The sequence below is a fragment of the Hesperophylax consimilis genome, chromosome 12, assembly GCF_061612785.1.
Source record: "Hesperophylax consimilis isolate HC1 chromosome 12, BYU_Hcon_1.0, whole genome shotgun sequence".
NCBI lineage: Eukaryota > Metazoa > Arthropoda > Insecta > Trichoptera > Limnephilidae > Hesperophylax > Hesperophylax consimilis.
The window spans coordinates 12,425,195-12,497,283 of NC_142847.1; the positions used below are offsets into that span (position 1 = coordinate 12,425,195).

Below are 72,089 nucleotides of genomic sequence, written 5' to 3' on the forward strand. Positions count from 1 at the left end.
ATGAGCTTTTTTTCAAATTTTTCATGTTTGAAATCAAAATATTGCACTTTGAAAGTATATTTCAAATACAAAAATCTAAAAGATAATTAATTCTATCTAGTTTCTAAATTGGTATTTTTACGACATCTTAAAAATACAGAAAAAATGAATATTTAAAATACCTCGAAAAAATTCTATGAGATTTTATTATTATTATTTCAAGTTTATTCAGCAGATAAACAGCCCCATTTGACTGGATAAGCAATATCTTATTTACCTTTCCATGAACTATTTTACTTTTCAATTAGTAAGGTTTTGACATACATGGTGGTTTTCCAATTGAATTAAATTTTACTACGTTTTTTTGTAAAACCGTTAGAATATGACATGGGTACCTGCCTACTATAATATAAAAGCACACTGAATTTCACACGATGCACTTTTATGTATATTTTTTTTCATGAAATAAATGGCGCTTTCAAACGTTTCCTTAATTGTTTTATATAATGGCATCTTCATCTATTTTAGGCATTTAATCCTTTTTCGAATTCATTTATTAATAAATCTCATGGAAATAAGAAATACAAAAATTCACAGAAAAAAAGGCCGCAACTTAGAATTAAGCCAAGATCCTCAGATAGCGGTGATAGCACGTTTTGGACGTTGACTAAAGAAGAAACACAGCATAAAACCCCAAAAGTAAATCACTATAATACTTTTGGCTGTAAAAATTTCAAATAATGAGCCATAATTTTTCTGAAAAATATTTGGAAGTGCTCACCATTTTCCAAAGATTATGGACTTCATCTACACAACAGCTATTGCACTCTTAGGAAAATCTTCTGCAAAAACTGTAAACCACGTTGGAGCATATACTCAGATAATGAAGGTGGCCAACATCTACAAAGATTTTAAACCATGATGGACCATATACTCAGATAATAAAGGTGGCCAACATCTGCAAAGATTGTAGAACCATCTTGGACCATATGCTCAGATAATACAGGTGGCCAACATCTGCAAAGATTGTAAAACCATCTTGGACCATACACTCAGATAATAAAGGTGGCCAACATCTGCAAAGATTGTAGAACCATCTTGGACCATACACTCAGATAATAAAGGTGGCCAACATCTGCAAAGATTGTAGAACCATCTTCGACCATATGCTCAGATAATACAGGTGGCCAACATCTGCAAAGATTTTAAAACCATCTTGGACCATACACTCAGATAATAAAGGTGGCCAACATCTGCAAAGATTGTAAAAATTATAACCGAAAATGGTTTCGCAAGTAGGAGATTTTGAACTTTGAAGCAGTTTTCATAGGCTTTATACATTATTTTATTCTGAGCTTATAAAAAGACTTATCTAAAAAATACTCGATTTTTTTAAAGGCCAAGATGTATTTTACTTGCAGTATTTAATTAAAGCATCTGAAACATTTCTAGACGACCAAATTTTCAAACCAAAAACACATGATTTTGCATTACTACGTAGTGCATCGCCTTAAGAGGAATATTTAATTTTTTGGCAGTGTACCAAAATCTGTCTAAGACGGTGCTTCAGACCGTGTCACGTGTTATTTTAAAAGTGTTCGTCTAGTTAATTTGAATAAATTATAAATATTTATAACCATTTATGGGAACATTGACATTTTATATTCTATGGTATGGCATCCTCGTGTATTGACTATTCACTCCAACCGTCTGCTTAGTATTGCCATCGGTTGAAGATAATGACAACTGGTTTTCTTTACTGTTCTTGAATTTCCCATAATTAAGTTTAATGCCGGAGCCCAGACTGTGCTGTCATAATTACATAATTAGGTGAGTCGCGTAATATGACAGAACGTTGTGTATGATATTTCAAAATGGTGAGAATAAGATTGATTCTGATCCATCCCGTTTCAGGTGGATGATCCCATCACTATTATTTACACCATTATTTTGTTCATATTATTTTATATAATAATGTGACTCTTTGATAGAGCAGTAAATTTAGACTCTTTTAGAATTTTTCATTCCTATTATCACAGAATATCAATAAACATCAAGAACATTAATAAACATATTGTTGTATAAAGAAATTGTAACAAGGTTTGTGGATTCTTCTACTTACTTTATGTCGATGGTTTCGGTGTGTGGCACCTCCAGTATTTACGTAATAACCAAAGTGCACTGGTTAGATTGCCAACCCTGGAATTTTTTGGGACATATCAGGTGCCTCATTTGCGATCCGAACGCAGGGATCACAAAACCCGAGGAATGCCTGAGGACTGCAAATCGAAGCAGGATTCATTCCAGGGGGGGTGAACTCCGATCGAAATTTGGAACTATGAATATTGTGACGTCATATTGTAGGCTTACTATATCCACCAATGAAAATTTCTATGGAATAAACTGGAGACCGTACTGAATTGTGATTATATCTTGCAAGGTAGAATTCCATTGTTCTACCTTATTAAGTGTAATATCCTTGTAAAATGTATTTTATGTATCTGTACTTCCCGTAATGAGTTTTATCTCAACTCATTGGGAATAATGTGTTACTTACCATGTTTTTTGTAATACATTATAAATAAATAAATAAATAAAATAAAATAAAAAAATAATGATTTAACAATATTTTAGGCTAATAAGTAGGCTCCAAATAAAAATTGTACTGTCTTTATATTGGTATAACTATTTTTAAATAGAAGACCAAATTGTTTCATACAAAAAACCCGAAGGCATCGATTTTGTGAGTGGTTTATTTATGAACAGCCTAGAGCGGTGGGCATCCTTTTGACTGGTGATTTAATCATCATTAAATTAATAAAAAAAACTGGAGTCTTCATCCTTAGACGATGAGTAGTCGAAAACCATCTCCCGATCTTGAATTATCGAAGGCTTTTGTCTTGGGGACAAGATTGACAAGGTGATTCTAGAACTGACAAGAAGATTATTTGTTTCATTTCAAGCTGAGATGAGTTGCTGCCACGAGTTGTCTTCAACCTCAATGCAATCGGTATCACACTATTCCATATTTAGGCAAGCCCCGTATTGCCAGAAACGATTGATTTATACAGCTTGATACAATTGATTTATTTACGATGCAGTTGTAATTGAATATAATCGTCTTATAAACTCTTTGTTTCCGTTATACAAAAACCCCATCCTTTACAGAGCATTAATTTGTATTTTACAAACCAATTTTATTAATTATTACCACCTAATCCCACGGTAACGATTTTTATTTGGTCATATTAATGAAATTTATAGAACCTTTTTGAGAAAACCGCAGAATGGCAACATTAGTTTCAAATGATTTTTATATGACTAGACGTAGATATCGCTTCATACTGCCACACTGACAAGCGTATAAATCCACAAATATGTAAGTGCACCAATTTGAACACTGATATTCCCTTTTTATACTGAATACTAATGATTGAATGAATGAACGAACGAACGAACGGACGGACGGACGGACGGACGGACGACGGACGGATGAACGAACGAATGAACGAATGAATGGATTAATTAATTAATTAATTAAATGGAATCTTGGAAGTGGAAACTAACCCACTTACCGACATCCGATCGAGCTGAAACTCGATAGATAGACTCGTTGTTCTTTTCTTTACCCAATATAATATATTGTTATGCCACTACTCCCCAACTCAAACACGAGAAACGTTTTTCTCTATTGAATTGGGTAGTTACGTTAAAAAAAAAAACATTTTTATTGTAATTAGTTTTTTTAGTATAACATAATTAATCACAAAAAAAATGACAATGCATTCTACAATATTGGTAGCAATCACGCATATAAATGCGGACGTAGACGCATTTCTCTGTTATTTGATGATATTACAGCGGTTAATATACGAAGTAAATATCGGTAATATCCAATAAGGATTTGATTTAGGTGTTGGGGTGTTAAAACCAAAATGTATTATGAAAAAAAAATACCGTTTGATTTTTGTTTTGACTCACGAGGATGACGATTAATGATAAGGCGTTGTTAACCCGTTCAAATTCATTTTCTTTAGAGGTCAGTAATTACTGATTTTACAATCTTCTTGGAAACTAAAAATATACCTGGTTGATTATAATCGTGTTTAAATTCCTTTTCCTTAGAGGTCAGTAAATATGAAAAAAATCTCCCAACGAAACTAAACGAAAGTAAGGGTTCAACGACACCAGGTGAAAAATATGATACCATCATCTAAGATATCGAACTGTAAAAAAACAGCAATTTGTGAGGAAACATGTTTTTTATTATCGAACAGGATTCTAAAAAATCCATATCGACGAATTTCTATAGCTGAGTAATGGGAGGTTAATTTTTTATATCATTTCAAAGTTTATCTTTACAAATAAATTATTGTTAATATTATGTAAATCTCTTTGAGATGACGAAAGTCTAAAAAAAAACTTAAAATGTAAGAAATTAAATCTCGTTAAGCACTTTTTGAAGAGTTCATTGACATTTGCAATATTATTTTTTTAAATTTAAATAAATTAGTTAGTACGAATTAAATAACGAATAATTATATTTTTTTCTTATTATTAAAGTGAACAATGTCAAAGTTACAATAATTTGTATTCAAGTCACTGCTTAAATATTTCATCATCATTACTTCATTAGGAAGATAAAATTTTAGCTTATTATTTTAAAATTCAAGCGTCAAAAATTAACACTAAGATAAAAGGAATTTTAATTTGCTAGGAAATTGACAAGTCACGCTCGAACTTAATTAATTTAGTGTTTTATGGCGAAATATTTGTACAATAATTCAAGGTGATTATTTGGGAAATTTCTTGAAACGATTGACATATTTTAATAATAAAATGACGGCATCAAATGATTGGTCACGAACACGCTGTTTGGCAAATATTGGAAATAGGGATTTACCATCTTCGACCGATAAATTCCGGATTTTTTAATATTTTTTGTACATCCACTCCATATTGGAGGTTGGCTTAGAATGGGGAGTTACTTCATCTGAAAAATGTAAGCTATTGCTGGACATAATATTCAGTCAAGCCATTTGAAAATTGTTTGAAAATATTGGTTCAGAAGGACATTTTGAAAATGGTTTTGAAGGCCGAAACAGCTATCATGTATTTAATTAAGACATTTACAAAGTATTAGATCACCATACACTAAGCGGCTGCCTATCTCATGGAGAAAAATGGCTCATAGTTATTTGTGTTTTATTTTATTTTTTTAGAAGGAAGACAAACATTTCCGGGTTACGAATAACCTGACAATGTTTGAAAATCTCCTACTACCACCACAGTAAGCGATAAATGTTGCCTGTGTTGTGATGGAGGACTTAGCCTCTCGAGGAATAAACATACTACGCCTGGGTGGGACCCAAACGCGATGTCAACTCAGCCACCGACCGGACCGGACAGCTACCGTGTGAACTGTAAACATATGGATTAAATATATGAACAAGTTGAAAATTGTAGAAATTATAATAGAAAAATCGAAAAGCAGCTAAAATACTTTTTAATTGATTTTTTTTTTATTACTACATAATAACGATAACAAAATAAATTAAACCAGTTAAAACTCTCAGATTTTTATTAATTAACTACATTTCTTTTTACCGACTTGGGAGGTGGGTTTGGGTACCGCCGCTCCGGGAACCATTTATTGTATAACCAACACCCCTGCCAGAGGTCACCCAAAGTGGTTAGATACGTTTGGTGATTTAGCAGGGGTGCCCGGGTTCATCGGGTGAGGTGTATTATGTCAGATCGGCAGAGGCTGGTTTGGGGCGACCCTTTGACCTCTAAAACTTGCATCTCGACCCGTTGCCTTGCGTCGCAGCGGGAGGGATATATCCATACTTCCATCACTCCTGGACCCACTGATCACTAGATTCCTGCGCCCCCTCCGTACATTTTCGTTCTCAGAACTTCGTCTCCTTTATTTCTTTAAAAAGACCCACAAACAGTATCCCCAAAAATGCGGGGTTAATGTTAAAAAAATACGTTTTTAATAAATTATTATTATTAATTAAAATTTAATCGATGCCATACGTATCAAATCGATGGCCTAGCGCAAAACAAATTACCTATTTTGTAAGGAATTTTTCATGATTACTTACTTTGTAAATATTTATTTATTTATTTATTTCACATATACGGCACAACATGTGCCATTCACATACTAATTTACAGAGAATAGTACAGCAACATAAGGAATGCAACAATATAAATGTAAGTATAGTGGTATAATCAGTAAATAGCAAGTACCTAAGTTTAAAAGTATGAAAAAAAGAGATATAAATATAATATAAGTAGCAATCTGTAGTATAGTAATAAGCCAAAGTAATAAATTATATGTAATAATGTACAAAAAAATAGTATAGGGAAGGATGAAGTGCTTATAAAATGTCTAAAAGGCATTAAGAGTTTGTAAAAAATAAAATAAAAGATATTAGAAAGGTATATACTATTAGAAAATGAAAGGAATAAAATATATAATATTATAACATGAAAAGGAAACATAAGTAATAAATTACGTAAATCTACCTGGAGAATCGCGTGTATAATAATGTGCGACACTGCTTGACAGTCCGATAAAGTTTTACATAGTACCTATGAAGACTATGATATATAATGCACTGATATCAGCTTCTACGTATCAAAATTTACATGAGTTATTTCATCTATAATGGGTAGAAAGCGGATGATCATATTCATTTTGTTCCTTAACATCTCATAATTAACCTGAGGTATTCTTATAAATTAATTTTTCATACTGCCATTAATACATGTGCGCGCTAGGCCATCGAAATTATATCGTGCATTTTATTCTTACAAATAACTTAATATCTTCTCTTCCAACGTGGGGCCTCCAGGGAACCAAAAGAGGAGTGGAGAGAAAGGCTGAGGCCACCTCCATGATTCTTTCCTTTTGGGGACTTCAGGGAACCAAGGGGGAGTGGAAAGAAGAGTTGAGGCCACAAAAGTGGACTCACCGCTCTGGGAAAACCCTTACCGCTACAGAATTCGCGAAAAAAACAGGGAGCTTCATAGGACCGGGAAACAAATTTAAAGGAATGAAGTAAAATTGAAGAGAGCAGAATGGGCCCATGGCCTGATTGCTCGCGGAAACAATACGTGCACAGTTTTCGTTTTAATAAAATAAATACTAATGCCTTGTCTTAAAGGTTTCAACAAACAAAATGTTTGTTGAAACCTGAAACAAATTCAAGTGACAACTAAAATTGCGATAAACTTTCTTCATGGTGCATTCATTTTCTGTTTTCGACCTTATCTGGCGTTTACTGCACCATCTTCTCTTGTCTAGCACTTTAATTACATGCTCTATATATTTTTATATCATTCTGTCATCCGTCTGGTTCCCAGAGCGTGTATGCGACATGGTACTGGTGCTACCATAATACATTCCAAAACTCAATTACTAACTAACCATGAATTCACCGCAGGAAAAGGCAGAGGAGAAGGATCCCATCTCAAACTCTAGTGTTAAACCAGCTCTTGACACGAACCAACTTATCTTTTTTGGTTCACTTGATCGTGTCTATGTCCCTCGTGATACCCGACTTCGAGGTATGGAGGGTGTGTCAGCATGTAACAGAAAGACTATCCCCTACTCCTGAGCATATTGGAGTAAAAAAGGAGACAGAATAACATCCTAAATTTTTTACTCCGAATACGTCGAAGGAATCGCCGTTTAGTCTTTCAGACACATATTGATAGACATTGTTTGGTCTTCTGACACACCTTTATAGTTACATAAATGATTTGTAACAAGGTATGTGGTTTCGGTGTGAAGTACTTCCAGTATTTACTTATTAACCACTGTACATTTACCCTTGAATTTTTTGATACGCTTCGGTTGCCGCACCTGCGCTCGGAAGACAAAACTGAGTAGATTAAAATCAAGGCACTCTCATTCCTTCGCATTCCTTGTTCAACAGCCCATTCCTTGTTCAAGCAATCGGCATTCCTTTTGGCTGGTGACTGATGAGTCTGGGTCACATATCTCGTCGTTATTTGAAAACTAGAGTCTTCGTCCTGGGAGATTGGAAATCGGAAGACATTTTCTCATCCTGCATCCGTAATTGCATTTCACATGAAAAGAGCTGATGATAAGGCTGCCCGCTTTATCGAAGAAGGAATATTTTTCGAAAATTCTAGTTTCTGGCCGAATCCTGCATGTCACGAAATTCGATGTATCACACCATAATCATAACATAATCAAGCCCATTTTGCCAGGCATATTAACTTAGGATGCAATTGTTATTTAATATGTTTAAAATTAATATGAATTTTCATATTTTCTGTTATTAAAAACCCATCCGTTTCAGAGCAGTAGTTTAGTATTTTACAAATCAATTTATTTAATACGTTGCCATCTAATCCCGCTGTAACATACTTTCCCATTTAACAAGACAACAACTTGGTTGTGAATCTGGAGGATATGTGCTGTCCAGAATAAAGTACGAGAATTCAAAACTGGTACAAGCGAACAAAACAAAACTGTACAAACAAAAACTGTACAAACAAAACTGGTACGAAGTTATGAAGGTCGTTGAAAGAGGTGCGAAGAAGATATTTGACGCGGAAACCCATGGAAGAGGTATTTAGAAAGACACGGTAAAGAAGCAACAAACGTGTGCCTGAATAAATGAGTGTTGTGTTCCATCCGTTCTTAGAGATTATACATTAATTTTCTTCTAAAACATGACTACTTTGGACAAACATGGGCAACCTTTCCTAGGTCTGGGGCCAAATTATCATTCTATCTCCGAGTCAAGGGCCAGACCAAATATTTAACATTATAAAAAAAAATTTAATAAAATATTTCGCTACTTCTTAAATATGTTTTTTATTAATTTATATAATGAACGACATAATATTAATATTATATACTGATTACAAAATTTTGTGTGAACATTGGCCTTGTGCTTGAATCACGAGACTATCAATATTGGCGTTGGTATTGCTTAAGGATAATCGCATAGAATTTTCAAGATTTTCGTGTACTATCCACGTTCGAATTTTTGATTTAGTGTGTTTCATCCTTGAAAAAACTATTCAGCCGTACACGAGCTTCGCTGAACCATTGGGAGGGAAATCGTGTGCCGACAGTCGCTCGTAACCTACTGCAATGCAAGTGCAGTGTAATCTCCATTTTTTTAAATATTTCCCTGGAACTATTAACTTCTCTTAACAACATATTTTGTTAGAAAAATGTATTATAAATATTACTGCCAACACACTTTTTGTTGTTTCATATAATTATTATTACTAAAAAAATCACAAAGTTTCATAAATTTTTCCCAAATTCTGGTCGGAACCTTTGGTTTCATAAAGGTGTACATTTTGATTATTCTGTGGTTAACTTTTATATTTTTATGTAAAGCTTGATATTTTTTTCTTACTATCGCTGTTTAGTTCATACTTCTAACTATGACGGTGACGGGGACACAACAATTTCTATGACACCATACGAGCTGTTCCGCAAAACGTACGAATTGATTCTACAGATAATAGCTGTTGGTTCAAAAAACCAAACAAATTAGCCATACGAGTGAATATTTAAGTTCTATGAAAGTTATATTAAAGTTCTGTTGCTATCAAAGTACTGTGAAGCAACCGACCCATGATAAAATAATAACATATCTTGAATAGCACTTTCACAGAACTTTAATTTTATCTCTTAAATTTGATGAATAGATAATTCAAATTCTGTGAAATAACCGGTCCTTAGTAATTTTTTAGCCCAGACCAGTGAAAAAACCGTTGACAATGAATATAATTTTCTGTTAAAAATATTACACTGTATGTAGGTACTTTAACGCTTGTCTAAATATTCTTCAAATAAACAGCTCCAACTTTAAAAATGACCGTACTTAAATTCAAAGGAAATCCGAGTTCTACAGTTCCTCAAACCGGAGTTACAGACAGATACACATCCGAAATCAATATTTCGATGATGATAATTTAATGAGGTTTAAGTTCTTTCACAAACACTAATAAAAAAATGGTTATTATTATTATTTTTTGAACCCGAACCCCGAATTGAATCCGTACCTTCTGATGTCCGGTCAGCAATAATTAGTAGTTATGATATTTCGTCGACTAATTATTGCTTATAAATATTTGTTATCCTTTATGCTAAGCATAAAACCTTCTCATAATTCAGTAAAAAATAATTAAATTTGACAAGTCAAAATATTTCACCAAGAAATGTGGATATAATATGTCTCGACGCCATCTAGTGGGAAATTTAGCACTAACAAAGCCTTTCCTACAAAAATAAAGTTGGTTGTTTACAGGTGAAAAAATTAAATAAGCAGTAATTGTTGATTGAGGTACTAGTACATATTGAATTATTTGGCGGTTTGGAAATAAGCCGAAATAGCTCAGTGGTTCAGATCACCTGACCGGACATCAGAAGGTACGGGTTCAATTCCCGTTTGCGGCATTTATTTTTACTCGGGAGATATTTTCAATTTGTATTGATATTTCGGGCGACTAAAAAAATGGCGACTGTATACATTTTATCGTAATTAGCATTTTGGTCATTCTTGAAGGTTGAAATCCATATAAATAAACACGTCATTTACATAAACGTGAAATAATAATAATACTGTTTTGTCTGATGTATACAAAAAAATCTGAGATTGAAAAGTGTCAACTTTAAATGACATTCAAAAATGTAAATAAGTTAGTATGTATCAACTAAGTGATTAGAAATTCTGTTGTTTAAGTGCGTGTGCCATTTGTTTTCTAGTGGCTTGGCATATTTCAGCATATCGCTCGCCACACATTCCCATTGTGTCGCCTACCTTATTGTCTGCTACTGGTGGTTTTAGTAGACCGTGTAGTTGATTATATATTTTTAGCGACGCGTTTTAATGCGTTGAATCCAAATGTAGTCGAGTGATTGATTACGTTAAGTGTATTTTGTTGATGTAGTCGTGTTTTATATTTATGTTTAATCAATTATTTTATTTATTATTAATTCGGTTTTCTATAATTTAACTCAAAAACAAAGCTCTTAGAGTAAGGTGTAGATGGTAAGTAAAGAGAAAAAAAAAACATATATGTAGTTTTGATTAGATGTTTTAAAAATTTTCACAAAAATGTTGTCGTTTCTGTGCATATCAGGGCGGTTGGTTCTTGTAAGCATGAGTTTGTCTATATGATCATGAGCTTATCTATACGAGCATGAGTTTGTCTATACGAACATGAGCTTGTCTATACGAGCATGAACTTGTCAATATGAGCAAGAGCTTGTGTATATGAACGTCAGTTTGTCACATGAGCGAAAAACTATTTGAATGAAAACTGTAAATTTATAGAAATTCTTATTCCAGAATAAAACAATTTGGGAGGCGGGTATGGGTACCGCCGCCCCGGGAACCATTCATTAAATAACCAACACCTCTGCCATAGGTCACCCTAAGATGTTCTCTACTTTTGGTGACTTAGCAGGGGTGCCCAGGTTTAATATAATTGTAAATCGTCATACGATGGTGACACTGGCGCATCTGTCTATGAATTGACATTACTGACTGTCGGAATCACATTCTGAGAGTGCTCGCAAATATCGCAAACTCACCACAGATGGCGGATTTCGTCTATACCGTATCGATATAGGGTTTTATCCATCTACCGTGCTAGAAACCACGGTAAAAAATTCCTATAACCATTTAAAATGTGCCATTTTCGATTTGCCACCAAAATGACACGTTCATTTTTATTCGTGAGTGTGGCGGTGTTGACGTCACGCCTGGCAACGTCGGTGACAACCGTCTTACCAGCCAGTGGCGTTTTCTACGGCATAATGACGTAGTAGCAAGTTGGAACCGTTTCGGAATGTGCGGTTTTAAAATCAATAATTATCAATGAAAATATAAAATTTTCAGTAAAACCAAGGGAATAAGAAAAATAAACTTTAAATTTTATACACATTTTTTAATGTACCTATTCATAGTTTTTGAAAAAAATCCATTAGATTGAAAACGTGCCATTAATTGACAAAGCATAGAGAAGTCATATTTTAACTCGAGTGTTTTTGATTCTCGTCTGTCTGTAAATTTTGTGTATGTGTACCGTGTCCGGTCAATCCGGTCAAGATTGTAACGGTATTGGATACTACCTTTTAACTCCGCTATAGTTCGCATGAGCGTTACGAGCTGTCAAATCGGAATAATCAACATTAGGCGAGATCATTTCACAGACCCACTAGTATTTAACAAATGAATGGGTTATAAAAGCCTACCGAAACGGTGTTATGATACTACCGTGTATTTTATCGTCTGGCAAATAAAATTTTTGCTACCTTTATAAAGGAACCCAAGCGTCTTGCACTCACATCAGACTTGAGGATTTCCGCTGTAATAAGTTTATCTAGGATGTATTAAACACTGAAGCATTTCTCTCAGACTATTTAGAAACTTAGTACACAGGGTTGGATGTTTTTATATCACTTGCCAAATTATTTTATATGATGTTCAATAATAAGTCGTGAGTTTAAGTACCTATTTAGAAAAGATAGAATATTTTTGAGAGACAATATTACCTCCTGCATGTTCTTCTAGAGATGTCTTTGTTGGGCATAGTGTTGGATGCCAATTCAATTTTTACCATTTCGAATATTATTATTGGTACTATGATATCCCCAATATTGGTATGTTGTGAGGCTGAAGGGAATAGAAAACCGAACTGAAACTTCGGTCGATCGTTACCAGACCATGTAATATTTTAACCATTCAAGTTTTAAAATATGTTTTTCTACAAATCCCAACGAAACCGTGAAATTTCAGAATAAATACCTTTTTAGAAACAAGATAAAATTATCTTTGACATGTTTGTATTTTGAAATAAATATTGATATTTCTTAAAAATAAAATTTTAATATCAAACATTTCGTCTATTAAGGTCCATTTTGAAAGAGTTCGATAGTTAAAAAAGACATTTCTTTTGTGCAGTGAATTAGTTAGAAAATTGTCACTCAACTTGTTAATACGTTTATACAATTATATTTTGATTTTAATGTTAAAATCCTGCCAATTTGTGATCTTACACTTTGACGTTTTTTGGATTTGGATTTGTACAAATATTTGAGACAAACTGCGATTTTTCTTTTAAACGACGAAAAAATCATATTTCTACGCATTATTCTACTCTAAGCAGAATTCTTGCCTGAACAGACTATGCAATAATTACAATAGCGTATTATCCAAGGTTGATATTTTCAGTTGCGAACTTACCAAATACAAGAGGTCCATAAAAGAATATTTCTCTTATGGTTTGTGAATAATGTTTATGTCTCTATTGTTTATATCTCTATTATGATTTGATTTATACCTACAACCTCTCTCCATGGCTATAAATGTATTGTTTTGTAAATTTTTCGTTTTATATATCTTTTGTTTTGTAAAAATTTTTAAATTCATATTCCTTTCTCGCAAATTTCTGTCAAATGTCCCAGTTAAAGTCACAAGGAGGAAATCCATAATTGGTTTTATTTTACTTTATAATACTTATGTACAAACTGATTAAATGTAAACTGTCGATTTCCCGAAAATGAATAAATAAATTATGGAATTTTTATATAGTATATGGACGTCCCGGTAAGATCTGTCTTTTGGAGCATTTAATAGAATTAGTTTGTTGCTAGTGATGCTTGAAGAGTAAAAAGTAATTTAAAAAACTAAGAATTTTTCCTTCCATCCAGCACTGAAAGACTAATTAAGGAATTCACAGATAACAGTAGGTACCACAATCTCTAGAGCTTGTCTGAAAAGCGTGTGAAAGTCAGCCGATATGCATCGTTCGTTACTAAAGTTAATGCATACGGCTGCACTTGTTGAGATTTACGTTCTACGTACAGTTTACGGTTTACGCAGTTCCACTTAAATATTTTTAGAACAACTGTACCGAGTGCGTGCATTGTTAAAGTGATTTCCATACGACTTGAGTACTGTTATAAATTGGGTTCAGCTTAAACCGCCGTTCTGAGATGTTTGTAAACTGTGCGGTGGAAAGGGAACTAATTTGCTAGCGTTTACTGGTGCTTTTTGTTAACGAAATTAAAAATATGAGAGAAATTTACTGAAAATTATTATTTTTTATTTTACAAAAATTGATCGCACGTTTCGGAGTGGTAGATAGTACTCTCAAAACCACCATGGTATATGACGCATAATAAATAGGTCCCAATCCCAAATAGTTTAGTCCTGGTAAGACAATAGATCCTAGGTTCAATTCCTAGTTGTGACTGTTATCTTCTTATTTTTCTGTATCTTGTTTTGTTTCATTTTCTTTTATTAGTATTATCTTTTTCATCAATCACTTAATTGTTTTTTTCTTAAAACTATACTTTTTATAAAAATTTAGATCAATCGGAGGTTGACTACATTCTGAAAAAAAGTGTGCTACCTCAACATTGTTCCGCGTCTGAAACTATAAGCAAATCTAAATAAATTACAGAAAACGCTTTCGTGTTCTCAAACCACAATAAAAACCTTTAAATTTCACTTTTTACTATTGAAAGACATTCTGTCTTCTTATTTGTAGATTTTTATTTTATTTACTGATGGTCAAAAACGTGTTTTATACAACTTCGTTTCTTTTTCCCATTGTGCCCTGAGCGTAAAATATCATCACAAAATGAAAAACTTTATTTGGGTACAACGAATGATTTTTTTGGACAGATCATACACTGTACTGTCAATGGTCGATCAATATATCGCAGCTAACAATGGTCATGTATTGTAGAAAGTTGTACTGTTTTTTTCCACAGAGGTGGTTGTTAGCGAAGTCAATTACCTATATACCGGCGATGCGGGGTCGAAAACCAACGGTCCTTATTGTAAAATATTGATTCTTAATAGTTTTCCAGTATGTTTTGCTTTACTAATCCAAAGGTATTTTTAACCCAGTATTTTTTACGAAACATATTTTGTAAAAAGTTTTTTTTTAATTCTACCAAAACCGCAGTTGCGTGCAGTCCATGAGGCCGATAAGCTGTGCCTACGTTACGAAAAAAGATGGTCAAAATTAATTAATGCCACAATCGTTATAAAGTATTTCTATTTTTAATTTGCTACCTGCCTTAGTACATCCACAATAGAAATACTATCTTCCTCAGGATAATATTTTCAACTTATCAGATAGAGTACATCGATCAATTGACTAAAAATAATACCTACATTAGCCTATAGGCCATCGTTTTGTGAGATGTATCTCACAATTATCAGGACATCAAAATATTCCAGTTTATGCAATTATTACAATCCAAAACACTAAAGCTTACCATTGGTCACAGAGCAATGTACGCCAATGCCAAAACGCGTAAATGTATACAGCTCATTTCTGGAATATTTTCGTTGACGCGACTGTTTTTAATTTGCAATGTTATTTTCATCATGACCTTTTAAATATCATTTACACAGTAAAAAATAAAAAAATTCATAATTTGGTTCAGACGACATTTTCGTGAAAAGAATGTCGATGGGAATTCGTGTATCCCTCATTCTCCTCTTTATGATGTAATCATGAGTCGATTTCTGTAATGTCCTTGATTATCAGTGTATGAACTCACCCATAGATGGCATTAGATTAGTATATTAGGTTACCCAGATGACATTAGCTGTCTAGTCTTGTAGAGACCGAGTGTATTATGACTAATTCGGGGTCCAGATTATTCCAAGAGACTGCTTATTAAAATATCACATTATTAGTCCAACTGTTTCGTTGAAATCGGATTATTATATTAAGTTATTATAAGAATTTGTGATACTTTTTACACTGGGGAAGGTGTCTACCTATTATAATTTTTCAAAATTTGGACATTTGATGAAGAACAATTACATTTGGCACGCTATATTTTGAGGATCAGCTTATAATACAACGAAAAACTTGGTTTGGTGTCCAGGTTTCCATAACACAAAAAATAGAATACAGTTCAGTGAAACATATAACATTAATAAAATATTCACTCTCCCGTCAATGGTTGCGCACCACTGGGCACATTTTTTAAGTGTATCAACGTGACAGCTGCCTAAATTGGACCATTCATTGGAATGGTCGTAAAATGGGATTGTTTGACCAACAACCAAACCGTATTGGCGAAAACCTCAGTATTATACTACTTGAATCACAATAGACATCCTGAATACCACCACCAGAGGAATTTACCAATAATAATGAAATCGGAGAAAGTATTTTTTGTTTACTGTTAGAATATTTTCAGTATCACCCTGGAATGTAACAACAGGATGGTCAAAGTTCGATGATACATTTTTCAATTGTTTTAGATGCAGTATTGTTGATTAACACTTTAGATGTGTACATAAACTCGTATACATATACAAGTTGGCCGGGGGAAAAGTGCATAAACTTCGGGAGGTGATTCTACACGATGGTAGAAGAAAAAAAGAAATTTAACTTTTTTAAATCCTGTTGTTTTTTCGCCATGCAAACAATTCAGTTTTTGAACGAAAACTGTGCTAAAACATTAAAAATTTGAACAAAGTTGTTTTTTTTTTATTCGTACTTATACGTAGAATCACTTCGCGAAGTTTGTGCACTTTACTCCCGGATAACCTGTATAATTTCGAATGACCTTGTTTCTTTATGGGAACAAATTTATAAAATTTATAAAGTGAAGAGTCATCACCGCATTTTATTTTTTAATGCTATAATATCTTCATCTACTGTCTTTTCGACCATTAAAATAAATTTTGTGGTTAAAAACGGTTTTTTTAAATCATTTAATCTAATTACAAAAAGCCGCAATATTACTTACATATGTGTAGCTTTTACGAATATGTAATAAAATTGTATCAATTTATGAAAAAAATACATTAACACTATTTCCACTTTATGGGTCATTCCGAATACACTGAACAATGATATTAGACGATTGAATTATCGTAGAACAGGCCAGTTTGCGGTCTGTCGTGACTCATAAACCTTAAACCAAAGTCATTAGGGAGAATAATGGCTGAAAACTGGATTATAACTAGGTTTAGAGCTAAAATACTGTATGCTGATTCACTTTCTAAGATATTTTCCAATGGTAATGTAGGAACTACTAACTGTTCACAAATGATCATATTATTATTGTGCACGCTTCAATACTCGAATCATCTTCTGGGTTATTGTTTCGTGAGTTTGGCGTTATTCTAAAATGGATGATAAATGCAAACTGAAACTTTAATTATTTTTTTCCATTCCATATTTGGAATAAGTCAAGTTGGTTAGATACCATGCCCTAGATGCCTATAATTTGTAAAGTCAAGTTTGGTAGACACCCTTCCCTAGATGCCTATATTTGTAAATTCTAGCTTTGTTGGCACCCTTCCTTAGATGCCTATAATTTGTAAAGTCAAGTTTGGTAGACACCCTGCACTAGATGCCTATAATTTGATGCCCACTTTGTGAAATTGTTGATAACCTTTGATTACTGTACTTTACTATTTTTTTATTGCCACATTTTTGTAATTAATATATCTCCTTAGTTGTTTCAAATTTTGTCATATGAGAAAAAATACTCTATCTTACATAGATTTAACGAGATTTTACGAAATATATCGAGATCGCGAGTTCAAACCCCGGCGTGTGCAAGTAAAGTCTATTTGATTAATATGCGTTATTTCGCAATTAAAAATAATATTTTATGTTTGCGGCATGTTCGAGAGTGGAAAATACTGTCAGTATCGACCTGGTGTAAGACCACCAGAATTGAGACGTTGCTTAAAATGTCTTCGGCCGAGTTTGGTGACCAAATCTGAATAGCCAGGACTTCTCGACCTTCCTCTTCCCCATCTTAATCCCCCCTTCCCCTACCTTCAGCATCACAACACACCCCAAATTGGCATGTTATGGTATTACTGACTCCAGACGGTATTTTTTTTATTTTATTATTTTTTTTTTAATATTTTATTTTATTTAGGAAACAAACAGTCTTTTATATATTTAGCATAAATAGCAATTATTAACAATATTAGATCAATAATTTTCCTTTAATTCTAGTCGTTGATTCAATATTTGCACCTATACAATATATTTATAAATGATAAAGAAATATAAAGAATAAACATTATATGGAATTACAAAATGTTATAAAAACAATTAAAGACAGTTAGTAGTAATACAGTTTTCGTATGCTTATAATAAAAACAATAAAATAAACAAAGATGATAGGATAATTTCACAAAATAAAAAATTAAGTTTCAGTTTAGTAAGTGGCATTATATATGTTTTCAAGTTACACTTGAAAATGTCTACGGTATGCGCAATTGGAACTCTTGTGCAGTTTCAAATAAAAAAATTATTCGTGGTATGTAAACTCATTATCTATTTATAATTATCGCGGGCTGGTTTGAATTTTTGAGAAAAAGTGTCATTTTTTTTTTCTTATTGATCCTACAAATCCCACAAATTTTTAAAAAGGGCTGTGAAGTATCTGGCTATTCGTATTTCATCACTAAATAACGCTATCGTTTCAATTGGATATTGTAAAAAGGCACCTGTCAATGGATCCCTTTTGGATTTAAAGTAAATGTTGTTAAATTACACCGAGGAAGCTTTTATAAAAAGCTTGTTTAAATCAATTCGCATTCAAAATTACTTGTATTTTCGACCCAAATTATACATGGTAAATATTTTCAAAGCTCTACTGAGGCTAGGTACATTTATATCATTACCTTCGCATTATGTATTCATTTTGATTAGTGCCAGTACACGAAAGCCCCGGAGCCCTTATCTTTCCCTTATACTTCCCCCAGATTGCATGCAGTTCTTTTCAGGCAAACATTAAAATCGGTTTTAATTTTCTCGGTATGACAGACCACAGGATCTGTCTTCAGTTCTATGGGGGAGTTTTCAATTTTTTCCTCTGTGACGAATTGATAATGTTGTAATGAATAATAGTACCAAATTATCAGTCACTGCATCATCTATTCTTGTTTGCAGAAATGTAAGTGATTTGATTGCATTCCACACAAGGCTATAGATGTGTAGATTATATAACTGTGAAGAGTTAGTGGAATATACAGGGTGACCAGGGGTTAAGTACGCTAACTTCAGGAGGTGATTCTATGTGATGATAGAAGTAAGAAAGATAAACAACCTTTTTCGAAGTTCCAACTTTTTTTAAACAAGTGAATGCGAAAGTGAATAGAAGAGTCGGTAACATCTGAGAAATAAATGGCATTATCTTGTGAATCAAACGCTCATTCGACTTAAGTTGGTACAAAGGAAGAATTGTGTAAAGTAAATGATTCAGAATGTTTAGCGATCCTAAACATATTCTCATAATGTAATTAATGCTTAGATGAGATTCAGTTCTCCGAAAGTAAATATAATATTTTTATAAATTAAAGCTCACCTTTGAGTGTAATGTTTTCTTTGTTGCTAAATTTGAATGGATCTGGATTGCAGGCTTTTGTTTTGAAATCTAAAAGTCCGTCTATAGGCAGAGACTTGCCTACGCAAAAAGTTATGCGAGATTTTGGACAAAAATGTGGTGTACTATGCAGCGTCCATGCGAAATTCGATTCTTAGCCAACGATGGATACATGGAACAAATGATTATACTACAAAGTGAACAAATTTAAATAAAAATTACGAAAATATGTGATTAATGTATATTAAAACATATTTTAAAAATATATATGTATAAGGATTGTATCAGGATATAGGATACCATGTATCTATTTAAAATCCAAAAAATATATTAAATTTCGAATAAAGAAAGGAGTTAGTGAAGTCATTCCACAGCGGAGGTTTTGGTAACTAGAATGAGTCATGAAAATCGTTATATATATACGTATATATATAAAATTTAACCATCTGCAAATATATTGCCACGCGTTTTGTGGGTCTCTAAGCTATGTATACACTGAAACTTGCTAAAGGAAGAAACAATGATAGTTCAATAAAACACCAAGGAGTAATAGCAATTATACAGGATGTTAATGATGTATTTGACTTACTTTAACCAATGATTCCTTGGATTGAAAATTAATACAATTGATATTGTAAGTGAAATTTGGGTCTCAGGTGACTTTGTTTATGATCAAATATTTTTATTTTCCATATGTTATTACTGATCACTCTGTCGAGTGGCTTATCAACCCCTTAACCCGACTCTATCTCTCCAAAACCAATTGATTTTTTAAAAATGTTTTTAGCTGAATAAAAAAACATAAAAAATTTGATGCATTTTTTAATCCGAATAATGTCACATGAGTCAATGGTTAAAATAAGTCAAATACGTCCCTTGACACCCTGTTTTCTATAAACTTCAATCGATTTTAGAATCTCTACAATGGATTTTCGGATCTTACACAAGGTTAAAAGTTACAATAATACTCAATAACTATAATAATTTTACACAAACATAACTCGTCCTTTTTAGCTTTGTAACCATTATTGCACAGGTTTCGAACAAGCCAGAAGCTGGGAATCAGGCAGTAATATCATGTATTCAAGCCAATGCGTACAAGATTACGAGGCAGTTGATTAGTGGTTGATATTTTGATGAAGGCTGCCAACAGACCTATTAATAAACACTTTGATTGATCAATAACAGAGTTTGAACTCATTATATTGTATTTACTGCGTTTTAGCAAAAAATAGATCTTGCCAGTATCGTAAAATGATAATTATTGTTAATCGATTGTTTGGTGCTGTTATACAGAGAAAACTATCTGATATAAAATATTGCTAAATTATTAAGAACCTATTAAAATTATTTGTAATCCGGTTAAAAATAGATTGCAGGCATTTGACGAATGAATTGACAGGTTTACTAAAATAAACTTTCGTATTCGCGCCGTCGTAACACGTGTTCATAAAAATTCTAATACTTTAGAATTTCGTCATTGTATATTATCAGAACAAAGCAGCTGCATTAACACACGTGTTCCGATATTTTATGAATGTACTAAAAGTTCAAATATGATTTAAGATTTTCACGGCCAAAAGTATTTTTGTTATTTGTTTTTGGGGTATTATGCCGTGTTGCGCTAACTCCTTCTTTAGCCAACGTTTCGGACAGCATTGCAGTGTCCATCATCAGGGCAGATGTGTTATTTGAGGTTGTGTTAAAATGTGAGCTTATGTATGAGGTTGTGATACCGTGTTGCCAGCTCCAACCCTCTGAGCTAACATTAACGTATCATTTTATTTTTTTTATTTTTTATTTAAAGTGGTTTTCTTCGTTTAGCTCTGGTGTATCCGTCAATTACCGGATACCAAGAACTATTAAGCTTAGCTCCATCGTCTCTATTAATGTTTACGGGATTTTTATGAATTTCAATGGCCTCCGTAATCAGCCGTGCTCTATAAGTTTTCGGTCTCCCCAGGATTTCAGGAACAAATCCAAAGTAATGCCCGGTGTCAATCAAATGCTCGGCAATTGCCGATTTGTCAGGGTGGCCGAGTTTACAAGCTCTGTAGTGTTCTGAAATCCTTTTGGAGATAGTCCGCTCTGTCTGGCCTACATAGACCTTGTCACATCCGGAACAGCTGAGTTTATACACTCCATCTGTTTCCAGAGGAAACTTAGTCTTTGCAGACCTCAGTAAGTCCTGTATCTTTGTTGTTGTTCCGAAGACAGTCTTGATATTTTCCTTTCTCAATAGCCTGGCAATTTTGTCTGTCACATTGTGCACATAAGGCAGAAAGGCACAGCCTTTCGACTCTTGTTCAATTCTGTCTTCGTTTGGTGCAGATTTGGCTCTTATGATTTGCCTTGTCTGACTTGCTGGGTAGCCGTTACGCTTCAGTGCATCGGTGAGCTTCGTAAGTTCCGCTCCGATTTTATGTTCTTCACATATTCTGGTCGCTCGGGCCACCAATGTATGGATAAGTCCTCTCTTCTGCGCTGGGTGGTGGTGCGAATCAGCGTGTAAGTACCGATTCGTATGGGTTGGTTTCCTATATACAGTATGCCCTAGGCTACCATCGTGTTTCCGCATCACCTCCACATCTAAAAAGGGCAGGATTTTATCTTCGTTTTCCAGTTCCATTGTGAATTTAATTTTGCTGTGGAGAGAATTAAGATGATCCAGGAATTCGTTTAGTTTCTCCGTTCCATGAGGCCAAATGGCGAAGACATCGTCGACGTAGCGCCACCATACTTTAGGGACAGCCGAAGCTGTGTCGAGTGCCACTTCTTCAAACTTCTCCATAAAAAAGTTGGCTAGTACTGGCGATAACGGACTGCCCATCGCAACTCCCTCCAATTGCTCAAATAGTTCACCCTGAAACGCAAAGTAACCCGTTTTGAGGCAGTGTTCAAAAAGTTTGCAAATGTCTTCCTCATATATCTCCCTTAGCATTGTCATGGAGTCTTCTAGAGGCACATTTGTGAAAAGTGACACGACGTCAAAGCTGACCAGAATATCTCCTTCCTCAGTCTTAACTTTCTTGAGCTTACTAATCAGATCTGTTGAATCCTTAATCCACGATTCGGTTTTTCCAGTTTGCATCTGCAGTAATCTCGAGAGGTATTGGGAAAGTTTGTATGTAGGGGCACCAATAGCACTAACAATCGGTCTCATTGGGATTTCCTTTTTATGTATTTTTGGGAGACCGTACAGGGCAGGAGTTCTAGAGGCTTTTACAAAAAGCTTAGACCAATCCTCTTTCCTAATGCTAGAAGCTTTCACTAGTTCCCTCGTCTTTATGTCAATCTTGTTGGTGGGGTTATTTTTAATCTTCTTATAGGTGCCTGAATCGCACAAGAGGTCTTCCATCTTCTTTGTGTAGTCTGCCGTATTAATCACGACAGTGGCATTTCTTTTATCGGCTGGCAGAACCAAGATTTCATCATTGGCGCGTAATTCTTTTAGGGCCGCAAACTCTCCTTTCGTGATATTGGGGCGGGGTATTTCAGCCCTTTTCAAAATATGGCAAGTCTCTTGCCGGATGTCCTCTGCTTGCACCTCTGACATTTTGTGTACTTTCATCATTGTATGTAGTGCAGTCTCTACACCACATACGATGGATTCCACAGGTATCTTTTTAGAGGCCACTGCAAAATTCATCCCCTTTGCCAGTACAGAAGTTGCGTCTGGGCTCAACGCAAGGGTCGAAATGTTGATGACAACTTTATTTTGATCGAGTTGTTTTCGATCACCTTTTTTGTCTCGGTTGAGTCTTTCAAACTTTTGTTTCTGTCTCGCATCTGTTGACTGTTTAGATCTTACTGCGTGTTGGTAAGTCATGTTGTCAACTTTTCTCCAGTCTTCTTCGGTAAGGGTTGCACTTAAGTGCAGATGTAGAGCGAAAAGGTCCCGAGATACTCCATCCAGCTCGCCTCGCACATTGTGGATCCTCTCCCTTAATAGTGCAGCCTCCGCTCTTTGGAATACTCTATCTGCTTTCCGGGATGTGATGTGTCTTTGGCTAAAGAAGGAGTTAGCGCAACACGGCATAATACCCCAAAAACAAATAACAAAAAAAGTACTAAAAGTTAATTAGGAAACGGCCTGCAATCCCGTTTTAACTCATGACAGGCCAAGATGCCAAACAAAACGTCTTTAACCAAGTGGGTCTTCCGACGACCCCATGCATTTTTATGTCTTATAGGCTTTTAAACAATAAACATCTCAATTATTCAGTCAATTATGGTATTTTATGTATTTGCGCAAAAATGTGTAAAATACTAAAATGATAAATCATGTATTCAAGCTAATATAAGGATAGTTTTATTGGGTAATACCTACTTCCCCACTTGATTGCGGCAAATTAGCTACTGCTTAAAACTGCCTGATTCACCAAGAAAATTGGAGTGGGTGTCACGATCCTACCTATCTTACGCATCAGGTATCTATCTATACAATGAGAAAAATAAGTGTTTCTGAGTTATTAAAATCCTGCGGAAAATCTTTGCGGATTTTAATAACTCAGAAATACTTATTTTTCTCATTGTATAGATAGATACCTGATGCGTAAGATAGGTGGGATCGTGACACCCACTCCAATTTTCTTGGTGAATCAGGCAGTTTTAAGCAGTAGCTAATTTGCCGCCGTTACAAGACTGTACATACTTTCAGTATTGTAGACGTGAAAGATCATCATTCCCGATCGAAACGTTGCTTGAAATGGCTTTAACCATATTTGAATAGCCAGGTATTCCTTAACCTTCATATTACTAATATCCTTACTTCTCCAACTCACACTAGCCCACAACTTACAAAGGAGTCTACGAAGGAGTCTATAAGGATATCACTGCCTCGGGATATTTGGACAACTAGATAAAAAGTTTTTTTTAAATTTTATACGATGTTTTAGAATTATATATTTACGTTTTAAAATTTAATGTTTATTCTATTTGTATGTAAATCAGCACTTAATTCGATTATGAAATTCTTTTTTTTTAAACAGGTAGATATAATTTTCGATTTGTGAGTTAAACTTTGTTAATAATTTGAATCTGGAATCAAATCTATTTCAGTTTGTATACTTGTTTCATAGTTGCAAAAAGTTATTTCTATGTTTTATCTCTAAATAGTATAAAACAAAATCACTATCCGCGTCTGTCTGTTTGTACGCTTAGTTCTTCTAAACTATGTAACGGAGTGTGATAGGATTCACTGTCATTTAGAGAATTTCTTCCGGAAGGCTTATATGTATATATATATATAATACATGGATATTATATTTATACTAGCAGTTAAAAACCCGCTCCGCGGGTTTTTGCTGCTAGGCCCTGCGGGCGGCACTTTGTTGGGCTTCGCCCAGTTTATGTGATACTAACAGTTACATTTAATAGGTAGATATTAGATCATTGGGTAGATATATAATAAAAAGATATTCTGCACCACTAAACACCCCTCACCCCAACATAAATCTCGTCACCACCACCACCGAAATGATTTAATTTTTAAATCGAAATTAAATTGCAAAATATTTATATGTAATTCGAAAATAAAAAAATTTCAACATATTACAATATTACATATAACTTTGGTAAAATAATATACTCTTACCAAAAGACTGTCAAAGTAATTACATTTTTTTTAAATATATTAAGAATTATTTTAAGTCCTAAAAATCTACATATTTGGGTGAAATAATATTACGCTCTTACCTAACGATTGTCAAAGTAAATACACCAAAACTCTCTTAATTCGCGAAAACCTTACAGGTGGGATAAATTGAGTCATTTTCATTTCAAGGGACACAAAAAACAAAACTTTTTAAGCAAGTACAATTTATTATACTTTTATTTTTTACAATCTACAACATAATATTATACACTTTCATTAGGAAAAAATCTCTTTATAAACAATATTATCCGTATACCAATCAGTCAGAATTTGTATAAATAACGATGACTGCGCTCAAACTGTCCATAAGAAAATACTGGTTCAGGAAGTAACAGTCCACCCCGTTCAAAAGTTTTTCCTTAAGATTTATTTAATTTAATTTGACTGGAAACTGTTTTCTGCACATATTGAATTATATTTTAACATCCGGAAAAGTGTTTTAAATTCTAGGAATGAAATGTACTGTACCTTTTCTGTTCCCTGTAATGATTTTGGCTTGAATTAAGTTACAGCTGAAATTTTTATAGCACCGCTTTTGTGAGATATCACCTCAGGGGCGCTTTCCGTTGAAGTACATCCTCATTGATTGCATAAACATGACTATTTTTAGGGCACAATATGGTACGTTGACTCAACCCTAAGGCATCAGCAGTTGTATGTGTCTCACCGTATATATAGTGAATCTTGACAAATATTTACATTGGGAATAAGCACAGATGACTCTAATGTTCCTTCTACAAAAGGAAGTTTGCCATCTTCCAAGTCCAAAAGCCATTTAGAAAATATATTTTCACTTTCTAAAGCTCTGATATTTGTTTTTAATTGAAAAGTTTTGAAATGGTACCAAAGTGTGCTGCTTTTATGCAAGCGGCAATTAATTGTCCTCGTGAAGCACGTCGACACACTGGAAGGATCTGACGAAAGTCTCCGCCCAAAACAATAACTTTGTTACCAAAGACAGAATCACTTCCCATGATATCACGTATAGTACGCTCAATTACTTCTAAAGCTACACCTGCCATCGGTGCTTCATCCCATATTATAATATCTGCTTCCGTTATAATTTTCCGATTCTTTGATGTGACCTTACATGTTGTATTGTCCTGTAAATTGAGGGGTAAATTAAAAGCAGTATGACACGTTACCCCACCTGGAAGCAAGAGTGCTGCAATGCCTGTCCAAGCGACTGATAAAACTCTTTTACCTTTTCGTCTTAGAGTGTGAATTAAAGTTTAGTAAAGGTATGTTTTCCCTGTTTCGCCTGGGCCATCAATGAAGAAAAATTTATTGTCATCATTTTCATGTGAAAAAAACTTATTCAAAATAGAATTATATGCTTGAAGTTGTACGTCATTGAGTTTGGCAGCCATCAATTCACCTAAAGTGTTTTCAGAAATTACATTAAAATCAGATACTTGTCCAAAACTGCAACTTTCATCAGGTTCAGGTAAGCCCTGCATTCTGCAAGATGAATTCTCCTTCATGAGAATATCCTGTATGTTTAAAAGACAAAGATTAATAGCTGTTTCTTCAGCAACACCATGATGAAAAAAATCTTCAGCCGAAGATCGAAGGGATACATTGTATTAAAATTAAAACAAATAGATGTCTAAGAATTTTAGGCGTCAAATACAATGAAGCCTCCGTCATACTGCGACCATTCTCGTATGTCATCAATGAGCTTCAGTTCACGCGCCGCATCATGAAAAGTAGCTACATAGTAAATTGCCATCAACAGTTCGCAAAGATTCAAAGGATGTAGCTCCAGCCACCTTTATAAGAATCAGCCGTAAATGATACAGTTCTATATTTCGAGGAGAAATTGAAGGTATTCATCCAATGATTTTGCCGCCTCCCCGCTGTCGCCTCGTCCACTTTTTACCAGCTGTACAGACATAGTTATTTGGTACATCTTGATAGAGAATAGAGCGTCCCTCAATATCTTGAAGATTCAATTGGAACCACGCTGTTAAAGAGGTGTTCCTTGTAGATGCTTCCCTGAGAGCCTGTTCCTCCCGCCCAGAGGGGAGGGAGGAACAGGTTTATTTTGTAGAGACAAAATAAACAGATTGGATGTCGGGTAAATGTAAAGCCAGAAGTAAAATTGAGTGAGATTGATCATGTATAGATAAATAAATACTATCCAAAGAGGAACAAATTTTAACATTTAATATGAGCATCATATTTTTTGCTAAGAAATGCATTATATGGAACAACAAATCGATTGTCGATACGTATATCCCGAATAACGTGATTTTCAGAAAAATTATCACGTCTCCTGTAATCTGGGTAGCCTGCGGAATTATTATCAGTAGCGTCTTTAAATGATTTGGGGAATTTTTTAGAGCACTTACCGTCTACCATGCAGACTGACCTTGGATTAAGTACGCCACATGGTCCATGAATGTTATTTTTTTAAATAATACGGTACAAAGCCGAATTCTTCGGATGGGGTAGTTTTGCAGATACGGCATTATCAATATCAGAAGCTGTATACAACTTATCTTCGCTGCAAAGTGTAAACACACCATGTAGATGAGGTAGTCCTCTTTTTTGCTGTTCAATTGTATACACCCAACAAATTACCTTTCCAAAAACATGTTTCTCAGTCATATCATGAATAAATTCCTTGACTTTTAGATGGAAAACCTTGGCTACTATATCAGGCCTGTCCGCGGCCGATTGATAATGTTCCAATTCGGTTGGTATTTCTGGCCATTTGGGATTGCATGTAAAAGTTATGACGACGACAGGACGACCAAATTTACGTACCATAGCCATTGAAACATGATAAAGTTTATTCATATAGCGTGGTCCACCAGTAAATGAAGATGGAAGAATGACTGTATTACCTGCACATACTCCTCTATCAGTGGCTAAATTTCTTACATGGTTTTGCAAACCTTGATAGCATTCCACTCTGAGGTGTCGTTAGTTTTTTCTAATGTAATCTAGGCGACCAGATTCATAAATAATGATAATAGATAAATAATGTAAGCATGAATTAAATATTGTTGAAAAAGTTTACCCGCATAATGGATTGGATTAAATATGTTTCTTCGCACTGCTAATTTACTTGCATAAAACTACATAGCAGTTACAGTATGACATTGAGCAGTACAGAAATCAGCATGATGCTTAAAGCCGGGGGTCCAACCACATTCACCTGATGGAAATAGTAGTGGGAAAACCATAAGATCTAAATGCTTTGATAAAGTTGCCATCCTTTGAAGTCCTTAACATTTTTAGGTTAAACAGCGATATCTATACCCGATGGCAAATTCCCGTCTGTCTGCTACGTATACCATGGCGATATCGTGAGAACTGGTTGGAGCATTTTCCCTCTGATGAACGTGTAAATAATAGACGTATATCTCTCACCTGCCCACCCTCAGCCGCAATGCGTATTTCTTCTTCCTAGACAGATTCTTTTAGTTTCTTATACTGATGAGGGCTTATTTGGCGTATTTCACTATCAATTATTTGCATTATATTTTTATAGCGATCGGCATTAGATGGATGACTCATACGCACTCTAACAGCCTCATCAGAATCGTATAGATAAAGCTGAGCATAGGAAGGTATTTCACCTGCAACTTGTATACTTCTGGAAGTGAGATGATAAACCTAACCAGAAATTTTTAAACAATATGGACCATTACCTGGGATATTAGCTATTTGCGCTCCAAATGAGGCAAATCTATTAGCACTCTTGTATTGACAAATAAAATTCCTAAAGTTTTTAGATTGACTACAATCTCCTGTCAATAATTCGGTGCTGGATAATAAGCTAAAATTTGTGGTATTATTTTTCCAGTATGACAGCAAGAATGTAACAGTTTACCTTTTTATATGACACTCTTTTGATATGATGCCGAAATAATTCTGTTCTAGAAGCACATAATTAGGATTATTGAGCACACTTCAAGAATACACTACTATCGCTTCGCTTGGTAAATTTCCCTCTCATTCGAACATTCCGAAATTCGACCAATTCTGGTAAAATATTGTCCACTTTCCTTTTAGCCATAGTAATTAAATTGAAATAATAATCTGAAAACAAAATATTTCTTTTTAGCGATTCACATGTAGTTTGTAAACAAATTTCTTGGTTATCAATTCAATAATTCAATAATTCTATAATTATCACATATGACACATATCAAACATTGACAGCGCATGGTGGCGCATGGGGTCGGTGTTGTAATATCAAAAAATAATTAATTACGTATTTAAGTATCGAGTGGAACTGGTTATTTTAGCAGCCGGCTTTTTAATGGTGGATTTATTATAATATATTATATTTATAATTATCTATTTGTATATATATATATATATATAACTTAAAAAAATTACACTGACATTGTACATTGCTTGACACTTACTGGCTATAAAGGCTTTTTGCATTGATTGGAAATCGATATACGCTGGCAGCACTGAACAATGTGTCTTTCGCGTGAATAATGATAAACGTCAAATTTCAATACGTAATTGTGGATAATTTTTACTGTAATGTAATTAATCCAATGGATTGTGAACTTTCTAAAACATATTTTCTTCGATATTATCCAAAAATTATATGAGCATCGTGTCTTAATTTTCAAATCGTGTCTTAATTTTCAAATCGTGTTAATTTTCAAGTTAGCGGAATTTAACCGAAACAGACAATTTAAATTTGACCAATCAGAGGGCCTACACCGTCCAGACGCTGGAGTATTAATACTATCAGATTATTGAAAATAGAGAATAGTCGAGCAACGCCCGGTACACTTCAGCTAGTTAGCCCTATAATATTTGGTCCTGATTTTTGCCATTTGCATAAGTCACGGAAATTTCAATAATTTGGGGAGATTGGGATTTGTATAAAACTTTTATTTAAAGTTTTTGCGCTTTTGGAAATGATTCAAGATAGGAACGGCTACACTTCCTAATAATATTAACAAATAATAGAAATGTAGGCATACCACTGATAGTTCCGTTGTAGGCTTTCTCTCATAAACGACACAAGTAACAAAATGCGAGATTTCAAAGGCGTTCTCTGCCGATACTAGTCGACTATTTTTAGGCAAGAAATATGCTGAACATGTAATTTATTTTATAGATTTATTTATCTATTTATTTTAATTTATATACACATATAAATTACAAACAATACAAAATAAAATGAACCTTTGTCTGTCCAACTGGGAAGGATTCCCGTTTCAGGACAGCCAAATTGTGTATATATTAAATAATATTCTTACAATGGAATGGCGATGCTGTCAAAACAATTTTTGAGAACATTGTTGATTGCATTCGAAGTGAAAGGATGGTTTCTTTATCCTTGAAAGAATCGCAAAGATGTAATTTATTACCAGGGTCAATTTGGATAACATTAGTAATTGCATTCAGAACAGATGAATGGTTTCTTTCGAGACTTCACAAGTCTGAGATTCTTTCCAGGGCATTTTGGAGAACATTTACAATTGTATAGTTAGAATTTCCAGATTTATAAATCAGTATAAGATATGAATCCTGTAGTACTATATTTTTAGAATTTCTTAGATTAATAATATCGTTTCGATGAGCAATAATTTGTTTATTTATTATCCTAATTTTAATCGAATATTTTACCATATCCTACTAGGGAAGCTACTGCTGCTGCCAATGATCCCAAATTTATAGCTCAAAAAGTAATTATAAAGCTTATTTTAAAACTATCTTTATGAGATTCTGTGTTTTGGATGTCAGGCGACTTTACGCCAAAAAACATAATAGCACAAATCTTAAAACACAGAACTGTATTTCACTATGACCAAACTGCTCGCGATACTAGTCCCAAACAGCATAATATCTAACTTTCGTTAAAAAAATATTTGGCCAAAATTTTAAATGGTTTTCAACAAAGCTTTCACTGGCCATTAGATAAATATAAATATAAATTGGACACCAAATCTTGGATAATCAGCCAAGACAGGTCTTGAACCTCCTTATAAGTAAATAACTAACCAGGTGACCGGATAACTCATCTAAATGACAATTCAACATACATTTAAAAAGTGATATAAAGTAATTAAAAGTGATGAAACAAATACTAGATTAAATAGATTACGTATGGTACGTGAATGTTAGTTTTTTTCGTCGCTCTTAATGACTAGTGGATGTTGTAGACAATGTAGAAGTAGACCATAGATATATTCAGATTCAGTCGTACCAACCAAACGGTGTGTTTTAATGGGATGATGTTTTATTCGTTTTTAAATGACGGTTAATAAATTCTACGTAATATTAGGAATCAGCGTTTATTGATCTATATAAATACAAATTTTTAATTTGTTCATATGAATCAGATGCTTTGTGATGTGAAAATATTTTAAAACTTAGTAAACATTGCTATTATTTCTAAACTTAACGCCGACCAGGTTTTGCTGCAATCGTAGCTTCATCAGGTCTGTTCAATCTTTCAGTAATGTTTGAGCAAAATCCGGTCGGCATTAAGTATAAAAATAAGTGTTATTTACGAAGTTATCGTTTTATTTTAAATTATGTATTTTTTAAACCATAATATTTATCACTGCAGTTCCTTATTGTCATAGTGTTGAGTTATCATGGAAGAAAAACAAAACCAGTTCTCTCCCGACCGCCTTCGTGCATAGCAATCGCTATTTTTTTGCTTTTGATATGTTAAAACTACTTTTATAACATTGAAATTTTTTTTTTTCAGAGTTAGCAAAAACGTAATTCTTTGAAGATATTTTAATGACATGTTTCAAGCATGTAAATGGTTTCTTTCTCAAAGACCTTAAGCAATTTCAACCTTCAAGTATTTTTTTTCGATATGAAAACACTGTATTCTGGATAGTGATAGTGTTTTGAATCATTAAGAGTTGCATTCAGGACATTTGAATGATCTGTCTATCGAAAGCTAACGAATACAATACTCCCCCCATCCCTCCTTCAACCGTTGGAGGGTTACGAAGGATAGTATAAAAATACCTGAGCCACGAAAGATAAAGTTTGGGAAACACTGTAATATTATATTGTAAACTGTGCCCGCTATCGGCACAGGATTCCTAGGGAGACAGGTACAGTACCCACCTAATAATAATACTAATAATATTAATAATTTTATTCCAGGATGCGAAGAGGTTAGAGAAATCCCATATGCCCCATATAGATATACACATTGTTTGCACAATATAAAAAAAAGATATATATATAATATTTATATATATATATTTTTTTTTAAAGATGTAAAAAATCATGAATTTATTGCCAACATTTTTTTGCTATCTCATATCTAAAGGAAAAATTACTCTCCATTATTTACGTTATTTATGGGATAGCGGCTAATAATGGACAACAAACTGTATTACCTCTAAGAACTTTTATTTTTTAATTGACGTAGGTAGGTATTATGCCGTAAGTGGGGTCGGATACAACATTCAATTATTTTCTGGTTTTTATTTGAAAAAAACGCAGTTATAAATGGGTACCAACCATAAAAGCGTTTTCTCTTTATTTTATTGTATGTTGTCGGTCAAATATATAAAACGACACCTTTCCAATGTTCTATTTATCTATATTACAGTACCGTAAAAATTGTGGATTTTTAAATTTGAAACTAAATAAATTTTTACAAAAAAATTTGTTTACAAAAATTTTATGTCTATTTAATGTACATGTTTAAGCTATTGAAATAAATATTTTTATGTGTATGTTTTTGAAGAGTAAAACCAAATCATCTTAGTCACCTTTTGGATTGGATGGACTTTGATATACTATTATTTATACCTTTACTACAGTAGTACGCTAGTTCCAAAGATTTACAATACTCAAGGTGTTAGTTATGTATTGATACACACTGTTATGTTTTACCCATATAAATGACACGAGCTGTTATTATCGTTGAGGAATTTTTTAAATGTATTTACTTCATTCTCCATATCTGAAAAAAAAACACTTTTACAATTCAACCGACAATATGTTTGAAAACAACTAGAAACCAACTATATTGACACTAATTTTGAAGCATTTTCAAATTATGCAGATATTCGTGGTGTTCAAATTCACTCCCCGACTCAAAAGTCGCCCCATATTATGGTAGCCTCGTTAAAACAAGTTGTCCTCGCGGAATTTTTCTCAGTTTTTTTTGTTATTTCAAGACATTATGGTTTGAGGATTTAGTTGTTTTAAGATACATTTTGAATAACTTATGAATTTGTATATATACGTTGAAAGATCCACGGCAATTTTGGTAATATATTATCATTCAAAAAAATTACGTTCCTAAATTTTTTAAGATATTTATCAACATCCTTTTTATATCATCAAATTTATAACACATCTTGCATTATCACGTCATAGTTATTGTTAAATTTGTAGGTTTCCTTCAGTAAGAAGATTTGTTGTTTTGAAGACACTGGTTTATTTTATAAATGTTACAATACACTCACTTTGCAAATTATAATGTATTTACTACCCGGTTTAAAAACGGGAATAAATTCGGTTTAGGGGAGTCACTCGAAAAACCGAAATTGAACTAGATTTAGACTAATTTAGGGCTGGGGAATCCGAATCTGAAAGAATTAGGTGGGGGTCGGCACTATTAACTGAGTTATAGGGTCTTGAAGTTTCGTACGCGACACTTTGAAAACATGTTTTATTTATCAACTGTGAATTAAAAACAAACAAATTAACAACTATTTAATACTTTTGAAATTTCAGTAGTGCAAACCAAAAAAAGAAAAGTGGTGCCATATAATAATAATATTTTTTGGTAATTATTCGGAATCGCTGGACAAGGATTATATGAAATATTTTTAAATAAAACCTTCTGATTTACCTTAATTACTATAAAAGGAATCTGACTGCATTTGGGATATTTTTAATTTTAGCATTTTAATTTTTAATTACGTAAATCGAAAATTCACTTTCGTTGTATGGGATGACAGCTGGAATGCTTTCTGTTGATAAAATTTTCTTTTGTTTGTATTCCTGATACGAGTGGCTATATTTTTTACCATGTGCAAATACTAGTAAGGTACTATTTTAGCCAAACTCGAAAAATAAAATAAAGATATTTAGGTATGTTTTATAAAATAGAAAAATTAAAAAAGGTGGGGTTATTATAGGTTAGGTTGGATTATTATAGGTTAGATTGGTTTATTATTAGGATTAAGGTTAGGTTATGATAGATTGGATATTATAGGTTAGGTAGGATTATTATTAGGATATAGGTTAGGTTAGGTTAGGTTGGATTATTATAGGTTAGGTTGGATTATTGTAGGTTAGGTTCGATTATTATAGGTTAGGTTGGATTATTATTAGGATATAGGTTAGGTTAGGTTAGGTTGGATTATTATTAGGATATAGGTTAGGTTAGGTTAGGTTGGATTATTATAGGTTAGGTTGGATTATTATTAGGATATAGGTTAGGTTAGGTTAGGTTGGATTATTATTAGGATATAGGTTAGGTTAAATTATTATAGGTAAGGTTAGGTTAGGTTGGATTATTATTAGGATATAGGTTAGGTTAGGTTAGGTTGGATTATTATAAGGATATAGTTTAGGTTGGATTATTATAGGTTAGGTAGGATTATTATTAGGATATAGGTTAGGTTGGATTATTGTAGGTTAGGTTAGGTTAGGTAGGATTATTATTAGGATATAGGTTAGGTTGTATTATTATAGGTTAGGTTGGATTATTATAGGTTAGGTAGGATTATTATTAGGATATAGGTTAGATTAGGTTAGGTTGGATTATTATAGGTTAGGTTGGTTTAGGTTTGATTATTATAGGTTAGGTTAGGTTAGTTTAGGTTTGATTATTATAGGTTAGGTTACTATAGTTTAGGTTAAATAAAACAATAATTATAATATTACCTAAATATAAATAATTCAAGTTTTATAAGTAACATAAAAATATTTTATTTTTCGAGTTTGGCCAAAACAGTACCTAACTAGAATTTGCATTCCGAAATGATTCAAATTCTAGCTACTCCAAAGATATTAGAAGAACGAGATATGCTATGTTGGCCGCCGGACCGTAGCCGGAGTACTACCTAATTAGGGTACTTTGAACGGTATCGGGACGTGTACGCACAGAAATCTGTTCTATGTATTAGTGCGGATACTTTAGCGCAAGCGAAGGTGTGCAGTAGTATTGGTGAACAAAACCGGCGACACTCGGCAATTCCACAAACAAATTCCAAAAACAATTCCACTCAGTACGAACTGCGCATAGCACATCTCGTTCTTCTAATATCTTTGAGCTACTCGTATCAAGAATACCAACCAGAGAAAATGTCATCAACAGAAATCATTCCAGCTGTCATCCCATACAACGAAAGTGAATTTTCGATTTACGTTATTAAAAATTAAAATGCTAAAATTAAAAATATCCCAAATGCAGTCAGATTCCTTTTATAGTAATTAAGGTAAATCAGAAGGTTTTATTTAAAAGTATTTCATATAATCCTTGTCCAGCGATTCCGAATATTTACCTATTTTTTTACAAAATAGGTTAGGTTTTTAGTTTGGGTTAGAGTAGGCAGAAGAACATGGGAAAATGGTATTAGAATTAAATCACAATTTCGGTTATTCGAGTGACTCCCCTAAACCGAATTTTATCCTAAAAAGATTCCCCCAGATTATCACAGACCCTGCTGTTTTATTAAATTTGGTTAAGAATGACTCGCGATAACAAAAAACATGAATATTTATATAAAGGCCAACTGACACAAGCAACAAAAATGACCCCCTCCTGACCCTCCTGTCAGCGAATTTGGGTAACAAGGAATCTACTTCACCGACTGTCAGTGTTGTCAGAAAATGAAAACTAATTACCTCAGTAAATAATAACTTGAAAAATAAACAGTTATTTTTGGTACATTTTTTTGCTTTGCGAAGTTTTATATATTCTCTGGCCGCTTTATATATCTGTTTTGGGGCATAAAATTTATTGGACGTTTTATTGTGAGGTAGGTATTGAACTAGGTGTGTTTATTTAGATGGGCATAGACGCAACGCGGATAGCTCCTTTGTAACATATTCCAGCATTTAAAAAAAATATAATTCGCGATTCAGAAATATAAATAACGATTTAAAATACAAGGTGTTCGGGGATGAAGTGCGGTAACTTTGGGAGGTGATTCTACATGATGGTAAAAGTAAAAAAGATGAATAACTGAATAAATTTAAATGTTTATTTTCCCATACAAAAAAATATTTTTTTACCTAAAAACTACTTTAAAACTACTAAAAAATAATTTTTTAACTGTACTATCACGCCCCCTGCCCCCCCCCTTAAGTTACCTGCGGGCCCCACTTTAAACTGTATTTTAAATTTCACTTAAGTATAAGAATACTATAAGATATATTTCTTTAATTGGAAATTTATTAAGCAAACAAATAACGACCATACAGACAAGCTGAATTTAATTATGGAGTACATCTAAAATATCATAATATGTTAAATTATTATTGCATTTTATGTTCTATATGATGAAACATTACGTTTTTTAATAATCATAAATATTTTAAAATGTACCTATTGATTTTGTTGGGACATAGGTAACTTCATATCTATTTATGAACCAAAAATAATTAAATTCGCATAACCGAGGCATATATCGGGAAGGGTGACTGGATAAATCATCAAAATAATAATTCATCACATCTTTAAAAAGTTATATAAAGTCATGGAAAGTGGTGAAACAAAAACTTTACTAACTGGGTTAAGTAGATTAGGTTAGGTTTAATTTTTTTTTCATAGTTTCTATATTCATGACTTTATATCACTTTTTAAAAGTGTGTTTAATTGTCACTGTGTTGAATTGTTGATGGTAGGCATGTAATTCCTAATAAGCGTATGTGATTTACTAACGTTCCTACGACCATATTACCTTTTAATATTGTTGATGGTAGGCAGGTAATTCCTCATGAGCGTATGTGATCAACTTACGTTCCGAAGACCATATTACCTTTTAATATTGTTGATGGTAGGCAGGTAATCCCTCAAATCTAGATCTACGATATTACGATTGAATATGTCTGGAAATAGCGAAGGACTAATGTTAGTGTAGTGAAACAAGCTATTTTTATAGCGACCCTTTATTAATCCAAACGCTTTGACAGTTTGGATATGAAGAGCGGATGGACGGAAAAAGCAGTGTCATCAAAGTGAAGTGCAAGTGGATGGATTGGGGAGTCGGCGACATCCGAGATAAATATGACAGGACTAGTCAAACAAGTCATGTTGTGTAAAGAGTCGGTACCTACCATCGTCAAAGTATATCTATATACCGATGGTCGGTACCTGTAACAGAAGAGTATATTTTATATGAGACGATGTATGAATGTGAAAGAAACAAATATCTTTATTGTATAATCTACCTCCTGTGAGTAAATAGTGTAATGGTAAGTTAGTTCTAAAGTTTTTTTTTAAATTGCTCAAATTTTGAATAGTTTTTTTTTATGTGGTTACTTATTTTCTACCAACTATCAACGTAATATTCTACTAATATAATATGAACAATTAAAAATATATATAATGATAAAAAATCTCCTTGTCGAGACACGTTTTTTTACTTCTTTAAAAATAAAATGAGATTCTTCGCATAACATCAATATTTATTGGAAGACTATTGGTGTTTACGAGTATGCTAATGATTGAATGCGGGATTCAGATTATGTAGCGCTATGGAAATGAGGTGAATTGGTCTGGTCGTCTGACTGTGGAGGAGGAGTGGGCGTTCATTTGCTTTTGTCGCAAAGGTCAAGGGATCGACCCATGTTTGTCGTATACATAATTAAATTCCAACATTTCAGAGGAAACTGAAAATACAACTAGTTTTCTGAAAATGAGGAATTTTTCAAAACCGATTTACAGCGTTCTTGCATGAGGGGGGAGGGTATAATTTATTTACATTTTGAGTTATTTTTAAAGTAACGAATTTTGTGTCAGATGACGTCACACAGATTTTATTCTCATCCGAAAAGGCGTCCCGGGAGGTCTCTAGGCCGGAGTCGAACCGAAGCCTTAATTTTTTTTATATAATAAATGCTTTTTCAATTGCTTTGTTAGTAATCTACGAATAATCTTTTTCTCAGTACTTGCATATTCAGAAGCGACGTTTGTTGTTCTTCTACACATAATAAATTTTAAAAATAACAGGTATCAGAGAATATTTTTTACTGAACACTATATATGAATAGGAAATACTCCAGGGGCTTTTTGACTTGGAGAGGTTGTGAAGTTATTTTTGGTAAAAGGTATAATAATCTCTTTAAAGGTATTTTACCTATCTATAGCGTAGGAAATCTAAGCATATTAAAATTAAAGATGGCTAACAATATACCATTGAATCAGTCATTTCAATAGTTGGAATAGCATAAAATAACAAACATCCATTTTAGAAATTAGCGTAGGTATATGTTTTTTTTTCCATCCTGTCCGCTTACCAATATTTAATTTAACTGCTTTTTTTTTAATTCCTCATACATAAAAGTATATCATGATAAGTTAGTTAGAAGGTTTTTTATCTTTTATTTTTCTTCAATAATGGTTAAATCACTTGGAATCATTTAACCCTTGGGACCTTCTAAGACCCAAACAGTCCCAAATGCCGTGCGCGCATTATACTCTCCTAAGACCATATTTGTCCCAGAACGACCGCACATTATTAAAATGCATCTATCTCTCTTCCTCTCATCTAAAAATTAATTATTTACTTTTATGTTAGAAAGAGAATGAAATAGTGCTTGTTATTGTCTTTGAAAAAATGGAAGCTTGTAGAAGGTTCGATCCGTGCAAATCAACAACGTCTCAAGGGTTAAATAACGTTTAAACAAAGATAATTATTTTCATTTATTTTTTATTTATTTGTTAAACATTTTTATTTTTCGATTGATGTCACAAGTACAATTATTTACACAGTACCAATCGTTAAAACTATTATACAAACATATCATGTATATGGTCGGTCGAATCGGAGATTGAACCCTTGACTATAGGTGTACACCCAACTGGCAGTGATTATCACACTAATATGAATATTATAATAAATTCTTCATACTATTTTATATAAGACTTAGATGATTATTACCTAATTCCATGACTGTGTCAGATCTACTCCTGCGTTTTATTGATTAGCTTTCAAAGTATTCTTGGAATATTAAGAAGATAATCAAACGACTTTCATGATATTCTCAGAATATTATGAAAATTATTATTTCTAAGATGTTTTGCGAATTTTTAACTACGAATTATAAATTACCAGTTCTTTTTTGACCATCCGTTGGAATCTCCGGTGGTGTACGATTGTTGGTATCCGCTTGCGTATCCTTGGTTTCCAGTGGCGTATCCTTGGTTTCCACTTACATATCCTTGGTTTCCAGTTGCGTATCCTTGGTTTCCAGTTACATATCCTTGGTTTCCAGTTGCGTATCCTTGGTTTCCAGTTACATATCCTTGGTTTCCAGTTGCGTATCCTTGGTTTCCAGTTACATATCCTTGGTTTCCAGTTGCGTATCCTTGGTTTCCAGATGCATATCCTCCGCTTGAGTAATCACCGCCAGTAGCATAATTGACGCTTCCAGACTGGATTCCAGTACCGGAACTATAGATTGGGTTTCCAACTACTGTGTATTGCTTTCCAGTGGTAACGTGTTGATCGTAAGTGTGTTCGATATTTTTGTAGGTGTGTGTGACATGTGGAACATCAATGTTGACTTTCCTGTAAACTGGAACTTTAACGTCAACTGGAACCTTGTTGTAAACGGGAACATCGATGTTCTTATAGACTGGAACCTGGACATGGTTGTAAACTGGGACTTTCACTTCAACTGGGACCTTGTTGTAAACGGGAACTTCGACATTTTTGTAAACTGGTACCTTCACTTCAACGGGTACCTTGTTGTAGACGGGAACGTCCACATTTCTGTAAACTGGAACTTTCACATCGACTGGAACCTTGTTGTAGACGGGGACTTCGACGTTCTTGTAGACAGGGACATGGACTTCATTGTATACTGGGACTTGTTTGTAGACTGGAACCTTGACTTCAACGGGGACTTTGTATGGCACATTAACTTGAACCTTGTTGTAAACGGGAATCTGTACGTTCTTGTAGACTGGAACCTGCACCTCTTTGTACACTGGAACATGCTTTACAACGGGTACCTGTGAAATTAATACAAAATTATGCATTTTTGTAAACAAGTTAGAGAGATGTTAAAGATTGCAAAATATACACATATGATTTAAAAAATAGGTGCATTTGGGAGCATCTTCGATGACAGTTTAACTTACATGTACTTCCTTGTAAACTGGAACATGCTTCACAACTGGGACCTCGTAATTCCTGTAGATTGGGACGTTCACTTGATTGTACTTATGGACGGTGTGTACGATGGGCTGGGAGTACGTGTGCACATGAGAATGTCCACCGTATCCACCGCCATATCCACCACCGTATCCACCGCCATATCCACCACCGTATCCACCGCTATATCCACCGCCGTATCCACCGCCGTGTCCGCCAAATCCTCCCCATCTACAAACAAAACATCAACATGAAACTAACTTTCACACTTTGTAAGTCTTTAGATAAGAGAGGCAAATGCATAGTTAATAAGTAATAGAGATAAATAATAGGTAAGCGATTAGGAGAGAACTGCACGTTTGGGATGATTAAAAGATGACAGGATGGTCATGGAATAGCGACCACTATATTTTTAAGATATATGTATCATTGCTAAGTAATGAGAAGATCACTCAACACAAGTCGTGAGTAAGTTTTTAGGTATTTGATGACTTTTAGATTCGGCACTGGTTTAGAAATATAGAGTAAGTAACACAAATAATAAATGTATGTGATCATATTTTACAAAATTAACACTCTTCTAAAACAAAATGAAAATTTTGCAAATTTCCCAAGTCTTCCAAAACGGTTAATTAAAAGTTAAAATATAAAAATATATTATTGCTCTTAAAATTTCAATGCTGTGATCATCTTGTTGTTTTTGAATAATTTCAGTCAATTATAATAAATTAATATTTTTGATGGGACCTGTTATTTTTAGAATAGCCATGATTAGATAAACCACGTGGTTTCCAATCGTTGACCAAAACTGATGGAATTTCCATTTTTATTGGAATTTACATAATGTGATAATGGTTGATGATAACTCGAGAGTTGTCATCAACCAAGGTTGTTTTATATAGCAAGGTTAGCATTCACTAAAAGGCATTTGATTACCATTTCTTAAAGATAAAAATAGTGTGGCGTTTAGCAAATCTTTATTTCATTAGTTTTAATGTCTTAAATGGAAATTTAAAACGCGAATTTTTTTCTTCAATCCAGTAAGGTAAATAATATTTGAGCTTCGATATTTCGATAAAACATTTCTGATATAAGTAGTATGGTGATATTAGTGTCGTATTAAGGACTTGAACCCAGGACCCTCGCATTGCCGGGGCGCCGCTCTACAAACTGAGCTAACGGCACCGTATCGCCTTCGGTCATATTTAACTGTATCATACTTCGAATAAGAAGTACCAACTTTATCTTCATTTTCTAACTGCACATTTTTTTGGCTATCTTTATGGTTGATCGCAATATTCAACTCGAATTAAAATATATGACCAAAGGAGATAGGGTCCCATTAGCTCAGTTGGTAGAGCGGCGTCCAGGAAAGACGAGGGTGCTGTCCTAGATATTACCGTATTTTTTTCTGATTATCTATTTCAAATTTTCGTTTAAGAATGGCTTAAATTGTCTTCAATAATCAAATATTACAATTCGAGGATTTATTCATTAAGTTATTCCAAAAATAAATAAAAATAATTATTTTGTTAATTTTACTCACCCACTCGGTTTAGGTTTGGGTTCAGCAGCAACGAACGCACTGAGAGCAAGCACAAGGAACTGCAAAGATAAAATGTCATACATTAATAATCATTCATTAATTACTCGAAAAAAAAAATACTAATGATTTTAATGATTTCCTGATGATCTCAATACTATTAATCAATGAAACTGGATCCTATTTTACGTTTTTAACGAATTATTCACAATTGAATACAAACCAAAAACTAGTTTTGTATTGATAGTGACTTAACTGTTACGATAAAGAGCAACGTTTTGAATTCATACACCTATCAAATGAGCCCACTGAACCGGTACCATTTTCGGTAACCTTCTTTTCAACATAAGATTTATAATATTCTTGCGTAATGTATGCAAAAGCAGCATGTCAAAACATGCATGTCGAAAGTAGGTCTATATCCTGTGATTCATCTATGATTTAAATCTCCTCATGTTTTAGATGCTGCAAACAAGGGCATTAAAGTGCTTGTACACATTTTTTTAAATATCTGTTATCTAGACCTTCCTCAATGCCTTTCTTTATAAATTACTATTTTTTATTCTGCAGGATCGTTCGAAAGTAAACCGAGAGTCTTGTCAGATTCATCTTAGAAAGGTAAATGGGAGTGGAAAGAATCCAAGGTTGAAATGAAATTTGAGACTCAGACGCGATATCTTTTACGTCTGTTTTGGTAATGCAAATGAAACATGATATTTGCTACATTTTAAAAATATCCAAAAACACTATTTTAAGTACTTATTATTGAGATATGACTTAGACCTGAGATTTCATAGTGCTATTATAATTTACATTTAAAAAAAAACAATCACGTCAATACGTATTGTTAAGGCGATGCACTACGTCATGTAATATTTTAAATTGAACCGCTATCAATAACAACCCTTACGTAGATGGCGATAAGGTTTAAATTCCCGCTTAACACCATCCGCCTGTTTTGATTTATGCCAGAAAAAAACATGGCCAAAAAGTGCCTTTTATTTTATTTTGTGGATGTTCAGGCATAAATATTTAGTTTTTTTGCCGATCATTTTATAAATAACTTAATTTGCCACATTATACAATAAAATCATAACCTAAAATGGGTTCGTAAGTAGGAGATTTTGAACTTTCAAGCATTTTTCATAGGCCTATACATTATTTTTTTCAAAGGTTAAGATGTATTCTACTCGCAGTATTTAATTAAAGCATCTGAAACATTTCTAGACGACCAAATATTCAAACAAAAAACACACGATTTTGCATTACTACGTATGTAATCGCCTTAAGTTTAAATTTTAAGGGAGGTTTCATATTATTTAAATAATATAAAAAAAGGTTTATTATCTTCCTTTTTTGTTAAAAGTTGATGATAAGTATATCCCCAATGGGTTCTTCCGAGCTGACATTTTAATTTTTTTAATTTTAAGTTTTAATAAAAATTAAATGATATGAAGTAACAGAAAGAATTATAAATGTATTTAGTAGTCTTTTTTCAGTACGTTTCTTTTTCAGTCTGTATTCTACGTCAGTGTGTTTTTGTTATTTCTGATTTCCCCATGATTCGTATCCAGCTTTTTATTTGATTTTCTGATTTTGTTGTGCTCATATTGATATTAGGAAGAAATAACTAAGTTTGACAATTTATTTACATATCAATGGTACTAATTACTGTAATAGATTGCTTAACAACTGCGGTGAAATGTGGTATTTGTTGTTTTTTTACTTCCAATAGCAAATCTACCTCCTCAAAGACATGCATTGTTTTGAAATGAACTAAAGATGTTAAATAACGTAAGAAATTACATCGCCAGGTATTATACATTATTTTTTTAGACGATGAAGGCTAAACCGGATTTGTAAGTTAATATAAATATACAATGGAGTCACTGTTTGAATATGTTATGCAAAAGTAGAAAATCAGGAAAAACGAGTCAGTTTAAAGGCTTCGCTGGCAAATAAACTAAGTGATTATCATTTGAAGACAAACAGCGATGTTCGTTAAATCTTTGAAAGAGTACCGGAAAGTATTTACTGAAAGGCGTTTGATTAAACAAATTTAATTAATTAACTAGCTAGGAATTATTTTTCGTGTTGACAACAGCTTTAAAATTAATAATGAACTATGATATTTTCAGTATCTTAATCATTTTTTTAAATTTGTAAACACATTGAATCATGGGTATAAATACCTACGCGATAACAGTTTTACATGTAGATTAAAACATCGTTTTGATTATTTCGATGATTATTTGGGTATGTTACAAGAGGAATTTACTTGAATAATTAGTCTATTTTTTTTTAAATTTTACCATATCAAATTCTTTATTATATCTAACACAAAATTAAAATTTTGGTTAAAAAAAGGAACAACTTGCATATAGATTTTTAATGATCTTATTGAAAATCTACATAATCTAGTCCCAGCAAAAGCTCGTACGGACGTCATATAAATTCGTGCTCTTCTTTCTCACGCGTCTAGTTTGAAAACGAAAAAGATATAAGATACTAGCACGATGATGTCACGTACGATATCTCGCTGGAACTAATAAATTACTATGTTCCTTCTACTACAATTGCATAATATCTGTAAAAGTACTAACATTATTGCTAATTTAATTCTTAATAATCATTGCAATAATAAACATCGTATTAAAATTTACATAATTAGTTATTTTCTAACAAAACCTTCTGTCATTTTTGGTGATAACCAGAAGTAGTAAAAATATAATTTGTTGTTAAAAAATATATATTTCCATGACGCATAATGACATGTTCCTAGGAACATCTTATGCTTTGAATGAAAAAGTCAGATTTTGAATATTACATTTATTAATATAATATTGCGTGCATTTTTTCTAGAAAATGAATCATATGACAATTTCAAAAGATCGCTGAGGTTGTCAGCATATTATAGAAGAGTCGGTAAATATGATGTGATCGTGATAAATATACGCTAAAACTTATTTGAAGAAGTAAATACTGCATTTACAAGATTGAATAAATTAGATATACAAATAAACGTAATTTGTTCTGCATACAAAATACAAAAAAGCAAGTGAATTTTATATGAATGAGTTAATTGTTTCTCCGTTAAAATTATCTTACAAACTATAAGCAGTGGGGTAAGTAGATAGGAAAGAATGCCACTTCCTAACAAAATTAAGGATTACAAGCAATAATACAGTGTTAAAAATACTGTTGTGATAGCTAAGTTATACAACTAATATTTACAATCAGGCTATAGGAAACAAATATAAAACTATTTTCAAAAAATATGTGAATGTATTGGTTAGCTAAGCTGTGTATTCGTACCATATAGGAGTTTATAAACGAATTCGGCTCCATGATAACTCAACACAGTGACAATTCAACACATTTTTAAAAAATGATATAAAGTCATTAGAAACGATGAAATTTTTTTTTAACCTAACCTGCTTAACCTAGTTAATAAAGTTTTTGTTTCATCACTTTTCATGTGTTTATATAACATTTTAAAGATTATTTATATAACATTATGATGATTTATCCGGTCACCACGAATTCGTATTGACATTATTGTTGCAGCGAAAGATAGTTTTAGTTCGTGTGACTTTATCATGAAATGAATTCAAATGTTATACCTCGCTCTTGATCATGTCATATCTTTATAAGGCGTTTCGAAGAAGAGTCAAGGGCGTTGGGGAATTCATACCTTGAGTGGTGTTTTACTAAATGAAATATTATTATTTTAATAATAAACAACCGCAAAGTGTTACCTGAATAGAATTGTAAAATTGTACTAGAAATAAATATTAAAGAACTCAGATCATCATTTCTATTATTGGGACTATAGACGTTAGTTATTTTGCACAAAAAATTATCACAAAAAATAAATGTCAGGATAAAAAACGTGAGATATTAGGCAGCTTTTTTTATTGCTGTCAACATTTTAAAGGCCATTATTATCATAAAGTCATCGCTATTAAAATATAACAAATTACAGCTTTGATAACTCATTGAAATCTCGTCATTCTGAGATGCAAATAGGCATCTAAAAGTTATGTTGAAAACAAGTCATAATTCACATATATTGACAAATTGATGTGCGATGTTTGATAATGGTGACGAATTCTGATCATTTTATTTAATACACCATTTTTTACTGTACATAAATAAACGATTGAAAAACGAACGGTTATTTAGTGACGCCATTGATTTGAACGTGCATTTAAAAGAAATTTGACCAATATTTTCAAAGAAAAATATAAGTTTATTGCTTTTGTTGTAGAGTTTGGTCCTTAAAGATTCGATTCCTTCAACAAGGGAAATGTGTGAGATCTCTAAATGATTTCTTGTTAACCAGGAAAAAACTTATTTAAAATTAAACATATCGTCTGTTAGGTATCTACACTTTTTTGTATAAGAATTAATTTTATTTGGAAAATAAGACGCAGTTGAAGTTAACCCTGAGGATTTAAAAAAAAACATATTTGTACTTAAAAAACCTGACGCATCCATTAATATTTAATTTATTACGGAAAAAAAACTTATAAAATATTTAACATAACACTTTGATCGTTTCGAAGAAATGACTAAAATTTGATAAACACAAACATCAAATTAATATTTTCCATTTAGGATGTTTATTAAAATCCACAAAAAGGTGAGAAGAACAAATCAATGGTTGGCTAAGGACCGCGTTGAGTAACATTCGGAATCAGGCCGCTAGCAAAATTGCTCCTTATGAAGATGGCGATAAGCTTGAAATTCGCGCTTAAAACAAGCCGCCTCTTTGGATTTATGCGAGAAAAAAAAAAAAATTCATGTTTAAGTTTTGGCACAAACATTTAAAGATTTTACGATCGTTTTCTAAACTTAATTTTCCATATTTCTCAATAAAACCACAACCGAAGGGGGTTCGTAAGTAGGAGTTTTTGAAGTTTAAAAAAGTTTGCATAGGCAAGACGCTTTATTTTTTTTTGGACTCACAATTTTTCAAAGACCAAGACGTATTAGGTGTATTAGATATATTAGAATAGATTATAAGTAGGTCAATATATATCAAAGCGGTGAATTGGAAAATTACAATACAAAAGAAGAAAGAAACGTTTCCATTCAAAATATATACACATAAACGATAATCTCTCACAGTAGACGGAATGGAAAAATATCACAAATCTATTTTACAAATTTTTTCTTTTTATGCGATTAAAAATATGTTTTTTTATTACCAGATAGAATTGTTTTGTTATATAAACTAAACCATTGAAAAAATACAATTTTTTGCAATGCATTTGTAAAAGAACACACAATACACCGTTGGTTGAAAACAATAAAATAAAAAATAATATTAAATATATCAAAAAGGTGGTAGTAAGTTGATTGAATACTAAACATTAAAACAATTCAAAAACGATATAAAATTAATGAATCGATCTCAAAAAAATTCATGATGATATATTAAATCGTTTTTAATACAAGCTTAGATATTTTTATGCGAAGAGATTTTGAATATCACACAGGTCTATGTAGAATTTAGAGAACATAATTTTTTTTAACAAAAAACAGAAAAATCTAAAAAAATCAAAGCGTAAAAGGACTGATTGAATGAACTCACCCCGACTTTGCACAACATGATTAAAATGGTAGATCACACACTCGGTAGGACAGTCAGGTATGCTATAACACAAGTCGGCCGGGGAGCTTTATATAAGCGCTCGGGTCAATATTTGGCAATCTTGACCATGGGGTACCGGCCTAAGGCACTTTCACTGCGTCCAACCAGCTCTTCTGTCTTCTGCTCGCCCGGCAGAGGCATCACAGGAAACCCCAGCTCTAAGATAGACACTTATAAAATTTGTAAATTTTGGATGGGCCGATATTATTTTTTTTAATAGAAAAGTTGTGCGGGTAGCCACTGTGTCCAATCGCAAAAAGCTTTATAAAATAAGTGGAATATTTGATCAAATTATATATATATCTTTTAAAGCTATTTTTTCATACAAAAATAAGAAGTGCTTTTTCAAAAGTATTAATTAAATAAAAAAAATACAACAACAATATTTGGATCCAAAAATAACTAAAATTAATATTTATATGTTTAATTTATTTTTGGAACCATATTCAATAACAATTTTTAAAAATCTGAGAAAAATAAGATGTACATTTGCACAAATATATTATATCTTGCCATTTACGAATCAACTGTTTCGTTGTGGCAGTACGTGATTTTGATCATACTAAGATTACACTTTTTATTTGCTAAAAAAATTTCGAAGCAAACTCACTAGGTTAACGCTGCTTAAAATATCTCAAAACCCTTAAAATTATTTCTGGCCATCACAATGCAAACAAACTTTTTCACAATTGGTCCACAAGCAAGAAACAAATGGCATTTTAAAAATTTAGATTTTACGATTTCATTCTCCCATTTAATTTTTGTTTATATTAGCTCCACACCCAGGAAAATGCACACACCATATCAAGGAGGAAAACATCCCTCAGGTACTGTGTCATCTTTGAGAATACTGTGTGGAGGGTCTTTTTAGGGAATGGAAGGAGATAAAGTTCTGGGAAGGAAAAATGTATGAGGGGTGGGTAGGAGTCTGGGGTCAATGTGTCCAAGAGTGACGGATATATGAATCCATCCCTCCCATTGCGGTGCAAGGAGGTGATTCGAGAGGTTCCGGCTGAAGGAGTCGAAGGGCCTCCCTCCACCAGTCTCTCCCCACCCGACTCGCCACCCAGTTGGTGGGCAAACGCATCCGGCGCCAAGACCCAGACAAATATCACCCTATGAACATGAGCACCACTGCTAAGTCATCAAACGCATCGAACCACGTTAAGTGACCCACGGCAGGGGTGTTTATATTAACCAATAAATGGTGTCCGTGGCCGCGGTCCGATCCGCCTCCGAAATCCTAAAATCAAACACCAAAATGATTTTTTTCTATTTTAATTTCTTACTATTATTAACGGCTGTTTATTTTAAATAGTTAATATTCTTTGAAATCGTAAAGCCATCTTCGTTATTTTTAAATTTCTTACTTCAGAATGAACCTCTCCTCACCCAGATATAATTATTATCTCTGTTGCAACCTCCGTTCAAAATCAAAGGCATAGTTTACGATCGCAAGAAGATAATCATATGAAGATAATTTGATTTGCAAGATTTATAATAATATCATAATAAATTTATAGACACAGCATCTTCTAAATAAATTGTTGTTATCATGATAATTTTGATGAAATAGAAATTAATTCTTTTTCTTGCCAGGCCAATTTTAATAAGTAGGAAATTGTGTAATTTTATATGCAGAAAGACACTCGTACCTTTCTATTTTCCAACACATTTTACTTATTTATCTTCACCATATAAATGTTTGCATCGAGATCAAATAACATTAATCACGGTAGGACGATTATAGTTAACTTTTTTGTATAGTTTATTAGATAGCGGCCAGATAGGGATTGTAGATTCCGTAAGTTCGTAGTGAGTAGGTACCTAACCTATGTTTTTTGTATAGTTTATTAGGTAGCGGCCAGATAGGGATTGTAGATTCCGTAAGTTCGTAGTGAGTAGATACCTAACCTATGTTCTTTTTGTATAGTTTATTAGGTAGCGGCCAGATAGGGATTGTAGATTCCGTAAATTCGTAGTGACTAGGTACCTAACCTATGTTCTTTTTTATAGTTTATTAGGTAGCGGCCAGATAGGGATTGTAGATTCCGTAAGTTCGTAGTGAGTAGGTACCTAACCTATGTTCTTTTTGTATAGTTTATTAGGTAGCGGCCAGATAGGGATTGTAGATTCCGTAAATTCGTAGTGGGTAGGTACCTAACCTATGTTCTTTTTCGTCCTATGAAATGTTGGAGAATAATAATTCTACAGTTATTTATTGTAATTAGAAGATTAAGTAAATATTCTGAAGTAGATCATCAATCTAGGGATTAGTTTTGCAAGTAAATGATAAGTGAAGGTTCTACCAATTAATATGTATCATTTTGCTAAGATGATTTGAAATGTTGCCTAGCGAATGTCTATTACAAAATTAAAATACTCAAGATTAGAGAAAAACATGTGCCAAATATATGACACATATTTTAAACGAGGTTTGTAGGTACACTCCTTATATTATTCGATTATATTACGTTCAATGCCACTCTCATTTGGAAATGGAATATTAGGATGGAGTTCAGTAGCATCAAGTCACATAAAACGACAAAATGTAATTAATAAAATGCATTTTGTTGATAATTTTACAGGTAAAAAATGTCAACAACAGACATCTCTAAACTGTTCAACGTTACAAGTATCCAAAGAAATCGAAACACCTAGCATGATCTTAAATCTAGAGAAAGGCAAAAAGACAAGCTAAATGTACCTAAGGGAAATAATACCATTAGAAAAAACAGTTTTTAATTTTGAACATTAAAGTAATCCAACAAACTCTCCTGGTATGAAGAAATACAACAAACTCTCTTGGTATCAAGAAATACAACAAACTCTCCTGGTATGAAGAAATACAACAAACTCTCTCGGTATCAAGAAATACAACAAACTTTCCCGGTTTCAAGAAATTAACTGACACAATTTATAATTAGAGTTCAGAAAAAATTGGCTAGGAAATATCAAATAACTGACTAGTATTTAAAAAAATACTGAAAATACCCTAATAGAAGTCACTGAAAAGCCTCTATCCGAAACCTAGTTCGCCTCAGCACAGGATCTTTTTTTTTACATTAACTCTACATAGGACCATAAGGAAAATAATTTTTCTCAGGGACTGTCTCATCTTTGGAGAAGCTAAATCTAAATTCTAAATTGTTATTACTATTAGTTTGCGAGGAAAGTAACAAAATGTCCAAAAAAGTTTGAAGTCATTTATCCCAAAACAAGCTTCTTGTAGATACAGTATATTGCTATTTCACGGGCGATTTGCAAAAAAACTAAAACAAAAACTGAAGCAATTTTGCTGTGAACTACTCCATCGGTACTTAAAAGCTCCTCTGGTCCCGAGCCTCTCAATCAAGGAAATCGTCAAAAGTTTGTTATTCAACAATTATCTCGGAATTATTATAAAAGGCCTTGCTCAGAAATTTCAGGAATGAATTAAAACACAAATTTATAAAACCTTATTAAAACCAATTTCATAGAATATATTATATGAGCTGTCATTTCTTTCCTTCAAGGACCATTTTATTGAAGAAGAAGATATTTAATAAATCTAAACGGAACATGAGACAAAGAAAAAATAAAACAAATAACGGTCGTAACTGGGAATCGAACCCAGAATCTCTTTCTTACCGGGACAACGTCTTTTACCACTCGGCCATTGAGACCTGATTATTTTACATCATTTATGTTGATTTAATATCTCAATCTTGGAATTACCATCATTAACATTAAGTAATAAATATATTTTTGACTGCTTTCTTTGTACCATGTTATTATTCATCGATCAAATGTATGTATTATGCGCCCATACGGGCTTTAACAAACATGTGTTGCACATAACAATTTAGTGGAACAGTATTCATGAAATATAATTTGCTATTTAAATTAAATAGAACCCATGAATTAGTAATAATTATGTTAACATTAATTTTTCTTATTTTTGAGGTATTTTATTATAGCCTTCTTGTAACTTTATTTAGAGTTGTAATCCGTAGAGTTGAACACATCGACTATTTAAACGAAAGCATTGCCAATTGTGTATTAAAACCATATCAGGATAATCCGACTACTTTAGGATACAAGATACCATATATTTTTACAAGATACTTGCTCCCGCAATTTTAGATCCGATGGATTCCCGTGCTTCTCTGCTTTAATTTATTTTTTTAATTTTAATTTTAATTTTTAATTTATTTTATATATAATCCTATGATGTAAATATTATCTGTACTTATACCCTCTATGGGATTTGTGGGATTGCACTAACCTCCCCACATCCGGGAACACAGAATTTATTATTATTATTTAACTAGCGGTTCCTGAACTTGTTTTGAGTAAAACATATTTCCTTAATTTTTTTTGATGATACTCATATATTTTTTTAACTCATGTGATCTGGTCACTTAGCCAATTAATAATAGTTCCCAAATAATATTGCAACGTAGATAAACTACTTTCATAACTATTGTCTTGCATTTTTTGTTTTGTTTTTTGTTAATTTTTGTTTTTTTTGTCTCCCTTATAATATTGTACGCAGGGTACCCGAAGGATTTTAAGCAGTCATTGCTAAGCATGTTTGGAGTTAAAAATGAATGTATCATTTTTCTGTCAGGTGATTATTTATAGGAAACAGAAAAAAACTATACTTATGATCTCTGTCTCGTCTATTACCATGCTGCTGGAACGAGACGGAGTGCGTGTCACGTGACCTGCTAGGCTGTACCCTACTACCCAAAGATATTAGAAGAACAAGATGTGATATGAGCAGTTTATACTGTGTGGAATTGTTTTGCCCAGTGTCGCCGGTTTTGTTCACCAATACTACTGCACACCTTCGCTTACGCTAAGGTATCCGCACTAATACATAGAACAGATTTCTGTGCGTACACGTCCCGATAGTATTCAAAGTACCCTAATTAGGTAGTACTTCGCCTACGGTCCGGCGGCCAACATAGCATATCTCGTTCTTCTAATATCTTACCTTACTTAATATGCTACTACCCAATGGCGACATCTGATGGAAATTAATTTTTTGTTTTTAATTTGAAAAAAGAACGGACAGCAAAATAACATCAAATTCGCTCAGAAATCGCTGGTTAAAATTATTCAGGTACGTGCTGATACACCCTTTATATCTCAAGTAATATGGCAGAGTGTAATGCCAGTATAAAAAAATAAATAAATAATAATAACTAACTGCTTCGTAATATTTTGAGAAAAATCATTCTAATATTCTTTAGCATTCGTTTCTCATCAAAGTTTATATACTAAAAATTAAAAAATCCCTTATACTTATAAGGGATTTTTTCTTAGGATCAGTTTGCAACAATTGCGTTGCTTAACCCGAAAATCAAAAATCATCACAAAAAATATCTGAATTACAAATTGACACACACATTATCTGACGGCTTTTTAGTAAATGAATTTAGATTAATATATTAATGGCTTACATTAAGTTTGTTTTGTTTATTCAGTTGCCACACTATTTATCTTATTTTTCTTTTCTTGATGATGAACCAGGCGTCCTTGTTTTAAATCGGTTTGATTATGAAGGAAAAAACATTTTAATTTAATTCGAATTATTAACATTTATACAAGTCACGTCTAAACACGTGGGTGATAGGATACTACGTTCCTAAATACTTCACAAAACTAAAATACTTACACGACAAATAGCCACGAATTCCATACAAAATTAACGTTTGTTTTGTTGATGCTTCTTAATCATAATATTATCAAGGTGTAAATATTAAGTTATGTAAATAAAGCTATTAAATTTGAAAATACATTAGTTTTATGACTCCTGATCATTGGTTTATTTTGGATTTACAATCTGTTACTGCGGGTAATATTTTAGACTATTACTCTGTACAAAAAAATTGCAATAAATTTTTGATTGGGAGTGTTCCACTGAATATCATATTACTAAATAAGAAGTATTCAATTTTTCATCTGTAGTAGCTTAAACTTTTGGTTGGAGCCCGTATCGTTATTTTCTCATCAGTGGTAAAGCTTTGAGATGTTCACTCCAGACGAGAAGTCGTAAGGTTGTTCCATATTTTAAAAATGCTTAAAAAAATACAGTGCTGAAACCTTAAACATGTCGGGGTTGACCATTATTTATTTATTTTTAAAGCGAAGTATCTGAATACATAGTTTCAAATAGGTGCCTACATAATTTTTACACTGTTCCATACAAAGAGGTCCCATGTTATATAATAAGCTATCTTTGAAGAAATACAACATGCATTAAACAAAGTCAGTTTCAAGAATTTATGGACAAAAATGTTCAATAGGGACGTGCTTTTAAAAATATATATTAAGTTTGAAGTAATAATCATAATCAACTGAGCGTTGTGAGGTACAGCTTTGGTATTTCATATGTCTGTCAATTGATTTGTTGCGGTCCGGTTCCTGTTCAAGATGGTTGCAGTGTTGGATACTATCATTTTATCCCGCCAGAGTTCACATGATCGTTGTTCAGTATGTATTGCGGTACCTTCCGACCTGAAGAATGTTTTCAATATTTTTGTTATGTCACCACTGCATAAGAGTCCCAACTGCTCATTCTATTTTTTTCTACGATTGGTCTTAGTTTGCTGTATCTATCAGAATAATGTAAATTATTATTGACAAAGAGCAAAAACTTTCAAATTTGTTGATAAGGCTTTAGTGGCATTATAACACTCTTTGCAAATAACAAAATCTATGACTCCAACATGGATGGCTAAAAAAAGACAAAAATCGTATTCAATCAATTGAATTGATTTTCTAATGCGTTATACAGAGTAAAAATTTGTCTGATATGTTATGACTGCTATTGTGTAGGGAGAAAAATACTTATAAAAATATTCTAAAGGAGAATCATCATTAGACAAATCAAGGGAATTTTCTTTAATAGTAGCTCTGTGACAAAATTCAGCCCTTTTCCATTCGTAATTCAGCTCTAACTTGGTTTTCTTTGGTATTTCGGCAGCCAATCTACTTCCTGGAACAATCTTTCCTTGCTGATGATATAACTAAAAATGGTGTCTTATCCTAAGAAAAGAAAGATGGTAAAGACGGCAGAGTAGGAATATTATCATAATTGGGATATGGCGTTGGGAAAATATCCTCTAACATTGTAACCAGCGAAACGTCTTTTGAACTTCATAATATTCAGTTTGATCATCTGTAACACCATCAAAGTCAGAACTGCTGAGTAAATGAAGACATTCTATAAAACAGTCAAGATAAGGTGAATCAGAAGAAAACTTAGCCGAAGAGAGAGGTCCACGCATAATTAATTGGCAATAAATAAATAAAAATAAAAAGAGCACCACAATCCACCTGATTTGTTTATTTTGTAAGGATTGGACAATGTTCACGGTAAGAACAAACAACTTTATAAGTGTGTTCGTATGAAACAGATACTTTGTGATGTGACATTATAATTTAAAATAAAAAAATAGCTTAGTGAACACCACTTTGATTTTTTTATATTTAATGCTGACCGGGTTTTGCTACAACCGTAGCTTTTTCAGGGCTGTATAATACTGTATTATAATTGTAAATCTACATTTTACAAGTAATATGTGTTATCAATATACTAAACTTACATATAATTCGGCTGAGTTACAGTGTTTATTTGTGTTTACAAACTCGAATTGACTCGTTGAATTATTCTAAAATCGCTAAACAAAAATTATTTATCAAATCAAAATCAACATTTTAAACAAAAACTAATATTAAAAACAAAAATAAATAAATAACTTGCAAAGAATAGATGACCTGCAGCGAGCCAACATTTTTCTTCGAGAATGATAGTCAAATGATTTTCTACTAACAGGATTTTTTTCACCAACTTCCAAGGATAAAGAAAAAAATATTTTTTTAAAAATACACAATATATACGAATAATGTTCACCACAGTGAACAACATAAAATTAAGGATAAATACTTACCTACCCAATTATAAATCGTTTATTTTATGTAACATTATATTATTTTATTAAAAAAATGAAATATACCAGAAACCAGGTATCATATCATTGAAAAATGCGAATAAGACATTCTAAATTAACACGAAAATTTCACATTTGAAATAATCTTCCCTGAACCATTAAAACGGCCACCATATTGAAACGGAAATGAAACGTACAAACAAATTTACATAAACAGAAGAAATACAAAACGGTAGTGTTAAAACAGGACGTCGCTACGTTCATTTAATTATAACCGTTACGTTTATAGTAAGTTATTAAATAATAAATATATTATGAATACCACACCAAGTCCAATCTGCTCCTCACTACCCGGGGCCAGTGCGACTATGGTATCCCAAATTAGGGTATGTTGTGATGCTAAAGGGTATGGAGAGGAGAAAAATATGGGAACGAAGTTAGGGAAGTATCTGGCTGTTCAAATCTGATCACGAAACACATCGAAAACCGTAAAACTTTTACTAGGCATGGTATTCAATTTGTTGAAAGTTGAAAGGTTATCCGCTACTTACCGGACACTCTGTATATTTATTAAGTATGTGTGAGTGTGTGTGGGTATTAGGTATTCAATGTCGACATTATGTTTTACAATGTTTTGAAGAAGAAATAAATTTATTCGTTACACATGTTGCATGCTGTTAAAAAAGCTGGTTTTAAAGAATTTAGATTGAAAAAATATAAATCCGGAAACTATTTCAGAAAATCTTCAGAATTTTTCTGAATCGTTTTTGTCCCATTTATGGGACCGGTTATTACCGAGCTATAAACATACAACACTCAATTCTGATAAGATAGTTAACTCTCACGAAAGTAACAGAGTTGTTTTTTTCTTTACTATATTTAAATGTCAATAATTAATCCATTCTACTGGGATTGCGAAAAGTGTATTAGGTAATGTCTATATTGCTCACAATCTGGTTTATCCTCTATCTGAGGAAGGTGTGGCAATAGGCACTATGTTTTTGAAATTGGATCTGAAATAGATGTATATTTGTCTCCTTAATCTTAGAGGTTTTGTAACCTCCATTTAAGATGTTATAACCACTTCTGAAATGGCGGGAAACAGGAATTACATCGCATAACTCAGTTAAGCACTCATTGAATAGTCATGAATTTGAAGAGAAGATAGGTTACTGAGACAACGCGCGTGGTTGCAACGAACTAGGTCCATTGGACATACTTGAGATTTACGGCGTTTAGCATCGCTATCAGACAAGCTGTCAACAGAAGCTCACACTACAAATGCGTCACTTTAGGCTCTTTTTTAGTGAAAAAGTATGCCTTCCTGTGTTTTGATAGGTGCAAAAATCATTCTTGATCAAAAATAAATCCGATGGAGTTTCTTTCTATTCGAAAATACACACAAATTACTTATAATTTAAATAAATATAATTATGTAATGCTTTTGGTTACCTGAAATCGATGTGTCGAAATAAAATAAAGCTAGAAAGGGAAGCGCCCCTGCTCACAAAAGCGGCGCTATAAAAATTGTCCAATATTATTATTATTATTATTATTAACCCAGAAACACATAAGTGAAGGAAGGACGACCATAGTAACAGTGCGTAGTATTCTACTACGCTGCTCGCTGTCGAACAACCACTCCAAAGACGGCTTCACTTTGTTGGACAGCAGACTACTTTAGGGTGGGTCCTCAACGACAATGTCATTGACCCAGTGTGGACTTTTATCAAGCAGGACCATCGTATTATAGGAAAGGAACTTACGAACAAGATGTTTGTAAGCCCTGGATTCAATTCAGGCTTGAAAACAGTGTTACGAGTGCAGATCCATCACTATAGTACACCTGTTCATTATTCGCATATTTTTCAGGCATTTTTGTCCAATGACTCGGGAAACAGTTGCTGATAAAATATATTGATAATTTATCTTTTTTTTTTTTTTTTATTTACTTCCGATTTAGTTGTCCGGGTTAAGTCTTCCCCAAAGGAAAAACTTAACCCTTCCACTCACTTTTCCACAAATGATCAGCTAGTCAATCAACACTATGTAAGTGCATTATATAAGTAAAATAAATACAAAACAATACAAGAACAACAACACGTCAAATCACCAGATATCAAATGGGAAAAAAAAATTCACCGACTCCAGATATTTTCATATCAGAGGGTTCGGCTCGGTAGAACTTCTAACAGGGCCTATAAATCCTACTGATCCCTCAACATAAATATTTAAAAAATCTTTTGTTATCCTACATGTATTCAAAATGACCGACTTTTGCATCTTTATATATAAATTTTTTGATAGATCTAATACGCCTAAATTTTTAATTAGAGAGCTAGGTATAATGCCAGTAGCCGAAATAACGAATGGTAATATTTTTATAGTCTGAGAATGCCAAATTCTTTTTATTTCATTTCCTAAATCTGTGTATTTTCTTATTTTTTCACTAACAGATTTTTGAATATTATTCAAGAATACCTTATTATTTATATGTATTAAAAACATTAAATTCTTCATAATCCGGTTACAAACAGGATTGCAGGCCCTTAATAAATGAAGGTTTCCTGAAAAACTTTTAGTAAAATACCACAGTATTGTCACGATATGGAACACTTTTCAAAAAAAAATCTAACTTTTTCGCATTTCGTCATTATATCTTATCAAAACAAACGCATGTCCATGAAAACGTGTTCCTATATTATTACGAATTTACTAAACGTTTTTCAACCGAGTTACCGGAGATACTTAATAAATTAGCAGCACTCATTTTTCTCCGTGTACCTTTCATCTTAAATAGTCAAAATACCAAATATATCGATTGTGTTTATTTAACAACGATGATTGTTGATTATAATATCGCCATTCAAATAACTTTGCAATTAGAAAATTGTTTAAATTTTATAGAATGGACTAAAACACAATTTTTAAAAAATATACCCATCCCAATTTTGTTAATAATTTATTCACAGGTTCTGGAAGTTCAAATTTATAATGTAAATTGACATTAAAAAGTTCAAGGTTATAGTTGCGCTAAAACTGCATTCTGATATGGTATTGAGTTTTGAGCTTGCATGAACAAGCTGATGAAAAACGTCGCACAGGCGGACCGGTGCATTAAGGCCAAGGTTTTGGGAAGAGTAAGGAGTCAATATAATTTTATTACTATTTTTTATCAGTTTATTCTTGATGTATATTAATTGCGCTGTGATTTTAATTTTTAGAAATATTCCATCATCGATATAAAAGTTCTAGACGAATAGAGTTATATATTAATTATGTCAGCAGTAAACATTTTAGTTCAGGTTTTTCGCCAGAAAAATAATATTGCCAGTGTTTTTTAAATCTATACCTGTTTTTTTAAAGTAAATATAATATTCTATACGTGTCGATGTGGTTTCTATTATCTATTGAACTTTCCAAAATTAGTTTAATCCGTATAATTTGAGTTGTTTCTGAAACATAATATAATTTTCGTTTAGTTGAAGCGTACAATATCTTTATAATAGTTTTGACAGCCTCCGTGGTCGAGGGGAAAGGCTCTAGACTAACAATACGAAAGACGTGGGTTCAAATCGTGATGTGCGCAATTCAATTTCACTTGATTAATAAAGGTTATTTCACAATTTAATCAATAAAAAAATATATAATATATTTGCGGCACGTTCAATTATGGAAGGTACTCTCAGTATCGCCCTGGTGTAAGACCACTATTCAGATTTAAAACGTTACTTGAAATGGCTTTGTCCATGTTTGGTGACCAGATCTGAAAAGCCAAGTAGGTACTTCCCCACATTCATCCTCCCCACTACCTTCAGTCTCTCAAAATACCCCAATTAAGGATGCCATAATCTCACAAGTCCCAGACGGTTGGAAGCAGTTGGGACTCTTGTGCGGTATTCACATAAAAAATATCAATGTTCAGCGTTGCACATTTTTTTCCGTTTGTCTTGAAATTTGTTTGTTAGTTTGAAAATGAATCTGTTTATACCAGTTGTACATTATTTATTATTCTTTAAATGTTCGCCTACCAGTAAGCTTCTATTAATGCAAAGTTAACGCAAAGTTCCGTCCTTTAAAATAAATATATTATATTTTATAGATCTGTTTAGAGTAATAATCTTTGTGGAGTCAAATAAACAATATTATAATTAAATACTTGGTAATCCTTGAACTAATTGAAAATTTATTTTAATAAATTCTATGTTAGCTTCTTCACATTTTATAAAATGCGTAAGAGAGCTAAAATGTCGAAATAGTGAGTGAAATCCTTGGAAATAGTTTATTAGACTATAAAATCATTGATTTATTTATCCCCGAATGACTTTTATACAAAATAGGTTAAATTATAATTTTTTCAATTTCATAACCTAGCGTCGACGCAGAATTGAAGTAAGACCATAGAAGTAGCTTTTGTTTAAATTGTAGTCAATATTGTTTACATTGTAGGTTTTGAAAAAATTATCAAGCTGGTAAAACTAGTCAATATTGATTACATTGTAGGTTTTGAAAAAATCATCAAGCTGGTAAAATTACAGAAGTAATCGATATTGATTACATTGTAGGTTTTAAAAAAATCTCAAGCTGGTAAAACTACAGAAGTAGTCAATATTGATTACATTGTAGGTTTTGTAAAAATTCCCAATCTGGTAAAACTACAGAAGTAGTTAATATTGATAACATTGTAGGTTTTGAAAAAATCTCCAAGCTGGTAAAATTACAGATGTAGTCAATATTGATTACATTGTAGGTTTTGTAAAAGTTCCCAATCTGGTAAAACTACAGAAGTAGTTAATATTGATAACATTGTAGGTTTTGAAAAAATCCCCAAGTTGGTAAAATTACAGAAGTAGTCAATATTCATAAAATTGTAGGTTTTGAAAATATTCACAAGCTGGTAAAACTACAGAGGTAGTCAATATTGATTACATTGTAGGTTTTTAAAAAATTCTCAAGCTGGTTTTTACCAGTTCTGTAGTTTTCTACAGAAGTAATCAATATTGATTACATTGTAGGTTTCGAAAAAATCCCCAAGCTGGTAAAATTACAGAAGTCGTCAATATTGATCACATTTTAGGTTTTAATAATTTCTCAAGCTGGTAAAATTACAGAAGTCGTCAATATTAAATATGATTTAAGATTTTCACGGCCAAAAGTATTTTTGTTATTTGTTTTTGGGGTATTATGCCGTGTTGCGCTAACTCCTTCTTTAGCCAACGTTTCGGACAGCATTGCAGTGTCCATCATCAGGGCAGATGTGTTATTGGTTAACAAATAACACATCTGCCCTGATGATGGACACTGCAATGCTGTCCGAAACGTTGGCTAAAGAAGGAGTTAGCGCAACACGGCATAATACCCCAAAAACAAATAACAAAAAAAAAAAGTCGTCAATATTGATTACATCTTAGGTTTTGAAAAAATGCTCAAGCTGCTAAAACTACAGAAGTCGTCAATATGATTACATTGTAGGTTTTTAAAAAATTCTCAAGCTGGTAAAACTACAGAAGTCGTCAATATTGATTACATTGTAGGTTTTGAAAAAATGCTCAAGCTGCTAAAACTAAAGAAGTGGTCAATATTGATTACATTGTAGGTTTTGAAAAAATTCTCAAGCTGGTAAAACTACAGAAGTAGTCAATATTGTTTACATTGTAGGTTTTCAAAAAATTCTCAAGCTGCTATAACTAAAGAAGTGGTCAATATTGATTACATTGTAGGTTTTGAAAAAATTCTCAAGCTGGTAAAACTACAGAAGTAGTCAATATTGATTACATTGTAGGTTTTCAAAAAATTCTCAAGCTGGTTTTTACAAGTTCTGCAGTTTTCTACAGAAGTATTCAATATTGATTACATTGTAGGTTTTGAAAAAATCCCCAAACTGGTAAAATTACAGAAGTCGTCAATGTTGATTACATTGTAGGTTTTGAAAAATTTCAAATTTTTTGAAATTCTCAAGCTGGTAAAACTACAGAAGTAGTTATTATTGATTACATTGAGGGTTAAAAAAACAATGAAAGTGGTAAATATTGATTAGATTGTTGGTTTTTTTTTTAAATCTTCAAGCCAATAAAACCATGGAAGTAGTCTGTATTGATTAGGTACATTGTAGGTTTTAAAAAGTTCTCAAGTTTGAGATTCTAGTACAAAAAGATTTATTTGTTTCAAAATCTAATTATTGTAGATTTCAACATAATTTGTATATTCTTAATGCAACAACAAAGAAAAGTTTTAAAAAATAAACATAAATTTAGTTTAGCTGCTAACAATAAATACTGTTAATTTGAGCCTATATTAATTTCAGCCTTGTATTGTATGTAAAGCTCCGTATGGTGATTTAAAAAACGAACGTGATTAATTTATTTATTCATTTCAAAATTCATTGACGTCTTTGAATTGGGCTAAAAACGGGTTTCGAACAAACAATATTTTTCAAAATATTGCACATCTCAATCAAATGTACTATATTATGTAAAAAAACTGTTCGAAATGCCACATATAAATTATGATGCTGATCTTGGGGAGATTATTTTGAGACCTCCAGTTTAATATTTCATAATATGTAGCTATGAACCCATAAATCATCACTTTCGAATATGCAAAGTATTTCACAGCTGCTTTTTGAAATAATTTTTCAAATATCTTCCGATAATTCTATGCATTAAGAGGAACGGGTGCGCGGCCTTCTTCATACTTAATCAAACCGAATCATTATTCATTTGATCAACAGGTATAGCAAATATCTAGTAAGAATATTTATTTTGTTTAGTGATTTGTGTTTTAAATTATAAAAAATAGGCCATAAAATAATTCAACATTTCGCGATTTTAGTGGCAACTTTGACAATTTTTTGTGACAAAAATTTAGCCAAAATAAATATTTTTTTGCAACGAACTATTTATTAATATAATGAAATTTAATTCACAAAAATAAAAATAATAAAAAATCGTAAAAAGTAGGTTTTCGGGTCCGAATTTTAAATTTACAAACGACAAGTTTGTGTTCCAACGTAAATCGGCTGTTTGTAGTTCAAAATTAAGCCAATCAAAAGTTGTTTTTTTAATTAACTTAATTACAACTTTTTGATCTTGATTAGACTAGACTTGATTTTGATTAGACTAAAATATAAATTGCAAATTTTATCAGGATATTTCCTTGAAAATGTCTACCGCAATTTTATTATCAATGAGATGGAAAAAATTGTAAAAATGAATTTTTTTATCCTTATTGGCACTTCTTTTATTACTTGACATACCTGATTATTATTTGATTACTTCACTGAATTCTAAAAGTGTGGTTTTCCGTCAAAACGGGGATTAAATTTAAATCCGGATCGAGAGGTAAAATTAAATAACTATTGAAATGTTTGCTTCTGAAATCTATATTTTTATTTATTGTTATCAAGTTTAATTTGTAGAACTCCATTTTAATTTTTTTTATATATATTCAATAATATACCATTAGATTTATAAAAACAGTTTATTTTCAAACAAGTTCTGCTGTGTAATTATTACTACGCGTGACAGCTGTTTTGCCTTCTGAAGGCATTATCAAACTGTTTGTTTGCAACAGCTGTCACGTGTAATAATAATTACACAGCAGAACTTGTTTAAAAATAAAGTGTTTTTATAAACCTAATAATAATATTATTGAATATTAAAAAAAAAACTATATTTTTATTTTAATTCTGCGGACGCCGGGATTTGAACCCGTGACCCTGTATTCGTCGGCAAAGAACTTTACCACTTGGCAAAAAGGTCAAATGACTGACGAATTGCTTGTTTTCCGAATTCAATGCGGAACTCAAAACTCATATTTTAAGTCTAAAATAAAATAAGTTTCAAACCTTATTTCAGAACAAGCTCATTTTGCTTTCAATTAGATATGGTTTTCTAAATGTGCAAATTTGTATTACCTACATGTTTTCTTTACTATTTCGTCCACAGTTTATCTTTCTTCCAAATATATTCCGTTCGTCGAAAGGAATATTTTATGTTTTGTAATTTATAAATCTAAGTCTGTCCTCTTTAAAAATTTGCATAATATTAATGTGTCAAATCCGGGATTAATTCAATTGAAGAAATTCCCCATTTATGATATTAGCATCACATGGTGAATATGATTGCGTACTTTTAATATTACATTTTTCAAGATTGAAAAGAGCTGCAGGTTTTTCCAGTAAACATATAGATGGTTATAAAATGGCTGGTTTTTTAGTACCCGGCTTCCCATAGTATCCAATTAATATTGAACAATAAATGAATAATACATTTCAATCAGGGTGACAACTGTAATGGAGTTGATTTTATTCGTGCAGATTCATTTACAAAACCTTTATCATTTCAGTTAAAGGTGACGACCATAATAGATTAGTCTTTGTTTGTGCAAACCTAACCTAACCTAATCTGACCTAACCCAACCCAACCTAACTTAACCTAAGATAACCTAACCTTACCCAACATAACTTCACTTAACGACTAACTTAACAATACTGATATTCCATTTATTTATTTTTAATACTTGGCTTTTATGATTTGCACTAAATTATTTCAATTAAAAACATACCAAATAGTGGCGAATCATGGTGAATATTCCAATTCCGCGGTGAAATCTCATATTCCATCATAATCCAAGGTTTTCTCATGTTGTTTAAAAAAATAAGTTTTTTTTATGTAATTATTTTTTTAAGATTCTTAATTTTTTTCTTAAAGACATCGGAATGTGTTACAAATTAATTTGTTGAGACTTTCTGCCTTGAGAAAAATAATTTACTGGAAAAGTGGGCGGTGTTGAATAAGATTTGTTTCAGTTGAAGGTTTTCACAAGACCGTGTGGCCTAATGGATAAGGCGTCGGACTTCGAATCCGAAGATTGCAGGTTCGAGTCCTGTCACGGTCGAAACATTTTTTTAACGATATATACCTAAGCTTTATTTAAACAGCTGTTAATTTTAGCAGTTGTTCAAAGAATACAAATAACATTTTTTTGTTGAATTAGTAAATGAAGTTGGTCTTTATCTATTGTTTGGTAGAAATAATTGATGATACATATATATTGTTCTGGAAGTATTGAAACGCTATGTGAGCATTGATTTTTGGCAGTTAACTTTCAATCGTTGGCCCCTTATGAGAATACATTTATTCAAATTGAAGATATGATTCGATGCCTTCCGATGTGCGGCATGGGAAAATTATTTGTGATTGTTAATTATTTATACATAAAATTGTAAGATATTTAATAGGACTATCATTTTTTATTGCATAAGATAAGTTTACTTATTTTATAACATTATTTGATAATGGAAATATACCCAGATATGATTTGAATTTTCGCGGCCCAAAGTAACATCGTAATTTATTTTTGGGGTATTATGCCGTGTTACGCTACCTCCTTCTTTGGCCAACGTTTTGCACAGGATGTCAATGATCAGGCAGTGTCAGGGTAGGCCATTATATGAAACGTTGGATTAAGTTGGAGGTAGTACAACACGGCAAAATACCCCAAAAATAAATCACGATAATAATATCGTAAGTTATTTTCGTCAAGTAGGTAATATTTTCTTAATTTTTTTCCACTCTTACAATGATTATGATTTGTTTAATTGTTTTTCGATAAGGCAGTTCAAATGCTTTTTTTTTCAGTAAAATTTTAATTTATCTATTTTAGTTTTCACCTGCTTAAACAATATTGTAATCTGTAATCTTTATTCACCCAAATTTGTATAAAATAATAAATTGTTGACCTTGCCGTTGATTTTAGTTATGCAGACACAATTTAGTATGCAAGTAATTACAAGGAATCTTAATTTTTCTGACGACCTTAAAATTTATTACATTTTTGTACCTGGAATCGTCTTTGACCTCAGGGCGGGCTTTTTGAATTCGGTATTAAATGGTTTTCCGAAGGTTGACCACAATCACTTTCCTGTGCGGGTCTAGAGTGATATCGTAAATAATGACATCTTTGAAGGAGACGAGGATACAACTGAATTATTATTATGCTGTTGCGTGCTGACGCGTCTGATGAATGAAGAAGGTGACCCTGGAAGGGAGGATCGAGCCTTTTGAAGTGTAGGAAAAGAAGGATAGCAGGTAAGATATTAAAAAAAAATTGTGTCCCCATAGGAATGTATTGCGATGGCCGCATCCGGTAAAATAGTAATTAGTCAAATGTATTCGTACTGTAATAAAGATGCATCCGGTAAAGTAAAATAGTAATTAGTCAAATGTATTAGTACTGTAATTTAGATGCATCCGGTAAAGTAAAATAGTAATTAGTAAAATGTATTCGTACTGTAATATAGATGCATCCGGTAAAGTAAAATAGTAATTAGTCAAATGTATTCGTACTGTAATATAAATGCATCCGGTAAAGTAAAATAGTAATTAGTGAAATGTATTCGTACTGTAATATAGATGCATCCGGTAAAGTAAAATAGTAATTAGTCAAAGGTATTCGATGGGAACAGAATAGAAGATAGGGAATAAAAATATAATTTTGAATTAACATTTTTTTATATATACCACACCTAAAATGTATCACTTCGTGTGGTCTAACATAAACATACATTTTGATTTACACTTTATTTATTTCTTATCCACAATTTTTGGATATTTCTTTAAACTTGTAGGGGGGGAGGCGGCCATCCGTCGTCTGTTGCAGCTGGGCACTTGAACGAGTCTGATCGGAAAGAAAAAGCCGCCTGCAGGGCCTAGCAGCAAAAAAACTGATGTAGTGGGTTTCTATCTGCTATTGCATTATTAATTGGGGTGATTAACGCATGGGTTAACTAATAGCAAGTCCGAAAGTCTGATTAGGAATTTATGAAATGTTCAGACGCATGTATTTGCTTCTTGTGATGCGAAGTCTTAGGTGAATCAGTATTTTATTTCGATTTGAAAACAAAGATAGATATTACTTTGGAAGGTATGTAGTATAGTTTTGTTTTATACTTCATTGTAAATCATTTTAGATTTTTTTTAAATAATAAATATCTTTAGTGTTTTTACGTGGTCCAAAAAAAATATTTCTAACTTCTCGAGTATTTATTTCGGAGAGTATATGAAAATTGTACGATATTTTTAATTTTATTAAATACAGCACATAATTTTCTATTCAAATCAGTTTCGATATGTTTCCATATGAAGTTTATCTTATTTTACAAGCACCACATACGAGATATCTAAGCAGGAATTGTTCATGATATGGAGTAGTTTGCACAAGAAGGAAAGGCTTCAGGTAATATATAGTGATATTTTGTGTAAGAAAAACAGTTGAAAAGCAGAGATACTTTACTCTTAAAACGAATATTTTTTTGATTATTTCTAAATACTGACAAATACTATATGTGACTAAAAAATTGCATAAACGAATGATTTTGTAAAGTATTTTTACAAAAGATAATTTATATTTATGCGTGTTAAAATAATATTTTTTCAAAAATTATTTATTAAATATTTTTTTTCACAATTCTTCATGTTAGGGGTAAATACATCCCACAAGTAGGTTTTAAGTAGGTACTTGATTGCTGTGTTAGATTTTTAACAGTCTAGCTTGTATGAAACGAAACACTGTACGGCGTGATGGGCAGTTAGTTGGTTTAAGTAATTAATAATAATTATTGTTTTGCAATTAAGTTTTTTGTTGTCTAGCATTCTGCAAGGTTAGCACCTGCATTAAAGTTAATAATGCCATGGTAATCACACCACTGTTCACATTATAAATATACTTATCCAATTCACATAGATTTTACGTAAAGATTCGGTTTTGATATTACTTTAACTTTTTGGCATTTTAATATTACAACACTTCGAAATGTAAATAATCAACATGTTATTAGGAAACATGTATCCACGTAGATAAGGAAATGTTCACCTTGTTTGCGTATACATGAATAATACATTAAATTTTATGAACAAGGTGGCAAGTTTATTTTTCGTCTTTGTCGAAATTTCATTCTGAATAAATAGAAAAATTTAGCATGCAATCTTATTTTCTGTCCGATAAAATTATACATCCAATTAAAAATATATTCAAACCAAAATCAAATTTATTTGAAACACAAACAGAACATGATTGTATGCAATACAAAACATGCTTTTGTCCTATTCGTCAAATATTTCAAATTGGAGAACCAACGCCTCTTCCTTATTATTTAACCTCTAATTTATGTGTTGTACGACTAACACCTGTGTAATATGTAGGTACATACACTGAGGTATCCATGTATGGATTTTCCATCGACTTATTTCGTGGTTTTAAATGTGTCGGAAACTATCTATTATTTTATCTACAGCATAAATGAATCAAATAAAATTTACTTGCGCACGCCGCGATTCGCACCTGCGACATTCAGCTTACTAGTCGAGAGCCTTACCACTCGACCACGGAAGCATAATATATTCAAAATTAATTAATATTATCCTTATTACCAAATTTTAATAATGTGTAAATGTAATCCTCAGCACGGGAGATCCCGGTGAGGATATCATTATCACTATTTGTTTCAAACAAATAAAGATAATAAAATATTTAATCTAGTCTTTTCTAATCTTTTAAAGTTTTATTTTCTTCAATCTTCAGCTTCCTAACAAAACAAAATTATCATCAAATTAAAATTATTTATAATTAACCCAGTACACTACAACTCAAGCAAAAGTCATTTAAAAACGTTTTACCTGTACACACATGTAGGAGAATAGATATATTTTATAGTTTCATATCTCATGAAGGAAATTATATCATGGGCCTGAAAATAGTTACGCTGGTCTAGATATTCCAGATAATAAAAGCAGTTTAAATATCGCAACGCCAGAGTTCAGTCTTCATGAGATTTAAGCTTAAGATATACTACGCTATATTATGCGCGCATAATTAGGGCGTGGCATATACATATTATATGTTGGGGTGACACGCTACGCTATAATCTTCCCTGGGAGAGAGGGTCAGATCAATTGGAGAACTGCCATCGAATATCATTTCTTTGTATGGGATCTTTCACTTTGACAGATGACAGCCGTGTAATTAAGGCGCTCCGTAAATTGTTCTTTGAGAGGGGGTCGTATAATTTAAAAATATAGCCTGGCTAGCAGATCACAGCGCATATCGTCGCCACGCCCACACTTATATCACATAATCTTTTAGGTGTTAATTTAGCTGCTTCGTGGCTAATTATTATTACTCAAAACGGGTACCTATACACAAATTGACAGACTGTAGAAAAAGCTGTGCTAATTTCGTTATGCTGGAAAACATAGAACTCAAAAGAAATTCTGTTTAATATTTGGAATGTTATAAAACGACAAAAATTACGATTGTAAATATTGAAACAATGGATAATAATTTATTTACGGAAGGATCTGTTCGTCGCAATACATAATATTGAATCACTGACCAGTTAGCCGAGACTCTCACCTTCACCCAGTGCCACCTGGTGACCGGATCATCAACTGGACTACTTGATGTTACGTCAAGTAATGAGGCCAACGTATCATTAATTTATTAAACGTTATTATTAATCAAACAAGACTTATACGCGTAAGACAAAGCAGGTATTTTGCGGTGAGGGATCAGGAAAATACGAAACAATAATATTAATTTCAGTATTTTTATTTTTTATTAATCAATCACAAGTTTTAATGTCCGGTTTCATCCTGGTTTAGGATTTAAGTATAAACAATATTCATATTTTTGATAATGGATGAACTGAAAATAATTCTTTAGTTTCTGAAAATCTAGACAGAAAAATAATGAGAGAAAAAATATAAAAAGTAGTAAAGAAACTAATTTTTAAAATTAGAAAAAAAAAAAAAATTAGTAGATATCTGGTTCTCTTATGCCCGGTATATCAGTTGACTTTAAGCTTGGTTGATATTTCGAGCTTAGCGCGGCATGGAACAAAATCCGTATGCAGGTCGTAAGCCTACATGTTTTTTTCTTTATAAAACCAAACTACTGCCTACGTGAGTGGTACATCGGTGCTGTCTAATATCATCGCGAGCGGATCTTTCAAAATGCTATAAGTTGTAGGCGGGTTTAAATTAAGAGTTGATTTTTTCATAAAGTTTTTTTACTTCAATCAGGCGAGGATACCAATTTTAAATAGTATTTGTTTTGCTTCAGTCCATGCACTCTTCTTGAAATTATGACTAACTAACCTCTAAAATAAATTGTCCTGTGGTTGAAACTTTTAAAATACTACTTTAGATTGATTATCAATTAATAACATCGATGTTCCTCATCGCTCTAACGTCTAATTTTACATGTGACTGCTAGCGCCTCGGCGTCTAAAAGGCGGCTTAGCTCGAGCGTCTGTTCTGCTGCATATCAAGGGTTGAGCGGCTGATTTAGCCCGCTTAAATTTGAGCGAGGAATGTCGTACGTAGCAAGACTATATGACTGATATACCGAACCATAATGGAGATCTCATAGCATCATGGCTCAAGACAAGTACAGCCAGGAGTATGCACCAACCTATAAATTTTATTATACGTGAACATTTAAAGGTACTTTTAAATCCTCCCTTTTACTTACCAATCACATTTTATGTAACTTAAAATTAATCCAATTTTTTCGTTGGGTATTCATTCAAATTAAAAAAATTATTTAAAAAACACTAGTATTACAACTTATGATTACTGAGAAGTGACAATATCAGTTTGTGACTATGCGAATTTCATTATGTTTACGCGAAAAACGAAACCTTTTTTAACGCTTTTTTCGGTAAATAACGCGGATTCTGCTTATTTTCCACGCGATTTTCTAAAATAAAATAAGAAAGTATGAAACGCAACTAACTTCAACTTGAAAAAAAGCGTAGGTACTGTCATACATTTTTCGATATTGTTAAGTTTACATATTATTACTTATCTTGAAAAATACCAGCGCACTTACTGGAAAACAAACCGCTTTTTCCAAAAATTTACAAAAAAAAACTTGAATTCAGTGAAAATTTTCGTGAATTTCGCCAAAAATAATGAGAATTTTGCAGGAAAATAACGGGAAATTAGCATGTCCTTTTTAAATAAATATTTTCGCCTGCCTGCAAACTTTTTAGGGAGTATATTATAATCTATATCTGAAGAATCATTCTAAAAAATTAACAAAATAGCTTTCATTTTATTTACATGAAAGCAATTAAAAATATAAACAGTCAATTAAGTTTCTTAAATTGATCAAAGTTCGACTCTGTTATGCCCAAAAATTTTGAAGGTTGCGACGGTATACTAGTTTGGAATCTGCCGCACCTTTGCCTTCGGCTTTGCCAAAAGCTCCCACTTCGCTACCAGCATCACGTGCGTTTGGTATAAGTACCTACCTACTGCAGCCTACCACAATAATAGTCAATGATTGCATGCCAAGTTTCTCTTACTTATTTAAATTTAGCTTATGTAAACATTGAATATATCGATGTACTGACATAGCTGAAATAACTAAATAAAAGCGGTCGGTGATCCTGATAATATTCCACCTGTTTTCTTAAAGAATTTCTCCACCACTCTTGCATATCCTCTACATTTTATTTTTAACCAGTCATAACATGATACTTTCCAGTAAAATGGAAATACACTTCCCTATATTTATTCACTGCCATCTCCGCGGTCAGGAGTAAGCGCGTTGACTGGCTAGTTGACCACGCACCGCATGCCTTTCACTAGCTTGTTCCGAGGCGAGGCGATGCCGTTACGGAGGTGAATAGTGTGCGTTGCATACAAAGAATACTGAACAATTCGAGGTGAAGCGATGCTGATTCGATGCCGAGGTGATATGTGTGCGATAATCTTTAATCGTTCGATTAAACAAACAATTTTATTTGTATTATTCCTCCATGGTCATGGCAGTAATTTAACTGCTAGAAGGGGTCAAAGTAAACTAAAGTGAGCTAAGCCCATAACCTCCTATAAATGCGTCAATACAATCAGCTTCATAAATATTATTACAGTACTTACTAATTTACACATTGAATAAATTTCATTCATTGAATGAAGTAATTGAACGAGTAATACTTTTTTTTAAATTTTTCTGACGTACTTATACAATCACTACTGTAGATATAAAGGCAGTCTGCACAGATGACCTTGTAAATCTGTACTTTTTATAGCGGCAGGCAGGTACCTACTAGAAAATATATAGTTCGTACAAAAAAATTACGAATATTTACTAGGTATTAAAAGATACATATTATCACTCACTGACCAATAGGATGCATGATCTGGGCAACAAGTATGGGGGTGCTATTGATTTATTTATTGACTCCATATAAATATAGAATTAAGCATAATCTACACCAACACTTTCTTGAATCCTACAAATTAGAGTAGCGTTGGTAAATTAGTTTTAATGATTTGTCTTATATGTAGTGTTGTCGTAATTTCTTTTTTACTTTATGTTACTCTTACGTTTTACTAATATTGCTTCATATTTTTTAACATTTTCTCATTATACTTGTAATCACAATTTTACAAGTGTGTATTTTTTACCTTCTTAATGGATTACATCTATTTACTGTCAATATCTCCTGTATAATACATATTCTCTTATTGTACTGCATCATGTATCACTTCTATGTAAAAGCCTTTTTAGGCGTATATATAAATAAAT

At 32.5% G+C, this 72,089-nt stretch overlaps 1 protein-coding gene and 1 non-coding gene across 2 annotated transcripts; one reads left to right on the forward strand and one right to left on the reverse strand.

Moving 5' to 3' along the window:
* Positions 1-38,864: 38,864 nt before the first annotated feature.
* LOC149419163 (uncharacterized) lies at positions 38,865-47,563 on the reverse strand. Its single transcript, XM_089637715.1, has 4 exons — positions 47,488-47,563; positions 41,892-41,950; positions 40,333-40,576; positions 38,865-40,203 (listed from the first exon to the last, which is right to left on the reverse strand). The coding sequence occupies exons 1-4, from the start codon at positions 47,503-47,505 to the stop codon at positions 39,295-39,297; spliced, it is 1,230 nt and encodes a 409-aa protein (XP_089493841.1). The 5' UTR covers positions 47,506-47,563; the 3' UTR covers positions 38,865-39,294.
* Positions 47,564-64,315: 16,752 nt separating this feature from the next.
* On the forward strand, positions 64,316-64,388 carry TRNAR-UCG (transfer RNA arginine (anticodon UCG)). The gene has a single exon. It is a non-coding gene; the product is annotated as a tRNA-Arg (tRNA).
* The last annotated feature ends 7,701 nt before the right edge of the window (positions 64,389-72,089 follow it).

Coding starts and splice junctions, on each gene's coding strand:
- LOC149419163 (XM_089637715.1), bottom strand. Junction 40,577..41,891: donor CCCAAACCTAAACCGAGTGG/GTGAGTAAAATT, acceptor TTTTGTTTGTAG/ATGGGGAGGATTTGGCGGAC. Junction 40,204..40,332: donor CAGTTTACAAGGAAGTACAT/GTAAGTTAAACT, acceptor TTAATTTCACAG/GTACCCGTTGTAAAGCATGT.